A 71,868-nucleotide genomic window follows, 5' to 3' on the forward strand; every position below is an offset into this window, starting at 1 on the left:
TGAAAAGTTAATTTTGTTTTATTTTAATATACTTAAAAAACCTGTTTACAAGTGAATGAATTTGAAACTGCTGTTATTTTTTATAAAAGTCAAACCTTGTACTGGTGTTACACTTCGAAAATGGTTGTCAGATGTATTCTTATTTTTTGTTTTCATCTCCGAGTTGTTTTTAGCTTTCTGATTTGCTTTCAGCGCCAAAAAGTAATCGCTTGCAATCACTTGAAGCAGTTTTTCTAAATAAAATTTTTTTTTATAAAAATGTATAACCTGAATGCTAATCATACCACACATTTTAGTCGTAAACTTTAACTTACTAAAATTTAAAATAAAAGAAAATGTGTTCGATCACAACAAATTTAAAACAAACAACAATCTGAAAAAGTGTTTACTTGAATTATAAAAGACAAACTTACTAATGGCATCAGAATCATCTATACATTCAAACTTCTGTAGAATGACTGTTTTAAGATGAGTTCTTTTAAGATTATCAACACATAGCATAAACTTTAAAATATCATGAAAAAACTTGTTCAATTTTTTTGAAAATACACCTTCTTGTACCCACTTTTTATAGTTTTCATCGTTGTTTAAAGCTACTTTCCATGGAAAAGTTAAGTTGTTCATGAAGTAGATACAAACACCTGCTGCCCAAACATCTCCTGCCTTACTTGCTTTGTTTTCTGTTAAAAGTTCAGGCGATTTGTATTTGACTTCAACTTCACTTTTTTCAATTGGCTTTCCAGAAAAACCAGTCAATATCAAGTTGTCTTCGTTGTCAATTTTAAGCGCTTCGAGGCAAATATTTCCATGAACTGATTTGAACTTGCTATGAATCATGTACACTTTGTAAACTAGTTGTTTGGTCCATTTTGTGCGCAGTTCTTCACTCGAAAATTTCAAGGCATCTTTAAGCGTTGACAAAATATCTACACTTTTAATCAAGCCATTTTTTAGCATTATTTTCTCTGCATTAAACTAATTAAAACTGAAAATTGTAACTAAAAGTATAAGAATAAAACAAAAAAGAACAACAATTTCATATTCATAAGAAGGTATTTTTAGAAAACTTTATTTAAAATGACATAACTAAAATAAATGAATAGAATTTGTCTATAAGCTTATTAAATTTAAGCCATAGATAGTGCAACATGCAAAGTACTTTTGTTAGATATCTTTTTTTATACAACCTTTCTTTATAAGATTTTAAAGTAATTTAAAACAAAGCTAACACATCTTAATATATTATAATAGTTTCTAATCAATCTAAAACAAGTATTATTTAACTAACAAGTATCAATTTTGTTAAAAACTCACTCAACTTAGGTAATTAGATGCTTAGATTAGGTAAAAGTAAATTAAGCAGTGTTTTGTTTACTTAAACATTAAGAAAAATAAATGTTCAACAAATATGAGGATTTTTCTCAACAAAACAGCTTTTTAGTTGAGTAGTGTAAATCTTCAGTACCCATTATTTCTCTGAGAAAACTTTTCAGTCCTTCTTCAGAGTTGTTTCGTTCAAACCTACTCATCTGTTCTCGGTACATTTGCTTTGATCCGTCCTCACTGTCGTTAAAAATATCTGCATCATTTTCTTCGCTGTTTTCAACATCAACACAGTACCTTTCACCGTGGTACAGATACAACGGCTCGACTTTCTTCCACATTTTTCTCATTTCGCATTCAAACTCTTTTCTCACAACTTTGTTTTCAGGTGTGAGCACGTACTCGTAAAAGAACGCTGACTTGTTGGCGGACGGACCCGTCAGAGCGCTGTAGATCTTGTTGTCAGGTTTTGGTCTTTCTTTAGCCTCTGAAAGGTGACTTATGAGGTGGATAGGACTTCGAGATAATAGTTTACCTGAAAAAAGCAATTATTTAAACACTTGTCATTAAACAATTTGCGAATTATTTATAAATCTTGACGATTTAATTGATAAGATATTCAAATTTAATCATACTTTTATAAATTCCTGGGAGACACAAAAGTGTATGTTTTTTAAACTTATAAGTAAAATCAGCTCGTTTTAAATGAAAATAGGTTTAAAAGAATTCTTACCGAAAAAATCATATGATTTGTAATGTATGAAAAATGTAACTATCAAAAAAAACAAATAAAAAGTAGTAGCTTTTACATACTCTCTTCAAAAAAGCAGGCAGTTTTAAATTTGTTTACTTCAATTCTCGAGTGTATACTTTGTGAGTTGTCAATCTTTAAATCAACTTTGTGTTGCCATTCAACCTTGGACAGTACTATCATGTGTCCGGAAACTTCTTCAATTGCAACCAGCATTAACTCAAACTCCAAATCTCTTTCGTACCTTGTGTTATCTCCCTTTTCGTCCGAAACATAGTTTGTCATGAACGGAAGGTCTAAGTGCTGTAATGTTGATGAAAATAAGAATTATGTTTAAAGTTTTTGGTATAAATACAAAGTGTTTAAATACAAAGTGTTATTGAAATAAAAAAAAAACTTCAGATGTAAGTTTAAACTTTTCAAAAACATTTAAATACCAAATAAAAATAACTTTTTTGCTAAAACTTTGAGACAAGTAGGATCGTGTCTAAAGATATTTTCTATGTTTAAACTGTAATAACTTGTACAAAAGTTTTTTTTTACAATGTTTTGTATATCGTTTTTGTATTTGTTTATGTATTAAAACAATTGTTTTAGCTCAGTGCTTCTGAACCTTTTTCTAGTGGTGGAACCCTTTTCCAAAGTTTAAGTTTTCCGCGGAACCCCTAATTTAAATTTTACATAAAATGTTTAATTAAATATATTCTTTTTTAAATTTCGAAAGGCTTCGCGGAACCCCTGAGAGGCGTCGGGGAACCTTAGGGTTCCGCGGAACCCCATTTCAGAAGCACTGTTTTAGCTTATAACTTAAGCGTTTTACAGCATTACAAAATACATTTTTTATTTACTAATGCATTGGTATACTTTTTGATTACTAAAAGTTTATTAAAGGCTGAAATCAAACGTGCATGTCTTTAAAAAATTATCTTTAAAACTTGAAGTTGGTTACATATATTTTTCTAAGTTATAAACTAAACAAATAAAATTTTACATATAGCTGTACAAGAGTGTACTTTTCTGTTGCTCCCTCTAATGTGACTGTCTCACGAGAATTGTTCCAAGGATATCCATATTCGTGTTTATCGATGCAGTAAGGCAGGCCTTCATCAAGGCTAATTAGATTTGAATAAGTTCTGTCAGTGGTTTTTAAAATTATTAATTTATTTCTTGTGTGCTAACAACTATAAACGAAGCTTTAAAAGACAAAGACTTAGTCGGAAAACAAAATACAAAATGTGAAGTAACAATAACAATTTAAACAAATGTTAACGTTATTTACTTGTTGATTGTCATTTTGATGTTTAAATTTAGATAGAATTTGTCATAAAACTGTCTTTTGTGTTTAATAACTAATTATTTAACAGCAACTTTAAAACATATAACTTATTTAATTTTTATTTATCAAACTATAAGACTATTTGCTTTAGTTTTTAAACCTATTGTTTAAAAGTTATATGTTAGTTAGGAAATTTATGAAACAGTGTTTAGCCTGATAGAAAAAAAAAATTTCTAAATATTAACACACTATGAAAACTTTTACCCTCAAACTAGATAGTAGAACAAAATTAAAAACGGAAACACTTTCGGACAAAACAAATAAACTTTCAATACTATTTTCTACCGATTCTTCATATTAAAAGTCAAGTTAATTTGTTTCTAATTAAACTAACTTGTCCATGGGATTATTTTTGTGTAGAAAATCATCGGCTTTTGTCACAGCTTGTATGAAGCCCACAGTCCAAACCTCATATTCGTGAATCGGTGGAAAAGCGACCGTTGCCCTCACATTGAAGCACGGGGGCATGTAACCGAACGAATCTTCCGTTTCCTGGACAAACAAGTGATCAGTTTCGTACTTGGTTGTCATGGTGACGTATATCTTTCCTTTCAGCGGGTTGGTTGAGCTCGTCCTGACGCTTTTCGGGAGTTCTTTCTTCAGCCAAGGGGTTGAAACTCCCATGCAGGAGTGCAAAATTTCTCCGTGATCCGCGTGAGCTCGGTCTCTTACCGCATCGCTGACTTTGTTCAAAAAATCGGTATCGAAACGATACATGTGCCTCAAGTTTACCAATGAATCTTTCTGTATTCTCTCTGTCATATATTCTGTGGCTAAATCTCTGTCAACGTCTGGACACGCCTTTAAAACGTCCTCTAAGTTCGCAAACCTGCCGAGGCTGTACCTTGGTATCCTTACTTTTACTGATTTTTGAAGTAGAGGATTCAGATATATGAAATTAGCTAGAAACTGTCGATCTTTCACGGTTAGAAGTAGACGAGCGCTTGAAGACTCAACTGCTACTATTAGATGAATTTAATGTTAAACATAGTTGTATACAGCTAATTTAAGCATAAAAAAAAGAACTCTTTTTTAAAATTTTCTATAAGAAATCAGTTTTTTATCTGAAAGTAGACATAATTATTTACTTTTTTAATTTTTTTTTATAACATCAATGGTATAACAAGCATTAAAAACTTAAGTTAAATAATCGAACCTTGTTTTGGTAGTACTACTTGATTATAATGAACATTTTCAAAGTTTACTGAATTTTTATTAGTAACTCGTGGTATTTTTATTTTACTTTTGCTTTTTTCTTCCAGCATCAAAGAATAATCAGTTGCAATCATTTGAAGTAGTTTTACTGTAAAGTTTTATAAGTATGTTACATTTTGTGATTAACTAATATTCTTAAGAGTTAAGAAGTTGTATACAACATTTAATAAGTTATTAGACTTTAAAGCATTCTACAGACAATGTTACTAGGATGTTAAAAAAACTTACTTATAGCATCAGTGTCATCTATACATTCAAACTTCTGTAGAATTAGTGATTTAAGATTCAATCTTTTTTCAATATCAACACATAGCATAAACTTTAAAATACTGTAGTCAAAACTATTTTCATCTTTTTTAAACACTCCTTTCTCTACCCACGCTTTATAGTTTTCATCGTTGTTTGAAGCTACTTTCCATGGAAAAGTTAAGTTGTTCATGAAGTAAATACAAACACCTGCCGCCCACACGTCTCCTGCCTTACTTGCTTTGTTTTCTGTTAAAAGTTCAGGCGATTTGTATTTGACTTCAACTTCACTTTTTTCAATTGGCTTCCCAGAAAAACCAGTCAATATCAAGTTGTCTTCGTTGTCAACTTTTAGCGCTTGGAGGCAAATATTTCCATGGACTGACTTGAACTTGTTATGAATCATGTACACTTTGTAAACTAGTTGCTTGATCCATTTTGTGCGCAACTCTTCACTTGAAAATTTTAAGGCATCTTTAAGCGTAGACAAAGTATCTATGTTTCTTATAAAGCCATTTGTATTCATTGCTTTTAAGTTAAGAACTTTAAACTTTAAAAAATTCTTAGTACATAACGAAAGAAAATACTTAACAACAAGTAATAAATTTTAAGGAATTTCAACAATAATTTCTATTTAACATTTATATATATAACAAATAGTTTTTTTTAATGTTTAATCTACTAAACTTTAAAAATAGCTTTTGCAATTGTATTTTTTAATCTGATACTTATTGATCTACCTTTTTTTGACTTGTTTGCAAAAACAAAGATTTGAAAAACAAGTAAGCCTTTCTAGTCCGAAAAAGTTCATAAAATCTTGTTTAAAATAATAAAAATTTCATAAAAGCTATCTTAAAAACAACCGAAATTAGTTTTAAGTTTTTTATTAGTTATACCATTTTCAGCTAAAAACTTGCATAGCCTGCACAAATAATAGTAATTAATTGAACTAGTTATTGAAGTCTATATTGATAGCTTCAATCTTAAACTTATTTTTGACTTAAAAGGTGACTTCATAAGTAAGTTTCAAAATCTTTTAAATATAAACAAAAATCAATCCTTAAAAAAACAAAAATAACCAAAAGTTGATAAAACTATTCAACTTTAAAATAACTAGCTTAAATAATAAAGCTTGTTTAAAGGTGTATATTATAAATTTAATAATACAACAACAAAACAGTGATTTAGCGTTGATCTCTAACTCAATAAAGTTTTCAGAAAATAATTTATTTAAGCAATACACAACTTAACTTATAAAAACCAATTGATTCTCATCTAAAATACTAAAACCGCATTATACTTTATAAAAATATAGAAAATTGTTCTTTCTATTTTTAAAATAATCATTAGCATAGATAAGAAATTTTCTTTAACTACTTTTAAATAGTAGCCAGTATGATGAAGTATTATAAACCTTACTATAATCTGGTATTGTAGTTTATAATGATTGCTTATAATTGGTAAACTGTTATTAATTTTTGCAACAAAAAGTGAAACAAATAAAGCATTGTTTTAAACTAAACACTTAGAACGGATTCAAAAAATCAAAAAAACTAAGCTAATATTTCGCTTGTGTGAAGTTGGTTAACCAATAACAAAGGTAGTTATTTAATTGAAAAATCACAGATCATTTTATTTCGGGAATAGTAACATACATTATGCGGACTGGATCCAACCTATTAAAAAAATAAACCAGGTTCACGGCTTATTCTATATATACATTCTTCAAAAACTGTACCAAGCAAATAAATTTGTTATACATTTATTAAAGCTGCAATTATGATATAGTTTAAATAGTGAATGAACTGTGGTGCAGTTTAAAAAAATTATTTTATAAAAATCTACAAGTATACCATAACTTAAATCATTAGTAAACTGTTGTGCAAGTTTTTTTTTTGTTTTGATATTCTAGTCACTATTCTAGAATCTAGTGGTTGGTATAGTTAATACTCTTTTTTAGCACAAGTTGTTTGAAAAAGAAAAGCGGTCCGCAAAAGTCTGTGCCTAATAAATCCGGCCAGTTATTTACAAATATTGGTTGTTTTTTAAACGACAAAATAGCACTTAAAAGAATTGGTCTTAGGACCTGGTGTACGAAAAAACTTTTCGTTTGTAGAGTCGTTCACCATTCAGATACAGTTTAACTTCTAGTCCAGAACAATAAAAGGTTGCAAGAAATAGCCCGACGACTATTATTCGGTTGAATCTTGACTTCTAGACAGCAGCTTGTGAATTAGAAACACATTAGTTCGTCAAAATCAAAATTAAACACAATTTTTGTTTCAGTTTGTTCGACAAAATAATTGGTTGCAGATTTTAAGCTATTTGATTATATTGTTTTGGTCACTCTATAACCCGTAAGGATAGAGGGTTACTTAAATTAATAAAACTGTAGAAAACTTGTATAGTTATAGTATATGTTATATCTACACTAAACTTTAAACTTAACTAATACTAATAATACTGAATGCTATCCTATATAAACTACATATTCAAACTAGAATGACAAATAAAAGGTTTAGTTATTATTAAAGTTCAAGTACACAATTTAACAATAATATAAAGTATATCATACTTTAGATAATACTTTAAGTAGAGTCAAAACCTTAAACACAATTTGAATCTCAAAAATGGATGTTTAAGAATGTTTAAACTCATATAAGAATTAAGCACATACTTAAACTTCATATTATAAAATATAAATGCTCTCCATAAAACAATGAAACTAGTATAAAGTTATTTTTCTGGAAACTATATGTTGACCTTCGTACTAGGGGCACAAAGTCGTGGCTCGATATGTGTTCAAAAAACTGATGAGTATATATATATATATATATATATATATATGGCTATATAATGCGCACGAACTGTTGCATCAGATTTTTTGATTGACACGTCATAGGAGTCACGAGAATTACACTTCTTTTAATTCTCTTTGTAGAGCTTTTTCTTTAACGCTTGGTAAAATGTGAGTTATTTAAAACTTTCCATTAAATCAAAACGCTTTATCAAGTGTAATTTGATATCCTTTACAACTCAATAAGTTTTAAAACAAAAAATAAACTTTAAGTAAAAAACTCAGTATAAGCTAGGAAATAAGTTGTCAAAGAACAAATACAAAATAACTTGTAGTCACATGTATTATAAAATATTTTGGTCAAAAAATAGTTAAAATTACTGATACGGTATCTTTGAAACAACAGTAAAAACTGAAACCAAGAAAAAAATTGCGGGTTACTTTATTTAATAAAATAGTATAGTTATAGCTACATTACACCTGCACTATAAACCATAACTAAGGTTAAACCTGACAAATACTACTATAATGAATGATACAGAGTACTACTTTATGTGCACAAACTATGCACATCATGTGAGTGTTTTGGTTATGTTATTAAAAAATAATATATAATGATACACACTAACAATATAAAGAACCATGCACAGAATGATAATGCAAAAACTTTATTTTAGAATTTATTTAAAATTGAATTAAAACCTTAACAATGTAATTAAGTATAAGGGAAGTACATTTTAAAAATGTATAAGTTAAGAATTAACTTCTTGGAATCAGTCACTTATATAAGAAATAAACAGCTAAACTAGTTACAAAAAGAAACAAAATAAATTTTAATTTCTGAAAACTGGCACTGACTGTTATGGGTTGTGGTTCAAGTCCATTGCTCAAAAACAAATTAGTGTATATAGTTGCAATTAGCTTATTTTTTGTTGCATCAGACTGTAAATTTTCTCTTAACTGTAGCTTTAACTTTGTTGGATCAGTTTTCACATTAAAACATATAAGAACCAAAAAATGAAACAGAATATAAAAGATGCCATTTTATTACAAAACAATAGATTTTTTATTGAAATTATGTTTGTGGGAATTAACAAAAAAAATAGTTACTAATAATTGAAATATAGTTAAAACAAGTTTATTTAATACAAATTTACTCTAAAAAAATGTGGTGAAGCTGCAAAATTAGTTTATTTCCAGCAATGCTGCAAATTACGAGTTTGTTTGTTTAAAGATAGACGTAAACATGTTTGTGTTCAATACCTAGTTTAAACTAACTTTATAAAAATTGCTATATGATTTTTTTTCAAACTTTAAATGTTTAACTAAATAACTAGTTTTATTACAAAAAAGTTTATAATGAAAGATCAACACATTGTTTTAAAATGTTTTTTTTTACAGAAGATTTAGACTAGATTGTTATGTTTAAACAATATGCTTTAAATCATGAATACCATTAATAACAGTATTATTATAAATACTAAAATAAGCTTTCAGACTTAATGTACTCTAAGTTTCCTAACGTCTAACTTTAATTCTTTTTTGAAAAAGTAAAATATTTAGGACAGCTACTTTTATAATTTATTCCAAAACTACTACTTTAAGATTAATTATAGTTTGTGTTATAAACGTTACTTTTCAAACTTTTTTGAGCAATTAACAATTTTTGAGAAAATATTTACACTTTTCTTTTACGTAGAACGTTTTTTTTTAAATAAAATAAACAAAAAACATGGTCTTAAAAAGCCAGCAACCTGATGTTGTGGTTCCAAATGAAAACTTTGGTGCATACATGCTTGAAAGAATGCGTGAATTTGGTAGTAGAACTGCAGTTGTTAGTGTTTAACATTTGAATTAGACATTTTTAAGTTTTTTATTATTAGTAGAACAAAAAAAACAAACAAATAAAAGTCTTTATTGGTAATTTCAAAAATTTATTTGTAAAAACTAAGACTTCTTTACAAAAAAGGTTTAAATTCTAAAAAAAAGTAAAAGAATGGTAGGTAAAAAGTTTTATGAGTACTTTTAAAATATAGTGGCTAAGTATTACTTTAAAGCAGAGTTTCCCAAGCTTATAAATAAACTTATTATAGGGAAATATTGAAAATCGCCTGCTTTTTTTAGATATCACCCCTTTGCTAGTTTATTATCCATTTAATTTTTGGTCGTCTTACTAATTCACATCCCCAATAGCTAAGATATTGCTTCTTTTGGGAAACCCTGCTTTAAGGTATAGGATACTTTTCATAAGTATAACGTTATACTTAAATTAGGACTACGTTTGTCTAAGTTACTTTAAATAAATGTCAATAAAATTTTCGACAAAAATTTTGGTTTAAACAAACATAAAGAAGTTATAGATAATTAGTAATTTGTTAGAATTTTTTTTTAACCATTACATTATAATCAGAACTTAAAAAAATTACTTAAAACATATTATAAATAATGAACTTCACCACACGACCAACAACAACAGCATCCGAGACATCTTATGACCGGTTTCCTCGGATACTGTTGTTGTTGATCGTGCGGTGAAGTTCATTGTTTATTATTGATGGCTAATAAACATCTCAACTTTGTTGATGATGGCAAAAATAAATACTATTTAAGTAGTTAAAAATATAAAAGAGACACTTATAAACTTGTGGAAAGTTTACAAAAAGCAGAGAATAGTGATAAATATAAACTAGTTTATAATGGAATCTAGTTCTTTACAACTTTTAAGTAATAGATGATAAAAAAAGTTCTCGATAAATAAAGAGTTTTCTGTATTTTTTTCTTAAATGTTTAAAGTAAATTAAAATGTATTTTTAGCTTTAAAACGAGTTCTTTATAATTTCCACAGATCTCGGCTGATACCAACTTATCTTTAACATTCGATCAGCTTTGCCACGAAATAAGTCAAACTTGCCAGCTACTTGAACGTTATCTTAGACTACGTCATAATGACGTCATCATGGTATGTCTTCCGAACATTGCCCAGTTCATCGTTTTGTTCACAGCTTGCGCCATAAAGTCAGTCGTAATAACAACCGTAAACCCTAATTATACTGAAGGTAAATATCCACAAACATTTCTGTTAAATTATGATTGGTTCGAATTTCAAAAGTTTTAAAGCCTAAACAAAAAAACCTTACGTATTATTTAGTTAAAAGCAGTATAAAATTACATTTATTTGACTAAACTATCTAAAAGTATACTTTAAAAGATTTTTTTTTATTTCTATAACTTTTTTGTAGTCTTTTTATTTTGCCAAGTTTTTTTTGTACGACTAAAAAGATTAAAAAGTTAAGAATTTACTGTAAAAAATATACATTTGTTTTATATAAAAATAATGAAGATAGAAAATTTCATTTAATAACAAACTAAAAACTTATTTTCAAAGAAATAGCCAAATAAAATATACTTGTTTTCATAAAGTGCTTTTATCTTAGGAAACTTTCTACTTCTTTGTCGATAATTTGTAGAATTTAATAAAATATTCCAAAATAATTCAGATGAAATCGAACGCCAAATATCTGATTCAAATGCGAGCGTGATTTTTTCTGTGCCTGAAAATGCTACGACTGTTCAGCAAGCAATTCAAAAGTTCAAAAATAAAAAAGTTTTATAGTTTTCTGTAAGATTTTAGTTGGCAAAAGATCATTGAAAACGTGCAAACTTTTTTTTTCTGATAAACCTAAGATTGTTTGTAATTTTTCGGTTTTATGCAAAAAGTTTGTTTGTTTTCACAAATGTACACATTTTTCATTGTGATCGTACTATTCATAACTTAAAAGAAATCTAAAACTTTCAACAGCATATAGTTATCGGTGAAAAAAGCGGATTCACAAACTATTTCGAACAAGTAAGTAACTTACCTCATATAGCGCCGAAAGTGGCCGAAGTAAACATTTACAAGCAGTGTTTGGTTCTTCCATACTCAAGCGGTACTACTGGGAGACCGAAAGGTGTTGTCCTCAGTCACTACAATTTTCTGTCATCTTTGTTCGTTAACAGGTAATAAGAACTACTTATTTATAAGAAAAATTTTAAACTTTTTTGTATTTTTTGTAAATAATTAAAGTTGTTATTTCATACTATAGTGAGCTGTGTAAGTTTGTAATTTACCCTATGACTTTTTTATGTGTTGGTTTAAATTTTTAGTGCTAAGCTTATGACCATTTAGTTACAATTTTAAAAAAATATTAACTTTAATTCCCTATACCACAGAGGATAATAGTTAATTGGAAAAGTTTTACTATTTTCGCTATACTTCTTTAAAATAGTATCACTAGGATTCTTTTATATAAAAACTAAAATAAAATAAACTTTTCAAGTATCAAACTTCATAACTTGTATAGTAACGTTATTTTCTTACCAAAAATCAATTGTAAGGTTCGTATGGGCTGGAACAACAAAAGACGTGGAATATTTAGTTTTACCGATGTTTCACATATTTGGTATGTGCCGTGTATTTACCGCATTAGATCAAGGAGAAACAGTAGTGCTGCAGAAGAGATTCTCCCTAGAAAGCTTTGCTCAATCCGTACAAAAATACAGAGTAAGTAGCTAACATTATTAGTTGCATTGATTCCATTTAAAGTATTTCTCGAAGTAAAGTTTTCTTTACTTGTAAGACGACGTATTTTTGGTTCAAGTGAAACAAAAAAAAAACAACCCCAAGTTTAAACCAACACTAAAAGAGTGAATTGAATAAAGTCGTTTTTGTTATTTTATTTTATAAAGTTTGAAGTTTTTTAAACAACACAAAAGGTCACAGTTGCGCCACTTGTGCCTCCGATGCTTCTACTACTTTCTAAGAACGACATGACATCCAAGTACGACATGAGATCACTAAAGACTCTTTTTATCGGAGCAGCTCCAATCCCAGTGACAGTGATTAACTCTGTATGTTCAAAGTACGATTGCTCAGTAAATCAAGGTAAATAAAACTATCTTATTATGATAGGTTTCAATTCCACATGTAGTAGCTAAGTAAGTAACTTTCAAAATTTTATTACAAAAATATAAAACAAAATGAACTATTTATTTATAATAAGTTGCAAATGGTATATAAATACGTTCAAAAACCTTCCTATAATAGTAATTATTACAAAAAATTACAGTCTTATATTTACCACATTCATGTATAACCAAACCGTTGCTTAGAACAGTTAGCTGACGGTTTTTACAACTTTTAAAAATAACAAAAAATAAAGAAAAAATTAATACTCTCCCATAAGGAATAAAACAATGTTTTTATTTCTGTAACAAAATTTAAAAACGAAAAAGTGTTTAATCTAAAATAAAAGATGTTTAAAATTTACATGTTAAGGTTGGGGAATGACAGAAACAACAGGAGTTTCAGTTTTGTTTTCGCACATGGCAGGATTGAGAATGGTTTGTGACGAGGGAAGCTTACTCGCCCCAATGCACCAAGCTAAAGTTAAAAATCGTCTAAAACTTTTTTGTTTCATAACATACATACCTTGATAAGTTTTAGACTAGCTTAACTATGATTCTTTCGTTCTTTATTTTTGTATAGGCATTGAAATGAATAATTTTTTCAAATATATACAACGACAAAAATTAATATTAACATTACTACTTAGTTATATCCAATATACATATATGTGTTTTTTAAAACACCCTTTTTTGCCAAAAAAAATCATGTATATACTTGCAGTTAATGTTTACTTTAAGTTTTAGAAGTAAGTTTTGTAACTTTTAAGTTTACAGCTACTTCACTTTGTAACTTTGTACATAAGTTTGAGGCCTGATATTGATTTATATTCTAATATCCAATTTTTTTTTGTGTTTTAGGAAACTAATACCTTTGTTTTGATTGGCAAAGTATAAAATTTTAAACAGATTGTTGACATAAGTACAAATAAGGAAGTTGAGTCAAAACAAACAGGAGAAATACTGGTGAAAGGACCTTCAGTTAGTAACTTTATAAATTTCAAAACAAATATACTTGTATACAATTTTTCTCAATTTTTTTAGTAATAACTTAATAGTAAACACTTTGATCTGAGGAATTTAAGTTAAAACTAATTTGTATGTAACTCTTTACTACACAACTAAAAAAACGGTTTTATGAATAAATTTAAAATATTTTTTTCTTGATATACTATCATTAATAATAAAAATAATAAATTATTTAAATAACAAGATAATGCTCGGCTACTTCAACAATGAAGAGTCAACAAACTCAACGTTGGAAGCGGACGGGTTCATGCACACGGGAGACCTTGGATGTTTCGACGAGCATGGCAGAATTTTCATCGTCGATCGACTGAAAGAGCTGATCAAGTACAAAGGGTTTCAAGTTAGTTGTTTGCACTTATAAAAATATTAATTTTTTCCTATGAGGTTTTGAAAGCAAGTAAAGGATATAAATTCTTATATTTTAAGAACCTATTTGCTATTTTATCATAAGTTTTACTTTAAATTCATAGCTAAACCATAAAATTTGAAACTTAACGTTGGAAGTTTAACAAGCTAACAGTTTACTTATGTTAAATTATTCTTAAGCCATGTCGAACTTTTATTTAAGTTCTAAAAGTCTAAAGAGTTAATGTATAATTTTACTCAACTTATACTTTTGAGGGTTTGTGCTTTGAAAATAATTTAGAAATAAACTCATTTGTTATACAAATTTGAATTATTAGTAGTTTTTTATTAAAGTAAAAATAAAAAGAAAACCTAAACTGAAATAAGTTAGGATAATTTTTTTATATTACAACTTTTTCTACTATAAATATTTTAGATTAATCTTATGTTTAAGTATTACATTTAAGCTTACAAAATTTAACCTTTATTAATTTATATATACTTTTTATACAGGTAATTCTCATTATGCTCAAGTTTAACTTTTGTTGAAGTAGTGTTCAAAAAATTATAAAAAAAAAAATAAAAGGTTGCACCCGCAGAAATAGAAGAAGTGTTGTTACGTCACAATAAGATTGTCGATGCAGCCGTCATTGGAGTTGCTGAAGAAGAAGCAGGTGAAATTCCGAAAGCGTTCATCGTGAGAAAAGACGAAAGTTTGAGTGCTGAAGAAGTCAACAATTTTGTTAAAAGTTTGTTTTATTATTACTTTCAGGTTTTTAGAAAAAAAAAAACCATAAACTTTTACTTTTTTAATTTTATAATTAGACTAATAAAGCTTAAAAATAAATTGTTTCGTTTTTTACTTATTATTATATTTAATTTGATAACAAAAGTAAATTATATTCTCATTTAATTAGCGTTGTTAATCAAAATATATGTAAATTGATATACACACGGCCTAGGTATTTTTATGGCAATTTTTTAGATTATAATTTTTTCAGATAAATTATCCTCCTACAAGCAGCTGAAAGGTGGGATTGAGTTTGTCGATAAAATTCCTAAATCTGCAAGTGGAAAAATACTGAGGAGAGTTTTACGTGACAGAAATGTGAAAAGTGTTATAACTTCAAAATTATAAATATTGATTTAACTATACATTTTATTCATTTAAACGAAAAGCCATAAAATGAAATTTTATTTGTCACTGTTGCTTAAACAATTTCAATCGTTAAAAACATGTAATCATTAATAATGAACTTTAAAAGCTTTTAAACTTTTCAATGTTTAAATTCATTTACAATACTCTTGCGTTTTATCGAGTATATTGTTGATAAATAAAACCACCACAGTTTTTATACCATATTAACTTAAAAAAAAAGTATAGCTACAGAAGTTTGCTTGATACTTATTATATTTTAGTGATTTATTGTGTTTTAAAGTTTTTTGATTAATGAAGCTTATCATACTACAGTCTAAGAAGCTAAAAAAAATGGATAACATTTTATAATAGTGACTAACAAGTTTTATAAATTTCTTAACAAACATTAAAAAAAGCACCAAAGGACACTTTTCTACTGTTTATACTTTTTCAGTTGCCAGTTATAATAAATAGACTTAAAAAAGTCTTAACATTACATCATTATTAAGCATAAGCTTTAGACATGTCTTTAAAAAAATGAGTTTTGTAATAATTTATTGTTATAAATTATTAGACTTTTATTTACTGTACAGTTCATTAAGAACTAGATTTTAATTATGTGTATAGATAGAACATACATTTTTGTCTACTTAATATGTTTAAAAAATACATTACTAAATTTTGTTATTAATAGACATGTTCTAGCATTTCTTATAAATAATAATACATTTGAAATTATATAAAAACAACATAACAAAAAAAAAGAAGAAATAACTTATGCAAAGTATTAAACTATTAACCAACGTTCTCTAATAAATTCGCTTAATTAAATAACAAAGGTTTATATTTAAACTGCTTATGTTTATAAATGCATTTTTAAATGAGAATTATTATTTTTTAAATTTTTATTAACTCATAAAAGTATTTATACTTTTTTTGAACTTAAAACATAGAATAATCACAACTTTTTGACAAGTGACACCCTTAGCTAGATGCTTTACTATAAGGACGTTTTTATAGCATCAATACAAGAAATGAGTTTCATTTTTAGAATTTTTAAGTAATTTTGAACACATCATTAAATATGCTCTTTTATTTTAGCTTTTAAATAATTCGAGGTCTGACTAATATAGCTGTTCTCGCAAAAGCAATTAATGTAAACAACAAAACTACTGTATTTATCAGATAGTTATTATTTACTTTTATGGGAGAGATTTTAATGCAAAAATAAATATGGGTTTAAGCAGATTAAAAAAAACTTTTTATGTTATGTGTTTTTTATAATTTTTAAATAAGATTGGTTTATTTATGTAAATATTTTTAATAATTAAGATGTATATCATTAATTGGTTTATTCCTTAAACATCTCTCAACTAATGTGTCTAGATACCCGTTCTTCTGAATTTTATCCTTTATCACATAAGTTTATTAAGAAAAATACTGGAGAGCTCTAGCCTAGCGTCTAGCTATAGTACAGTGTCGGAATTCGCAAAATTTTTTGACCTGTATAACTTATCTCGGTTAGATTAAAGTGGTAAATTTACCATTCTTTTTAAAGTTCAAACTTCAAAAAACTAACTTTTTTCATCAGCTTCATTAATTGTATAGTAAACTTTATCTAATTTATAAAATAATAAAGAAAAATCAATTTTACAAGTTGTGTTAATAAAGCAATCAGCCAGATACCTGAAATATTTTCCTCAAAATCTAACACCATCTTGTACTCAAGATGACCTGTAAAAGTGTAGCTACTATTGGGCTGTAATAAAAGTTATGAAATATTCTTTCGTTTATAAATCTAAGACTTAGCTAAGTTCGACCTTAGTAAACAAATAATAGCCTTAAGCTCTTAATGTGCAATTATACAGAGTGATTAGTAGTTTTTTAAATAGGACTTAGTTGTTCATTTTTAGTCGAAAACTAAACTTGAGTGTTAAAGGTTTTACTAAAAGTTTAAAACTAGTTAAAACATATAGTTTATTTATTTTGAGTGTGTTTTATTCTACTGCCTGTGATAGCTTTTTAAACCAAGTAACTCAAAGTACTTATTAGAAGGTTTCTTTAAAGCCTTTGAATAGTCTTACAATCTAGTTACAATTTAAAGTTAGTTTCATAATTTGTGCTTGCTAGTGCTTTTATGACAGACTTCATTAGCACCAATTTCCATATTGAACAAACTCACACATTAATTGCACAACTGTTATACTTAATGGAACCCAGGCCCTAATTTTACTTTTTGCATTTTTTTCTTTGACTTTTGTTGTTAACTCGTCTAAACATTATACAATTTAATTATTTTTTAAAGCGACTATTTTTTATCTAAATATCATTATTTTATATCTACAACAAAAAACTTAATACTTTTATCAGAAGGCTAAGTTATTAAAAAAAAATTAACTAAATAAAACTTTTTATAAAAGTTGCTGGTCATTAGTACACTACATCACCAGTTTTAGATGTTAATAGAACCAATTTAGTTTGATGATATAGTTTTATTAAACTCTAAATAATTTATACGTACTATTTTGTTTGTAAATAAAAAAATATACTTGTTTGTAGCAATATAAAATTAAAACATAAAATTGTAGAACTTTTAAGCTTATAGGATTTTCAATTAAAAATGTTTGAAGGTAAGTATTTATTCATTAAAATATCAAAATTTAACTTCATAATTATGAGTAGTGATTTTATAGACATTGTTATACATACATATTGATATAAGTTAGTTGGGTATGCAACTCGATGACTGAGAGGTCTTTTTGTGTACCAGGTCCTTGAACCAATATTTTTTTTTTTGTACAAGTGAAGTAAAATATTTTAGAGTTTTTCAAAAAATATCAACTTAACGATTTTTCCACTGAAATTATGACGCTTTTATACATCATATCATAACTAGCAGTGTGATTTGATCAGTTTTAATTTTTTTTAAGTAAAACTATTGAAATTTCTGAGCTGTTCAAGAAAATATTAATAATGCCTTAGTGGTCAAGATATTGTGATTTGTAGCCACATTAAAAACTACACGTTGATATTAATTAGACTAATGAGAGTAAAGGGCATGTGTTTATTGATTGAATTTATTATTGTATATTAGACCTTGAAAACTTTAACATATAAGTACATGCTGTCAGTAAAATGTGCTTGGTGAATTTTATAAAAACAAATAAATAAAACATTATAACAGTAAATATCATCCAGTTATTTAAAAGGAGATCTAAAATTAGCTTTAAAAAGATTCTTATAAAAATGATCCAGTTCCTACTTAAAATTTTTGTGTTTTCTAAAATGTACGCAGTAATAGACTATAAATTCCAATACGATCAATTTTCATCTGATTTTCCATTCAGTAAACTTTAATCGAATTTAGTAATATCAAAGTTTTTAATTATTTTTGAAACATAAAACAAATTTATCTAATTTTAAAACGTAGAAAAGCAACTTTAATATCGTTTCAAGAGTGGTAATGCTTACGTAGGTTCATAAGTTAAACAGATGCTAGGTTCATGTTATAACTTATTTAAAGTTCAAGTAATCTAAAACATCTAAAATAAACTTTAGTTTGTTTAAAAAGAGTTAAAATTAAGTAAAACATTTTTTTAAATAAATATAAATTGTATAAGGCTTGCTAAATAAGATAAATGAAAAACAAGGTTTAGAAATTAATATATATAAATATTATTAAGGGATAGTAAGTAAGTATAAATTCTATATACGAACTAAAAACAAATATATATAATAAATATATACAAATAGCATCTTAGATCACATAAATTATGAACTTTACAACCAGTATTGTTGATATGACAAAGAAGATTGGAAAGAAAAGAGTTAGGTGGGTAAAATTTTGGATGATAATTAAACGCGTATTGAAAATGAGCCGTTCCCCTACATACTACTAAATAAAAAAAAAAAAACTGCTGTGTACAGAAAATTTGAACGCACTGAATTTTTTTCTAAAGCTAAGCTTTTGTTATTTGTAGTAATGTTATAACTAATATTACCTTGGTATTTCTTATCCAAAACAATAAACAAAAATAACTTAACAGATTTTTGAACTTATAAATTGTATCAAAAATGTGCTGTGTCAATAATTACAGATTATACATACTTTTCATATGACTGATATGAGCTTAATAACTTTTTACGCTCAGTCGTAATGAACGAAAATCACTAATTCAGCTATATAACAAGGAAAAAACATTTTTTTCATCACTACGTTTATGTTTGTCTTCTTCCATTTAATTACTTTTTTACACAATTAATAAGACACACGGAAACAAATAAATTTAAAGTGATCTGTCTTTAAACAAATATAATTGAAAAAAAAAACATGTTTAGTTATACATCTTGGAAATTTATAGAAAGATCTAAGATTTTAAGAAATATAACAGTGCAGTGCATGTAAAACAGTGATAAACTCACAGTGATTAAAAGAGCAAGTTAAAAGCTATTGCAAAGGATATTTGAGCGGCTACAAAATTGATTGGTAAAATTAAAATTGATTAGTGTACAAGCGTTCCGTTGTAGAGACGGAGTCTTGAGTTCGCAGAAACTTTCGGAACTCGAACTGAAATGGCCTGTATGAAGTTTTAAAACAAGGATGACAACATATATCATAACAAAGACTAAGTTCTGGAATATACTAGACTAAATGCACTTTAACTAAAGTTGAAAAAAAACCTAAAACTTAAAAAGTTTTTGGTTAAAAGTTTTATTTGTCAATCTTTTATTATGCCATTTTATATAAGCTTAATTTTATTATCAGTTTTATAAATTTTTTATACTGAGAAATTCGTTAATACATGCAGGAAATTTTAAAAGTTTCCGTCAAGAAAATTCAAACATTTCATTAAAAACAAAAGTTGTTATCACTTTGGTTAAGAATAGACCAGTATTTAACACAAAATGTCAAAGTATAAAAGTTTGGGTTTTCTTAAAAGATAGATCAACTTTTAAGATAAACCAAACTTTTTTTAGAAAGCTGAAACATTTTGAAAGCTAAACTTAAAAGACAACTCACATTTTTGCTAACAACATCAACAACTCACCTGATTTCCAGCTTGTTGTATTTTCGAAGAGAAAACAAAGTTGGGATGCAAATACTGGGCATGCGCTTGCAACGCTTGACTGAACTCACGTGACTCCATGTTGTTTGACGACCATCTGCTCCTAGCAACCACGCTGCCTCTCTGGTATCAAGGTTTTTGATTATATATTACTTAGTATACCAGAAACACTAAAATAATTTGAAAAGACACATTACAATAAAATCACAAAAATATTAATAATGAAAAAATGATTGCGATTTTGGAAAGCAAAATTATTATCATAAATATATTATTATTTTACTTACTTAATGAAGAAGTTTTTAAAAGTAGTTTTAAGCAATAATAATGGGTTTAAAACAAAAGCTTTGTTAACACTTTGAGGTAGAATTTATATATATTTAGTAGATGATAAAGACAAAAAATTCAAAAAGAAAAGTTGCCATACCAGACAATTTGATAAAATTAATGCTAATACATTATTACTATAGAAAATAATAATATAGTTTTATTAAACAAACCTCAGTTTTTTTTCATAACTTCAAAAAAATCTAAACCAAAATCAATAAAAGACTTCTCAATTAAAATTCTAATTTTACAGACGAAATTTATTTAGTGACAAAACTTAAGTTAAAAAAAATCAATTGTATCACTAATGATCGAAAATTCTAGTCTATTAGTTTTCTTAAAATATATTTAAAGTTAGTTTATACATTTATGTAACAATCAAATTTGCTTTGTGCTCACGAGGAACAGCAAAGCCAACAAATGACGTTGTTTATTTTATTGCTGCACAAACAAACCAAATCTTGAATGGGAAATTCGTCTTCTTCGTACGAACTTTTGAACACTTTTTCCAAGCTTACGTGCGTTTCTCCCAAATACAGATCTTTTTGCGTTCCGTCCAAAAACACCAATACGACGTACCTGTGTTTTGTTATGGTAATAAATACAACAATAAAACAAAAGTTAACACTAAAATCAATCTGTTTGTTGTACAAAATCAGCTATTGTGAAATTACACTTTTAGGTTAAGATAAAAAGAAGTAAAAGTATATTTTGTTTTAAATTTGTTATTTGTGAGAACAAATTTTGATAAAAGAATGTAGAGAAAAACTTGACTAATTAAAAGTTAAAGTATAATTGTAAACTTGTGTTAAAAAAAAACACTGATCCAGTTTAAAAAAAACTAGAACTGCTTAAAAACTTTCATTGTGGAAAAAATAATTTAAAGGGGTTTTAAAACCTAAAAGTTTATTACTAAAAAAGCCTAACATTTTACCTACTTATAATGTCAGTTATTACCAATTATTAGTTTAGTTAAGATGCTTAAAGCAGCACTGTATAAGGTAAAATTTAGGTTTTAGCATAGAGCTTAATATTTTTAAGGCTTAAAAGTACTTTTTTTTATAGTATCTAAAAGGTAATTATTCAATTATTTTTAAATTTTCAATAAACTTGAAGCTACAACAAATGAACAAAAACAAAAAACGGATGCATTAAAAGGATATTTTCACATAGTGAAACATGAAAAAAGTTTTTATAGAGAAGTAATAAGTTTGTTTAAGAAATATTACGTTTACAAAAAAATGCTTGTTAATTTTTGTATGAAATTTAATGATATATACAATTGATATTTCTTTTTGAATGTTATAAATAAAATTCATATATAAACAAAAAAAAGCTCAAATACTATGTTTAGTAACATTTTTAGGAGGAATAAAAATGTTTACAATCCAGTATTTAAATTCATTTACGTTTTATTGATAGTAATGTTTTTGTTTGGAAATTTAACTAATTGAAAACATTAAAAATACCATAAAATATATTAACTGATAAAATTTAAAAAAATAAAAAGTTGTACATAAATGCCAACTTATTTATAAGCTCTTCTTTCAGTACCGGCAACTCAAAAGTCTCGTTCCAAATACATTTTTTGTTTTCAATATTTTCAGCTTTTGTTTTGTGCAAGTAAGGAACTCCAGGTATGTAGACTCGAACTAACCTGCGTATAAAATATTTGACCTTGTTGAAACAATTATAACTGAAAAAAAAAATCAAGATACAGTGGTTTAGTTTTGAATGAAACTAACAACTGAGTTTCTTCAGCAGTTTTACCCACATTTTCAGAACTTTGTACAGTTATCAGCAATTTGTTTGGAATTTTGTGCTCAATCTTTACCTTTACAGAGCCTCCTATTTCTAAATCAGTCTGTGGAATCGATAAGAACAGTAAATTTCTGTTTATGTTTACAACAAATAAAATTAATAGTAAAAAAAAAACTATGTATTTTGCTTTTAAAAAACAAAAGCAATAAAATGTAATTTATATATTTTTGCATAATATATAAAAGTTATGACTTCATATTAGAGTTATTAGAAAGCTTTAAACCTTTAAAGTTTTTGTGTTTAAGTTTAGTAACTGTTTACACGAAAATTCAAGACTTTAAAAGAGTTACATCTCAAAACTTAAAATTTATTAGAAGTTCCAATTTATAAAAACTTTTTAGGAAAATAAACAATTCATAATCGCTTACAATAACTATAGTTTATTAAGTTTGAAAAAATATTTTGGCCATAACTCAAAGTATAGTTTGAAGTTGACAAAAATAAAAACTGTCAGCTGCAAATTCTAGGCGCTCCTGCTTTGCTAAAATTTTACTTCTCTTTCCTTAAAACAAAAAAACTACTTACTTTATATATGTTTAGGTAGGTTGTTAGGGGCATGGGTTCAGATTTAAACTTTTAGGTAAAGTGGGTAATGTACTGTTGTAAAACTACTTTACTTCATTTGCATAGTATTATAAATGAAAACAGTTGTAAAATATTACTACTGCAGCCGACTCAAACAAAATTGTACAACAAGTTCTAAATAATAAAGACAATAAAGGAAAAATAAGCTTTAAAAGAAATAATTCACAATCCCTTAACATTGTGCGAAACTAGGTTGTAAGAATTTGAATACGCTTTAACCAGTATAATGCTGCCAAACCAAATATACTTTAAAGAATCATTGTTACGTGTTAAACCAATAAAGTTTAAAAATACTTTTGGCTTCAGCTGCAGCCATTCTGTCTTCAAATTTTCGGATTTTTCTTTAATAAAGCAGCTTGCGTCGAAGTAAGCCTCACCAATGAAGTCGTCCTCTGTTGCTGCGTCGTGACTTAAAACTGAAAATCTGGAGAAATTACTTCAATTTATTATTGTAAATTATTTGACTTTGATGTAAAGTATCATACACATTATTTTATCTGTAAATAACTGACAAAAGAGAAGCAAGAGTGTTTTGAAAATATTTATACCTGCCCTGAAGAATTACTTTTTTTTTGGTTCACATAAAATATCATTGTAAGTTTTACTATCTTTTATTAGGTTTGAATGTCGACTTTAATAACTTTTCTATAAATTGTCAAAGAGAATTTTAGTTGTACATGAGTTCGTTAAGTCAAAATCTGAATAGTCTTCAATAATCAGAATTCTTAGATAAAAACACAGTAACAGAAAACAAAATAATAGGTGATGTAACCTTAACTATCCTAATAACTTTTATACCCTTGAAAATTGATTGAAGTTAGTGATCTACCGAATCTAGTATCCGGTTTCGGCCAGATAAGTCCTATTTAGATCCGGTTGACCATTGAATTTACCCTACTCGTTTTAGCTCCTTCCAGTTATTATTATATTGGTTATAAAATTCTAGAGCAGTGGTCTACACGGGGTGCTTGATAAAAAAACGATGAGAAATAGGTTATATATGTATTTGAGGAAAGAACTCTGAAAAAGACATTATATACTTTGAGGTCATGGCAAACAGCAGAAAAAAAAAAGTCTTAGGCGTACTTAAGGGGAGATTTGAAACTTACACTAGATATTAAGGAAAAAATTCAAAATAAAACCCGGTGACTGTAGATCACTAGTTAAGTTTTGTTTTTATTTTGGTGAAAGTAGATAATTAGATAATAAGCTTCAGTTTATTGAAACACTTACTTCTATATACATTAAATAAGCTATCTTAATGACTTCTGAGCAATATAAAATATTTTATCTATTTTAGATACTTAAAGTATAATAATGAACACGTTTAAAAATTATATACTAAAACAAAGTTAAACATTTAAAACCCAACTTCATTATTGTAATGCGTAAAAAAATCAACCTATAATTTTAAACAAATGAAAATTTTGTAATAAACAAAAAACAGTTGAAATTGAGAGTAAAATATAAAATTTGATAAGTTCACCTTAGCTGAGCAAACTCAAGATCTTTTTCATCGATTTGAAAAGAAAATATTTCATTATACACAGGATCAAGAGAGTTTCTAATAATTTTGGTTGTGTTCAAATATCCTTCAGCATTTTTAGGTTCGTGCTTTACCAATAATTCGACCTGTTTTATTAGATTTGAAAAAATAAGGTATGAAATCAGGTAAGTAATTTTACTAAATAAAAAATCAGAATTGAAATTTTCAGTCAATTTCTATACAATCCTAAAGCAAGAAACAACAAAAATGTAGTTTCCCGATGTTTATGTTTTTCTCAACTTTGCTTAAATAAAAACTCATAGAAATATCTAGAATGTTTAAAAACACTTTCTTTTAGTTTGTTAACATTTAATAGTATTTTCCATTTAAATGTATTTGAAAAGTAAGTTTTGAAAACGAAAGTAAAGGCTCAAAGAACTTTATCTTAATTTAATATCTCTATTTTATTTACTATTTATAAGTCAGACAAAACTAAAAACAACACTTAATAAAAAAAAACAATATATAGTCTATGTATTCCAATTGTAGTAAACTAATTTTGATCATCAATATGAAGGGTTACATTTTGAATAATAAGTAAAAAGTGTAAATAAAATGTATGTTAATAATATGGAAACGATAACAAAATATAAATGATTGTCGAAACACCGCATCAACCTATTTGATTATATAAGTTATAGCAGATTACAACTATTTGTCTTTAAAAACTAAGTTTAACAGTTTAAATCATAAAGTGAAGTTTAATTACTTAACCATGTTAATATAATTGTTCAATAAAGATAAGTGATAAAGCTTGTATAGGTAAATAAATTGACTAATAAACGCTTCAATTATAACGAAATACAAAAAAAGTAATTATAGACACAATTAAAATTCTTTTAAAGACATTAAGTTTTTACAAATAAAAAATCTTAATACTATTAAATTAAGTACTTAATTGGATAAGACGTAAAAGACCATATATCTTTCAATAAGAAGTTAAAAGTTTTAATTATAGGCTAAAAAACCTGTATGCAAGCTGTTTATATGTAAGAATATAAGAGTTAAATATAAAATCCCTTTATACATTTAACTTTATTTAAAGTATGCTCAAATGAATATTTTAAGTAAAAAGCTTTAGCAAAGAGTAAAAACTAGTATATTTTTTAAACAAAACATTAGAGTGACTTAATTTACTACAATCATAATAAAAAGTGCTCAACACAAACCTTAACATAAGAATCTGTTCTTTCTCCTCTAATATCTTTTGGTGTAAGATCTTGGGCTAGCAGTACCTAAAAATATTTAGAGTAAGATAAAAATAATCACTTAAAAATATTTATACATCGTTAAAATAATAGTTGGATATAAAAAGAAATTGAAAATTACTTAAAAATTACAAATAACATTTCATAAAAGGAACATTTATTTGCTTCTTCTAATTACAGGGTTGCCAAATGATTTTGTTTAATTTCTTCAAGGTTTTTAAAAGTACACGTTTTTGGGTCTATTTCAAGTTTAAGGTTAAAAACTGTGTAGTAGTATAACACCATTGTAAAGAGACTGTAAAGCTATTTTAAATACGTTTTTTGGTTAAAAAAATTATGATGACAATTTTTTTTAATATTTATGATAGACTTTTTGTGTCAAATCGAATTTGTACTACACTGGTTTCTGGCCACACTGTGATTGTTATACATACATGTGAGAACACTTATATCACTGCAATCTTGCGCAATAGTTGTAACGAATAACATAAATATTAAAAAAAAGTTACTTTTCTTTTTGTAAGTAGTCTAACTATAACAAATAATTTCGTGAAGTTTAAATATGAGCTATAGAATCATTAATTTCTGAAAAGAATAGCAAAAAAATAATGTATCAATCTTTTTAACACATTTCAAAACTATGATCTATAAGTGTGGACTTAAATAAATCTTTAGATAACTTCAACCAAAACCTAAATGAAAAGTAGCATTTTGATAAAACTTACTAACTAGTCGTAAAAATGTAAGTAGATAAACCAAAAATACTAGTTTTTTTCTGATTTGAAATTGAATGTTTTAGAACATTGCTGTTGTCCTTTTACTAAAATTTAAATTTCCAAGACATTTTATGTTGATTCGTAATCAGTTTTTTTTAGTTTCTAGTTTTTCTCAGTTTAATATTCAAAAAGTAATAATCAGTTTTTCGAAAGGAGTATTAATTTTGTTCCTACTAGTTGTTCTTAATATTGCAAGGAACATTTATTAAAAATTAAAGCTAAGTTGCTTTAAAAACCAAGGAAGAGATAAGTTTTAGCAAGTTTTCAAAAGTTAAGAGAAATCGGTAGTAAAAAATTTCTTCTTCTTTATTCATTTTTATCTGAAACTTTCACAAACAAGTACGAATTTAACATTAAGTGATAACTACAAAGTTATTAATCAGTGTAAAAATACACTTTAGCTTTTATAAATAAAAATAATGTAAAAAAAGTTTTACCTTATAAACAATTACTTATAATATAGAAAAAAAAGCTGACATAAAAATCTAAAATATGATACAAAGAACATAATAAGTTCTTAATCATGTTCCCTTTCCCAAAAAATCTGCATGTAAATTTGTTTTCACCTATTTAACAGTTTTATTGGAAAAAAAAACTTATCAACAACATTTGATATCGAGTTCTTAAAATATTTTGTTGCCCATACCAGGTTTTATATTTATAAACTTATTAAAAAAGTGTTCTTACTTTAACGAGCAGAAGTGACTGTGTGTATTTGCAGGACACTTTTAGCTCTCCTTGAATTTTACCAAACTGATTAAGAACGCTCGGGTCTAACTTTTTGAACAAACTTTTCAACTTGAACATGTTGTTCTGTGAAATTATTCATTATTTAAATTGGTCTGCTTATGTTTTTTTTAAGAATTTGACAGATTTAATACTAAATCTCATAAACATACCCTAAGAAAACTAAATAGCTTTAATTTAATATATTTAAAACGAAACATAATGTCTTAGAAAAGTTATAATTTTGTGTAACAAATGCTTATTGAAGAGTGTATAAAATATAAAATTCTTATAAATAAATATTTGTAGATAACAAAGTTTTGTGTGAAATTTTTTGGACTATATACTATGACAATAATGTAAAACAATTTTTGTTAAGAGGGTGCTAACCAAATATATTTGATGTTTTTCTTGAATCAATTCTTCTTCAGTTTTCTTATCAGCACCAGTAATATCAGCGGATTGATTTTCCACTATAACTCCTTCAAAATCATTTTCAGTTGAACTGCTTTGTTTCAGCACTGAACTTTTTGTTCCCATAGTTTTATATACTTAATATCTAGTTGGTAACAATTTTTGTTTAGAAAAAAAAGAGCTAAGAAAGTAAAGAAAAGATCATACTTTTTTTTTTATAGCACATTTAAATCAGTAAAATAAATAAGAAAATTGTAATTATTTAAAAAAAACTTAATTGATAAAGATTTATAATAATCTAATATAACGTTTATTTTAAATAATGCTTAATAAATGCTTTTATACAGTTAAACAGGTTAGTAATGTTTTCAACGATTTTTTAGGTTAAGAACTCTGATCAACCAAGTACACACTAGTAAATGTAATTAATGTTCTAATTTAAATAAAACACAATAATATTAACAAAAAATTTAGAAGAAAATATTAAAATTTTATACTTTAAAACAAATTTCCTAAGTAACAATTCCAAGGATGCGAAAGCAGCTTGACCTTTAAAAATACATGAATATGATTTCAAAAAAATAAAATAAAACGTTAAAACTTTGCTCTCTTTACAGAGCTGTCAGCAAAGTTTTCATGGTAAAAATGGGGCGCTAATTCTGTCAGCCACTCGGGCTTTATGACAGTGACGTCCCTGGCGAACAGCTTGGAAGTTTCTATCACCTCGTTGAAGACGATCCACTTGGGCGGCGATTCGGCGCTCAGCACCGACGTGGGATGGATGGTCAGCTTCACTTCGGTGTTGTGCAGCCCCCTGTACGTGCCGTCGCTGTGCAGCCTGGCCGCGTTGGCGAAGAACGCTGAAGTGATGCACTTCTGCACCACCTCAATGTCCCCGTCGCACGACTTCGGCTTTATGTTGAACCTGCTCAGGTACTTCACCAGCTGCTGCCGGATCCTGTCCGCCCGCTTCAGCCCCTTGTAGTTGAGGTAGTACGACCCGCACCATCCCTTCGACCTGTTTCCCTCGCCCACGAACGCCTCGTACACGTTCAGCAGGCTCACGTGGTCCCCCTCCGCCACCGCGAACTTCCTCTGCTCGATCTTGGCCTTCATCCGCTCGCTCCCCTTCGGAACCACGAACACCTGGTGCACTTGCAGCAGGGCGGCGATGCTGACGATCTCCTCCGAGCAGCCGAACTTTTCGCTGTCGAGCAGCAGCTTCACGAACGTGGGGCTCAGCGGGAACTCGGCCATCTTTTTGCCGGTTTCGCGGGTCAGCGCCCCGTCCGGGTCGACGGCGCCGAACGCGTAGAGGAGCTCCAGGGCGCGGACCATGCACTGGGCGGGAGGGGGCGAGAGGAAGGAGAAGCGGAGGACGTTGTCGACTCCGAGCGCTTTCAGCTGGAGGATGACTCCCACCAGGTTGCTCCTCTGCATCTCCGGAGCGGTGAACTCGTTGAGGGCATCCACGCAGCTTTCAGGGAACAGCCTGAACACCTTTCCGTTCCTGTGAAAACAGAACCTTTTTAATGTTTGTGGATATGGAACACACAAGGAAGAAAATTTAGCTAAGTGGTAGTGTGGTTTTTCATCACATACAGCTTAAATGATAACATTCTTAAGTGAATGTTATGAACAACAGTAATTTATAAAAAAAAGTTGAAATTTATTGTACAACAAATTCACAGAATACTTTTAAACAACTAAACTTGTCTATAATAAAGTTTGGAGGGTTGAAAAAGAGTATGAGTTGCTTGTAAAAAACCTAAGAAAAATAATATTTTAAAGAACATTAGGCAACTTTAGCCATTGAGCTAACAACTTTACATAACTTATATTTAAATATAAAATCAACATTAGTGATAATGCCCTAGTTTTATTTAAATTAAAATAGTTTGAGGAAATTAAAAACACCATAACTATATAAACACTTGTTTCAAAAAAGTCATTACACAATATTCTGGTTACAAATTTGTAAAGACAAGAGTTAATTTTTTAAAGTAAATAACATAATCAAATTAATTACTTTCTATTTTACTTTATTCTTTTACTGTAAATAGTTTACAATAAGATTTTTTGAGGACTTATAATCTTTCAAAAAACATCAAGTTATAGATAAAACAAAAGTACTGTTCTGTTAAGGTACTGTTAAGTTTAGTTTTCCCTACAAGTTGCTACAGAACTGAAAATTTCCTGAAATTTATTTATTTCTTAATATTAAATTATAGCTGTTTTGAAAATTATAACAATAACAGTTTTTTATGCTAGACTGCAAGAGCTGCTTACATATGTTTTTGTAAAAACTTACAAGTCGTCGTTGAAGACCAAAGCACAGCGTTTAAATCTTATACTACATGAAATGACAAACAAATATTTTCTAAAGAAGTTTAGATCTATTTAAAAATATTAAAACTAAAAACATGAAATTTTAATAAGCCATTTATAGCATATATAATATCAAAAAATTCTTCACATCAAAAAAAAATTATCAGTAAGAATTATACTAAACATATTATTTTTAAATTCTTTGACTATCTTTTCAATCTAAATTAACTAAGTTATGTTTTTTTATTTATACAGTTAATGCTTTACAAACCATTCAAACAATTTTAGTAAAAATGGCTCAGGACATTAAAGGATAGAGTGGCCATTTAAACTTGAATCTTTATGTTTTTACTTTTTTGCATCAAGTGAAGTTTAAAATACTTAAAAAACATATATCAAAGCAAATCGGTAACTTAAAAATAACAAAACCTTTTTATTTCTTTAATCACAGACAGTTTCAAATTTATAAAAATCACAAAAATTTTTACTAAGACTGATAATAGCATTTTTAAGCAAGTTAAAAAAGTAAGCTATGCTTACTAGAAACTAAGAAAACTATTTTATAAAAGAAGTCAGACAACTTTAAATATTGAACTAACAATTTTAATTTAACTATCAATTAAAATATAACCTATATGTTAAGAAATGTTACTAATGCTCTAATTTTAACTAAATATAACTAATTAAGTAATATTTACAAATAAATAAAATTACACAATTTACATGGTTTAAAACATAAACTAATATTTTCATACTATCTTCAGGGACTTTTTTATATACATTGTGTATAACATTTTGAATACTATTCTTAAAAACCTTTATAAACTGGTGACAAAAGAAAGTTTAAAAACAAAAAGATATTAAACTAAAAAAATAAAAACTAGTACTATTTTAATTATCATATTACAAGTTTTATTTAAAAGTTAATCAATATTTAATACTTTTTTACAATAAATTTATAATATCTAAAAAATGAAAATATATTGGTAGTCTAATGATATTATTGCAATGCTAGATTACCTGAAATTACTATTTAAAAATCTAACAAAAAGTTTATTACAATCAAAAAAATTTAAAACATAAAATATGGTATTCAAAAATGTTTTTTCTTAAGTATTTGATTTAAAAAACTTCAAGAAATTTATTCTTAACATTTAAAAAAGCTCTTTTGAAAGGTTACTCTTAGTAAAAATCATACTGAATATCAGTTTTTAAAACTGTTTAATAATAGTCTAAAACAAGATTATATAACTTATGTCTTTTATTCATATACTAAATGTTTTACAAACTGTTCAAACAGTTTTGGTAAAAAATAAAGTATGCAATAAAAAAAATAAAAACAAGTTTATATTTACTTTGCATAACTTGGTTGTTAAAAAATAAGCAATTTTGAAATTAAATGTTTAATTTTAATTATTTACAAAACAAGATAACTTGAATTACCTGCAACGGCCAGCTCTACCTGCTCTTTGTTCAAGAGACGCTTTCGAAGCTTCACAGACCACCAACGACTCAACTGCTGTTTTTGGGTTGTAAACCTTCATTTTCACAAAGCCACAATCCACAATGAAGTTTACATTGTCTATGGTCAAAGAGGTTTCTGCAATGTTTGTGCTGACAATCACGCGCCTGGTCCTCCTGCTGTTTTTTTCAAACACCTTCATTTGTTCTTGAGGAGGCAAAGTGCTGTACAAAGGCAATACTTTCAAGTGCCGCTTGTTTCCTTCGCTCTGAAGGTTTCTCAAGTGGTCTATCAGCATTTGAACTACTTTTTCAACCTCGTCCTGGCCCGTCAAGAAGGCCAGTATGTCCCCTTCCTCATTTGAAAAGTGAATTTGCATGACAGTGTCAAATGTTGCTTTCAAGTAGTCGCTCACTGGGTGTTTACTGTAAAAAACTTCAATCGGATAGTTTCTGCCCTCAACTGAAAGCAACGCCGGTTTGCTGTCTTTTGTTGTAAAAAAAGCTTCAAACTTTTCCGCGCAGGCAGTTGCAGATGAAATAATCACTCTCAGGTCTTTTCTTTTGCGCTGAATTTTTTTCAGCAAGCCAACACACAAGTCTGTGTTTATGTTTCTCTCATGAGCTTCGTCTATCATTACACAGGTGTACTTTTTCAACAAGGGATCAGACATCATTTCACGGAGTAAAATACCTTCAGTCACATACTTAATTTTGGTTGTTTTGTGGTCACAGCATTCTTCAAACCTGATAGCGTATCCAACTTCATCACCAAGTATGGACCCGCATTCTTCGGCCACTCTGGACGCGAGGTTGATTGCTGCAATTCTCCTTGGCTGAGTAACAACAATCTTTGAGTCAAAAAGCCACCCTGATTCCATTAGGTACTGGGGAACTTGAGTGCTTTTCCCTGACCCAGTTTCACCGACAATGATCAAGGTTTGGTGATGTTCCAAAAGGTAAAGTATGTGGTTCCTGTAATTAAATATTGGCAGTTTATTGCGCTGATTGCTTATTGAAAGGTTGGCCCATTTGTTGTACACTATCTCCTGCTGTCCTCTTTCCTGCAGAACTTCTTCCTTTGGTCCTTCAGTCCCTGGTCTCCAGAACTTCACTTTTCGGCTTTGATTACTCATAGTTATTTAAATTAAATCTGTTTAACTAATAGTAGTTTTAATTACAACAAGTTTAAGAAAAAATATGTGACTTATAAAAAGAAAGTATTATAAAATTAATTGAGTCTAAAACTTAAAAACATATTTACATTAAATTAAGAGATAAGTTTAAATTAAACGTTTAACACTCATAACTTTAGAAAAAAGTATAACTATTTCATGACTGTAAAATACACTGATAATTTTTTTACTAACAAAACTTTGTTATTTTACAATAAAAATTAATATGTTTTAATACACAATTATTATAATCATCTACTATAATATTGTATAAAATACTATTTAAAACTTGTCTTTAAGTTTTTTTAACTCATCTAAATGAAAATCTAATTAAATTTTTACATTTATTTTTTAACATTTCCTAATTATTAGCTTTTGTTTAGTTAAATCTTAAAATAAGCCATAAATGAATGTGTGTTTTGGCTCAAAAAGTACAGTAGATTTTAACTGTTGTTTTTATAAATGTTGTATAAAATTATAAAATTTGGAGTATTTTGATTACATTATACTATTTTAATATATGCATGGAATTTGTAAAATAAACTAGGACTTGAAAAAAAAGTCATTTTTATTTAACAATCTTATAATTTTAAATATATAGTACATATAAAGAATTATTCTTGGTTAAGTTATCTGTTCTACACTTATTTTAAAGAATTTTAAAAAAGGTCTTAAATTTAGCTTAGGTTTTTTTACAAACTTAAAAAAAAGTTTATAAGATGATCTCATGAACATTAGAAGAAAAAAAATTAATTGCTTTTTATAGCCTGGCTTTTGTATATTAGTTGAGATTAAATCCCTTGTACATCAAGTTTATGGTCCTATTAAATTAAGCTTAAGTACAAACTCTCTTTGATAAGATCTAAGATATCTTACTGGTAAAAAGATTTATTTTAGCACTAACGAGGTCTTTGACCAAAGCTTAGTTTGTAAAACAAAGTCTTGAAAGAATAAATTCATATTTTTTATAAGTAAGTATTTTTCAACAAAGTTGAATATGTTTTTCTAATAAACAAAAGATGCCTTGTATTTTTTTAAAGAATTGTGACAGTTATTTTCAATGGGTTTTTAACTAATTTTTATTTTCCAATATCAAAAAAATTCCTAAATAAAATAGGAAGACTACCTAAATACCATTCATCCTTTACAACAATTTAATATAACTTTTACTTAGATAGTGACAAAAAATCAAATACTTACAGGGTTGCCACTCGTTTTTTCCAAATTTTTTCCAGGTTTTCCAAATTTCTTCCAGGTTTTTAAAAGTACACATTTTTGGGTCTATTTTTAGTTTTAAGCTAATTTCTATACAAGAAACTGTGTTTAATAGTATAAAAACATTGAAAAGATACTGTAAAGTTACTTTAAATGTATTTTTTAATCAAAAAATTTTTGATGATGACAAAAAAAAATTTATATGATAGATTTTTTGTGTCAAATTGAAATTTTACTACTGCAAATGTTAAAATTATTTAAAATTCCAGGTTTTTCCAGGGTTTTTCGTCAAAATTCCAGGTTTTTTTCAAAATATCTCAAATTCCAAGTTTTTCCAGGTTATTTTTGCCTAAATTGTCAAATTCCAGGTTTTTCCAGGTAAAGTGGCAACCCTGTACTTAATAACAAGTCTAAGTTAGAAATTTTCTTCTGTGATTACTACATGTTTTTAATAAAGATACACAATAGATAACAAAATAAAGATGAAAAAACCAGAAAAAGTTTGGTTATTACCTAGCATGATGTTGCACCAACATTGAGCTTAAATTATATAGTTAGCCTTACATTCATAATTACATTCTATGTCTTTTTTTACCATAAGTTTAGACTAAAAATCAATGTTTTTAGCTTAATATGTTCATTCTAAATAGATAATTTGTTTTTAACAAACTATATAAGTATATAAATAGAATTAAATTTATTTATCATAAACTAATAAAACTTAAATATTTCATCGTTTTATTTACAAAATAAAGTGATTATATTGCTTTAAGTTTTATGTATTAAGCTCGTTCTTACTACAATTGAACATTGAGTTAGAAACATTGCTTTTTAGCCTAAAATCATGTTTGAAAAAGACATCCAGGGTTGCCACTGGTTTTTGTCAAATTTTCTCAAGGTTTTCAAAAATTCTTTCAAGTTTTTTAAAAGTACACGTTTTTGGATCTATTTCTAGTTTGAAATTAAACTAAAGGTAATATACTGTGTTCAATAGTATAACAACATTGAAAAGATACTGTAAAGCTACTTTAAACGTGTTTTTTAATAAAAAAAGTTTGATAATGACAAAAAATTATTATCTATATGTTAGGTATATTTTGTGTCAAATCAAAATTTTATTATATAACATGTAAAAATTGTTAAAACTCCAGGTTTTAATTAAACTTGAAAAAAAAGGTCTTTAGTGTTTTGTTGAAGGGGGCCATTGCTTTTTAGTTTTCTATAAAGGGGGCCATTTGCAAAAAAAGTTTGGGAAACCCTGCTATACAATTTCAGCTTGATAGTGGTCAATATCAAGCTAGGTGATAACAAAAAATTATTTATGACATTTTAAAATGCTGCATTATGATTTTTGTACAAAATTTCTTAGTCTGGATGTGTGTTCTTGTTGCTAACATGATGCTGATTTAAGTATTAAATTTTACATGTTTTTTCAAAGTTTTTAAGATATGTTTTTGAAAGTCTTTTAGAAATGTCAAGTAAAAAAAAAATATAAACTTAAAGAAATATTAAAAAGTGTCAACAATATACAGGTTGGTTCTGTGTAAAATTTTCTCGAACTATAACATGAATTTAAATTTTAGTGCTTTAATTAAGGCTTAAGTTTGAGAAAATTCTTTGAGGTTTTTGAGCATGTTATTTGGTCTAGTTTAAAGTAAAGTTTAAAAACTGTGTTAAGTAGTATAATAACATTGAAAAGATACTGTAAGGCAATTTCAAATGAGTTTTTTAATAAAAAAGTAATTAATGATGACAGATTTTTCAAATCTATATAACAGATTTTTTGTTCAAAATCAAAATTTTACTAACTAACATGTAAAAATTGTTTAAAACTCCGGGTTTTTTAGTGATTTTAGTTAAAAATTTCAGATTTTGTAGTAATATTTGTTAAAATTGGATTCTTTTGTCAAAATTTTTCAAACTCCAGGTCTTTCCTAGTTTTGTAGCTTAAACTGTCAAATTCCAGGTTTTTCCAGGATTTCAGGTTTTGTGGCAACCCTGTTACTTAAACTTTATTCCAGGCTAGGTAAAAAATATTTAATAAATTCATACTAAGTTGCTTTATTAGGACCAAGTTTTCTACCATTATTTGACTTTACTGTGCAGAGACACCAATATCATTGACAGTAAAGCAGCTAAAGATTCCCAAAATTATAATATTTTAATAGTATATACAAATATTCCCGTTTGTAATTTTCAAAGACCTTCAATTTTCTAATGATGGTCACTGAATCAAAAAAAAAAAATTTAACTTTTTTTAATACACTTGATTATGACTATTTAAAATGGTCCACGCTTTTTTTAAAATCTAAACTGTTTTTATGTAAGACGTGACCCATGCACGTTTTACTAAAACTATCAATATTTGAATATGAAATCCCTTATAAAAGAAATATTGAAGGTTTTTGAAATTTACAATTGGGCATATTTGTATATATTACTAAAAAACCAGAAATTTGAAACAAAAAGACAACAACCCTTGAGAACACAGCAAAGTAAGAATATTAAAAAAATATATATTTCTGGCTAAAACATCAGTTAGAGTAAAAATACCAAAATAATCATTTTTTCTAAGGGGCACAACTCAAAAATTCGAAACCCAATCCAATGGGTTTTTTTTTTAATTAAAGGAAAAGGAGTGTTCTTTAGAAATTAAATAAAAATCTTAGTTAGCTTTAAAGATAAGGAAAATAATTGGATTTAAAGTTTGGAATTTTTTTAAAAATTGCAAAAAATGCTAATTAAGCTAAGTTAACACTTTATTCACTACTTGTGTTAACTAGATTTGGTGGTACGGTTATAGTTTTTATTTTTTAGTTCAACCAAAAAAAATTTCATGCAATATTTGTAGCATTTTACAAATCCATGAGTTTTATAAATTTAGGAATTCCCTAAGTAGGTTAAATTATTTTTCAAGCTGATCCAAAAATAAAAAATCATTTATAACTTATGCTGCTTTTATTTTAGTAAATTATTTACCGAGTATTAAAAAAACTAATTGTTTTGATTTTAATATTAAATAAATAAGTTGTAATAAAAATAAAGTGCAAATGATTTATGTTATAAATAAGATGACATTTTTTGTTTAATGATTAACAAATTTATAAGAGCTTTAAAAAGTAAATTTAGTTTAAACAAAATTAGAATTATTGATTAAAAAAATAAAATAAAATAAAAAAGGAAGAAAAAAAAGTTACCGACGGAGGGTAAGGGTTAGTAGTAACAGTGAAAGTAGAAAAAAAAAAGGAAAATAAATGAAAAATTAATATTATGTCAATAACAAAAAAAAAAATTCAACTCGTGCAAAAGTGTCTTCGTGTAAAAAATTCCCTTCGTACATAAGTGACCTTTCGTTCAAAAGCGTCTTTAGGCATAAGTGACCCTTCAACCTTTCGTGCAACAAAGTCCCTTCGTGCATTTTTGACACCTACCAATTTGTATAGTTTTGAGGATTGAGCGATATCTTTAATTAAACAAGTTATTTCCATTTTCTTTTTTATTTAAATATTAAAATGCTAATATAAAGTTTTTACCACGTTGTTAAAGTTACATGTAAGCTTAAAACTCCAAAAAAGTTTGTAGAGACTTTTAAAACTATTGACGAAAATATATACAGTCTAGACCAGTTGGTTTAAATGTATTGTTGTCTTATTGGTAATCTACTTAAATACATCTTTAAAGTCAGTTTAATGACTTGTTTAAATTTTTATGTTTTATTTTGTTCTTTTTTTTGCTGTTTACCTAAAATATTTATAAAAAATTACACAGTTTGACTATGATCAAATACTTTTCCTTGACATTCCGTCAGGAAGAAAGAAGAAGAAAAGTAAAACTTAGATTATCTTCTAGCAAGAAAGAAAAAGAAAAGTAGTGGAGTGGAGTAATTATCTGGTCAAAAAGTAAAAAGAGAAAATATAATGGAATTGCATCTTTAACATTTCTTTATAACTGTTTGAATGTTGAGCTTTAATTGGTTGAATGTCGAGTGTTACTAAATTAGCCAATAAGAATGCGTCTTATAAAAATGCTGTAAAAGTGCATACAAGCATAAATAACAAATACTTATAATCTAGTCAAAGTTTTAGTGTAAGATCACCAAAAGTTACCTGTTTGAATTCTGCAAAAGCATTATTTTAAGAACAACAGTTAGGCTTATGTCTTGTAGAACTTTATGTCAGTTTAATATTGTTTAAGTGTTTACAATAATAGTTTTTAGTTTGAACTATATTTATTTGTCTTTAGTTAGTTTTTTTTTTAGTTTGATTCAAATATATAATATTTTAGTTCTACAATTTCAAAAAATATTATGTAGACCTCTTAACTACTATTAACTTAAGTTTTATAAGTTGTTAGGTTTCTTATTTTTAAAATCTGAGATTTTATGTAAGTTTGTTAATTAAAGCACATTTTTTGTTATTATATTTTTTGTAGTTTTATAACCGAAGATCCCTCTACTCAGTTGTTGTGTATAGTTAATATAATGTAGATTTTAGTATAAATAGCTGTTAATAAATAACATTTAATTATGAAGAGTTTATAGTACTATCCATGTAATTATAACAACATACCTCTTATACCATTTAAAGATAATTTTATTACTGTTCTAGTTGACTTGATGAGATCAATCAAAACAATTCTTTTTAACATGACAAAAATTGCACTTTTCTTGTATTTAGGCATACATCACAGTAACAGTTCAACGTCTTACCAGGATTTTAAGAAAACTTTATCAAACAGATCTGCTATTCTTTATAAAATGGTACGCTACAAAAATCTGTAAACATTAGTTTATAAAATATGGAAAAAAAAATACAAATGGTCAATATTAGAAATCTTTAATTTCTTAACCTTTGTTTTGCACCAAGTTTAGGTAAAAACTGTTAAGGACATAGAAAAGAGGTTCAGAAAAAAACAAAGTCTGCCAAGAACTCTGTCTCTAATTATTTTTGCTCATGAACTAGTTCTTTACCATTAGACCATATTTTCACATGTTCAAAAACAAATTTGTTATTGACACAAAGTTTTGCCAGATCGAGAACTTTAATCTAAGTTCACGTCTAGTTTGAACCAGATATTATTTTTAAATCAAGATCAAGCCCAGGCCGAATAAAAATATTTTCTTTAAATAAAATTTGGGTAGATACATATTTTAGAAAGTTATGGCTAGATCTGGCAGTATACGACGTTTGGATCCGGTAGAACACTACTATAAATTAAGTATAATTAAGTTTAGTAGAAAACAGGATTTGAAGTTCAATAAAAGTATTACATTTTCAGCTGCTCTTATTTGTAAGTAAACTTATTTAGGTTTTAATTATTGTTATTCTTTTGTCTTTCTACTGCTTTTTTGTTTACTTTGATACTATAAACTTTAAAAAATTTATTTCATGCTAGCTTGGTGTTTTACTGATGGGAATAGCTCGAAATATATCTTATTAATTGAATTTTGTTTTCTGTTCTGTTTAGTCAGTAATGTTTGCTTATCAATGTTTAATATTCTGGACAAAATATTAAACTGCTTCTGTGGTGTATGACTTAAAAACCAAATTTTTTTGTAGATTCTGTAGATCAGGTTTTTATACCAAACTTTTTAGCGCTTTTTTTATTCTTCAATAAACAATCTATCAAATCTTAACATTCTAAATTTATACTTTTTTGACCTTAGTTAGTCGAAAATAGACGACAGACCATCCAAGTTTAGGAAACAATATAGAATTTACAACAGATAAAATTACGCTATACGCATAATTTAGAAATTTTAAGTTTAGAATTATATAATTTATTTTTTAAAATTTTAGATTTTAATTTACATTATACTTTAAAAATTATAAAAGTAGTCACTTACTTCATTTTCTTAAGTGTTATATTTAAAGCTAATAAAAAAAAACTTAAAATTTGTGCTACCCCACCTGAAGAAGCCTAGACACGCCCCTGTTCCTGAACATGTTTTACTATAATAATTTCAGTTTAAATATCTGAGTTTTTTTTTTCATTTTACATTTTTGGTTTATATACTCCAATAAAAACTTACCATGTCATTTCAACTACTCGACCAAGACATTTTTATAGTGGTATTTTCCTTATATCTTCAATATTATTCATTTCAAAACGCTTGAAAGTCATTTTTATTTTAATACTAGGTTTAATGCCAAACATTTTTTATAATGACTTATGTTATTTAAAACCTGAACTAAAGTGTTTGATACTAAAACTAATTAGTTAGCAGAAGAGATTTAAATGTTAAAATTCGAATTTTAAGGAAAATCTTTATAGTACACTACATAATAAATGTAAATTTTGTTTATAGAATATAATAGTTAAATATTTGAGTTAAAATATATATGTATAATTCTCCACCGTTTTAACTATTATTTCTTAAACAAATGGCTAAGCTAATTACCACAATATCTGTCTCAGTTCAAAAAATATACAATATTTCTTTTTTAAACCTTCTGTTTGACGAAAAATCAATAACAAAATTAAAAAGGTCCACCCCAAGTATTTTAATATTATCATTTTGAAAATATGCTTTTACACACATTTTAACTTCCAAGTGCTGTAACATAACAATAGCCACTTACTTCATTTGGTAAAGTTTTTTATTTAAAGTTACAACAGAAAACATGAACAAAAAAAAAAACGCTACCCTGTTTGAAAAAGCTTAGCTGTTAGTAATAAGCTTTTTTTTAACAGTTTCTTTTTTTAGTTAGATGTTTTTGCTTGTTTCAAATCATAGAAACCCAGATTTATAAGTTAATATATTTATTATATTTAAGCTAAAGAGTTTAACTCTTAAGGAAACATTAATTTCTGTTTGAAATCTACATATTGATTGCTTTTAATTTTAATTTTTATTTTATGTCTGTATTTTTCAATGTTAGACTTTTGTATTTTTAGCATGTAGCGAAAATAAAATTATTTAGTTTCAAGTTTGTTAATTAAATCATGCACAGTAGTTTATTAAATACAACCATATTTTAGATAAAAACTTAATAAAGTTCAAAGAACTAAGCTATAAAATTATGTTCAAAGTGTACTTTAAGTACATAAAAAAAAAGAATATTTATTAAACTTTTAAAGCTAAGAAAACATTGTAAAAATTTGCTTATTTTTTCGAGTGGTTGTTGTAGATATTAGAAAAATAAACATATATTGTGGTAAAGTTAGGCAAAAACTACCATGTAAAAAATTTCACAGACACCAAAAAGTGTTTTATTTTCCAACTTGGTTTATAAGTATCTCATAATGTAAAAATTGTATGGTAGAAAGTTTTTATTATAATAAAATCATTTTAAATAACAATGATGTTCTTAAATATATATATATATATATCAATATTTTGTTTTAAACTTAAACGGCTACTGTAAAACTAACTTTTATATAAATAAAGTAGAGTTGCCATTGTTTATCAAGTTGCCTATTAAAAATCACTCGGGCATGACATACAAAATTAAAAGAAACAAATTATTTTTAAGTACTCAGTTTTCAGAAATTCTGTCCTAGACAAGACGTTAAAAGGTATCCGTGGTGTGCGACTCAACAACCAAAAGGTTTTTTCGTGCACCAGGTCCTAGGACCAAATGTTTTGAGCGTATTTTTTTTCGACCAATAAACTATAAATATTTCTGCCAACCTTACTATAAGATTTTAAAAGTTTAATGTACTCAGTTTGTATATTTATTTGTTTATCAAGAATATTAAAGTGAAAAATTCTTAAAATTTACATGTTAAACTTGGTTTTAAACTTATAAATTAGATGAATTTTTAAATTATAATGTAAGTTGAAGTATATTTTATAAAAATTAATATTAAAACATTTAGAGTGATCTTTCCTTTAAGTTTTAGTATATAAGTTCTTCTCAAAAATCAGGTTTGAAAATAAATTTGTTTTAATTTTTCAATTGATATAAACTAGATAACTTAAAATAACTAACCTCTGAAATACTAGCTATTTATTTAAGAAGGCATAAATAAAACTGTAACAATTGTTTATAAGTTAACTTTCTGTTTATTGTTAGCTGTTGATAATTTTTAGATGTTATTATACTATCCTTTAATTTTTTTTATTAAACTTAGAACTTTATCCAATTTTATCTAAATGTCTTTTTTAATTGGATTGTTTATTTTAAACATTCAAATTCAATTTTAAAAATAGGAAACTCTTTAATGAAAATACTTTAGCATAAAACTTCAGTAATAAAATGAAACAAACATTTTTTTTACTTAAATAAGATTTAAATAAAATGTTGAAATGTCACTATATTGACGTTGTCAGTGTTTTCTTATTTTTAAGAATCAAGACTTGAAAAAAAAAAAAAAATATCTAAAGTTTTTCTGAAAGTAACATGATATTAGCCTAGGGAAATATTTTTTATATATTGGAACATAAGTTTAATAATAATAATTAAGTTTGTAAAACCTTATTACTTCTTAGCTTTGTACTCTACTGATAAGAATTGCTCGAAATATATTTAGTGTTTTTAAAAATGTTTGTCTTGTGTAACTTATACTGTTTTATATAACCCATATTTCAATTGCTATGTAACTGAAAATAAGAATAAAGTTTACTTCACATAAATTTGTTTTCTAAATTTGTTAGTTTATTTAAACTTTATTAACTAACATTGATTATTTTTGAAGTAAAGTTTAACTTTTTAGTTCAAAAATGTTGCATAATTGTGATAATCTTTTTTGGTATTTTCAAAGCAATTTAGTAATAAGTTTCCTTTGGAAAATAAATTTTTTCAAGTTTGATTTAATTTTGACATAACAACTGAATTTTGTTAAAAGCATGTTTCAGCTGATTACAATGATTCCACTAGCAAAGTTTGAAAATTTAGAAATCTCTAAATCCTGAATTTTATGAATTTAACATTCTTTATTGAAAAATTTAGACAATCAAAAAAGCACATTCAAATTTATTAACATACATAAAGACTAGTATTAAACAAAGTTTTTATTTATCTATTTGAGTGAATTTTTTATTTTATTTTTTTAGGGGGTGCCAAGGACACAAAAAACCAGTAAAAATGTGCCCCTGTGCAGGAATCTTGATTACTATACCCTTTTTGTAATTGCTTTGCAAAACAAGAAATAAACCTTTACTTCATATAATTTCTACAAGTAAACAATTGTTATTAAACTTTAGTAATTAAAGTTGAACTGTTTTGAAGTAAAATAGCAGTTTAAACACAAAGTTCAAAAAACTGCTTAATCAATATTTATTTACTTATGCTAGTATTATTCAATTGAAAATTTTGTGTAGTTTAGTAAGACTTTTTTTTCACAAAAAAGCTCTTAAAAGGGGTAGCCTGAAAAACGTCGAAGTTTTGCATAAAAGTAGCAAATTACTTCCATACTTGCTGAGTCAGCAATTTTATTTTAATGCTTGATTTTTTTAACCCTTATCCCTTGCTCACCTTACCCAAACATAAAAAAAAGTTTAAGTGATTAAACTTAAAAAATATTTTTTTTGCTGACTTATCAAATATGATTTGCTACTTTTGTGCTAATGATTTGCAGATTTTTCAAGCTACCTTTTATAGGTTTAATTTAATTGTGACATAACAATGAGATTTTAATTAAATTTTGTTACAGCTGAGTAGTAGCAAGCAATGAAATTATAATAAAATCTTATGTTTATGTATTCAAAATTCATAGTTAATATTTAATAAAAATACATAACAATTTCTATGGATACATGTCAGATTTTTACTTAAGCACGGTTTTTAATGTTTTATCTAAGCCTTATTCCTTTCTTTTTTAGTTTTTTCCGGGTCGAAAAGGCACATGGAATTGAGACAAAACAGGTCCCTGGTCTACAAGATAATGTTCAGTTATATATTTTAGTTAAATTAATTAATTTAGCTTAATGAAATTTTTAGATAAATTACTAAAAGTTGTAGCTTTTTAAAACGAGTGTGAAGTTAGCTTGGTAACGTTTTTCAAGAACTTTTAAAAAATGTCTAAACTTTAGATCCAATTTTTCCTTATCTTAATAGCTAAGAAAAACTTTTTTTTTTTAAATTCTAGAGAACGGTCCTTGGTGTTAAATTTAGTAAAAAAAATCTATTGCATTTGGGCTTGACTTTTAGTGTAGGGCCCATTAGAAAAAATGAGTTTTTTTACCTATTTTTACTTAGCTCGAATTAAAAAAAAAATAAAGATTATTTTTTTAAATTTTAATATACATATTTATTAGTTAGTAAATTCTGTACAACACTTTTTTTTTCCAACTGTTAATATTTTGTACTATTTAGCCTTATTCTAGATTTCCTAATTCCGAAATAAGGCCAAATAAAACAAAATATTAACAGTTGAAAAAAATTAAATCTGAATAACATTATTCACATATAAAAAAAGAAAAAAAATAACTTTTTTATTTTTTAATTCGAGCTAAGTGAAAATTAACAACAAAACTCATATTTCGTACTAGTTGGCCTTATTCTGGAATTACGAATTCTAGAATAAGGCTAAATAGTACAAAATATTAACAGTTGGAAAAAAAAAGTGTTGTACGGAAATTATTAACTAATAAATATGAATATTGAATTTTTTTTTTTTTTTAAATTCGAGTTAAGTAAAAATAGGTAAAAAAACTCATTTTTTCTAAGGGGTCCAACACTAAAAGTCAAGCCCCAATCCAATAGATTTTTTTTATTAAATTAAACACAAAGGACCGTTCTCTAGAATTAAAAAAAAAGGTTTATTTAGCTATTAATACAAGGAAAATAATTGGATCTAAAGTTTGGACATTTTTTAAATATTCTTGAAAAACGTTACCAAGCTAACTTCACACTCGTCTTTTTTAAAACTATTATATAAAATCTTCAATCTCTCTTTTACATTAATTAATAATTTATTGACAAAAATTGCAACCTTACTAACCCGGTTTCACCTAAAAAAGGATCTTCAGAGTTAGGTGATCACCTAACTCTGAAGATCCTTTTTTAGGTGAAACTGGGTTAGTAAGGTTGCAGTTTTTGTCAATAAATTATTAATTAACTTAGCTCTCTATTTCAAGATTGAGCACTATTATTCATTTGGTTTCCAAATTATACATATATTTTACATTCATGGTAAAATATACTTTAAACAAAACAATGCGCACATTAAAAAAAATTGTGTTCTAAGCATTTTTTACCTATAATACTACTACATATAAATAGAAGTTACAACTAAAGTTTATTAAAATACAAATAAATTAACTAATATGCATTCAATACTTCTTTTTTTTCAGTTAACTTAATATTAAAATGAGTGACCACAGTTTAGTTGAGCTTGAACTTTTAAGGTTGTTCAAGCGAAATGCTGAAAATTACTTTGAAAAACAAAAATTGTCTCTACAGAAAGTTACCGTACCCAAAAGTCTTCAAGCTTTTTTAAAACAAGGTAAGAAAAATTTCGTACTTGAGTTATTCTTAGCTGGTATTTACAGATTAAAAAATGTAGATAATTAACTTTAGTAAAATTTATGGACTTATATTTTTTGCTTTTTAACTTTATTTTCTTAAAAATAAAGTTTAAAAGCAAAAAAAAGTATTTGCTTGTTCTATTTGTGTAAATTATTACATTTGTTTAAAGTAATGATAATAGATTGCCATGTTAAGCAGCGTAAATAGGAGATCTAAATTAAAGTAAATATATTAACTGAGCTTTATTTTCAGTTGACTCGGAATTCGAATATCATGGATTTGGTTCACGGCTGAAACTCAATAAACTTATGCTCAATTACGAGCTAGATGTTAACATAAGCGATGAAATCATAAACAAAATAGATATTCAAAAACACCATTACAAACTTAACTTTTTCTATGAAATTTCAAAAATGTACAAACTTACGCATCTGGCCAAAACAACTTTGAGCTTTATGCGGAGCTGTTTCACAATCAGCATAGAACACAACAACTTTTTATACCCGGGGTCGGTGGTAAAAAGAATCGACCCCAAGGCTGTTTGTTTAGGCAAACAAGCTTTTTTGCTCGGGGGTACCAAAGCGCTAGATTCCACGTGCGTGCGCTCCGTTGAGAAGTTTTCATTTACAACTCGCACCTGGAGTAAAGTGGCTGACGCTTGCGACAGCCGTGTCAGGTACTGCGCTTGCGCGTACGAAGGTAAAATAATACTCATCGGAGGAATAATGCTGGCGACCGTGGAAACTCCCGGCAGAGCTTTCACCATACCCTACTCCACCAACTCCTGCTTGCAATGCGACACGAAAAGCTACGAGTGGAAAGAGTTCGCCCCGATGAACGAGGAAAGATCGGTTGCGGCTTGCGGAGTTTTCGGAGGAGATCTCGTCGTGTGCGGAGGATTCGGAGGGGTCGACGAATGTTTTGGAATATTGAAGTCCGTCGAGTCGTACAACCGTGAAAGCAATAAATGGTCACCGATGCCAAGCATGAATGAAGGCAAGTATTACCACAGCCTCGTTGTTGCTAAAAACAAGCTGTTTGTGATTGGAAATGGCAAGTCTCAGTTTGAAGTTTTTGATAACGATTGCAAGAAGTTTGTGATTCTGAAGTCACCGGAAATACCCACAGAAATGTTTAACTTTGTCAAAACTACTTCTTTTGGAAACAAGATAATTGTTATAGGCAAAAATAGTTTGGTGGCTTTTTGTTATGATACAGACAAGGATGAATGGTCGAGCATGTCTCTTGAATTTGCCAGATGTTTGTTTACTTCTTGAATCTTCTTTTAAGTCTAATTTTGTCAGTGACACGGTGTCTTTTACACTAAGTAACTTACTGGAAAAGTCCAGTACGATGCGATAACTAAAATGCTTTTTGAACAGAAGGTTCTTGAACAAAATTTTTTTGAGCGCTTTTTTGTCGTTTAATAAACTAATACATTAATAATGTTTAATATAACTTCTAACAAGTTTTTAATGTATTTTGTGTATTTTTACTGACAACTAATTAAAAATAATACTTAATAGTTTTTTACATTTGTTTACGATTAATTAATAGTTTAGCTGAATTATGTATCTTTTTATTAATTAACAAACTTAATTTTCAACTTTAAAAATTTTATTCATGAAAAAACCAAAATTTTAATTATTAATTTAAAGATAAATTATAACCTTAATTAATATAATAAAGTTTTTGTTTCTAAAAGTGCTGTTTTGACAAACATTGATAAAACAACTTAATTTGTGTTTTTAATCCAGGTTTGCCAAAAAACCTGGAAAAACTTGGAATTTGATTATTTGGGCTAAAAAATCCTGGAATTTGAAAAATTTTGAAAAAAACCTGAAACTTTGAACAAAATCACTAAAAAACTTGGAAAAACAAGTAATTAAAAATTACATGTTAAGCAGTAAAATTTCGATTTGACACTAAAAATCTATTATATAGGTAAATTTTTTGTAATCATCAAGTTTTTTTTAGTCAAAATACACACTTAAACTAGTTTTACAATATCTTTTCAATATTGTTACATTATTTAACACAGTTTTCTTGTTACCTTAAACTTGATTTAAAACTAAAAAAAGATTTAAACGACCCAACAACGTGTGTTTTTAAAAACCTGGAGGAAATTTTAATTACCTGGAGAAAATTTTTCAAAAACCAGTGGCATCCCTTCTAATGGTTTATTTTTCTACTATTGTCATTTTCGATTGTTTACACTGTATGACTATATTTATGTATATTTTTAAACTATACATATTTAGGCACATAACATAGGTAAAAATGTTACTTATACCAGAGACGACTAATAGAATGTCTAGGCATTTTAAAGTGAATTAGCAGATATTTTAAAATTTTAGAGTATTTTTTTTGTTAGCTTAAAAGACTTTAAAATATGAAGAATATACTATTGTTTAGAGAATTTATTTATTATGGGGTATATAAAAGTATGTATTTGAATTATATAAATCATTTACTTATTGAAGTTTATTCACACACATTTTTCAACAACACTTTTAATAGCTGAAAATTTTTTTGCTTTTAAAACAGCTGTTGTTGATACTTATTAGCTTAACTGTATTTGAAATAAGTTTTTAGGTAAACTTATATACTTTAAAACAAGGTTTGACTCTGATTTAAACGGAAGTTCCGTTCACAACCTAGAGGAACTTGTGGTTTATTGAGTTTTGAAGACCATCCATACATCCACGGTCTTACAGAACCAGTAAGTTTAATAATATTGACACTTTATTGTTTCAATTCTTTTTTAAAAACCTATTCTTGTAGTAAAAAACTTTTTAAACTTACTCAATTTGTCAAAATCGCTAGCTGATCCATCCAAGGAAACTTAAATATATCATATAAAATCTCATAGTTTTGCCCTAATAGACTGTTTTCTTAAATACACCACTACGCAAAACTTATCAAGTTTTGGAAAAATGTTTTTGTCAATCTCTTTAATAATGTTAATTATATCCGCTACTCACTTGTGTTTATCATCAAATATTTCCAAGGTATTTTGTTAGCGTAATTGTATGTCAACGCGGATTAGCCTCACTGAAAATATTAATACCATATTTTAAAATTTAAGCTGCTTTGGTTTTGCAAAAGCAAGTTTTTTTTCATGTTGATATAAACCATCTCTTTTTTTTTAAAGAGTTTAATTTAAATTGTTAACCACGAAATTCGAAGCATGTTTATCATTAACTAACCAAAATAAGTTACTGCTTGAAAAGCAGAGTCATTATAAATGAAGCTTTTGTAATCTTTGCAGTTCTAAAATACATTTTTTTGCGTTTTGTTTGTGACGACTTTAAGCTTTATGAACAGAGTATGAGATAGCAAAGCGTTAACAACTGCTTGGTAACCAGAAATTAAAGTTGAAAAAAGTGTGTTTAAGTGTTTACTAAAAGTTTTAGTAAGGGCAAACACACAGTTCAGGGTAAATTTTAAGCTTTGCTAACAAAATTTGATAAAAGTAAATTCTATGTTAACTTGTATAATAAAGCATTAAAGTTAGAAATTAACTTGGTAAAAAAAAATTAACTAAAACTTTAAGCTTTTATAACAAATAAGTATAATAATACTCTACTTTTATATTTAAAAAATTTTTAAAACTATATGTTTCTTAATGAATATGTTTTTAAAGGTTACTAATGAATTTTTTACTTGCAGACTTCATTTTATATGAAATAATTTTGTAGAACTTATAAAACTTTTAAACGCAATAAAAAGATGAAAGTATGTTTAAATCAAGTTTTAAATTTTTCTTTAACTAACTTTTTAGTCTATAAAACTTTCTACGAATTTCTATATAAAAAGTCCTTAAGAAAGTAGAACATTAAAAAAAAGTTGTTAAAAAGTGGGTAATTCACTACATATTTTCTGTTGACAAGCCAAGTAAAATTAAAATATTAGTTTTTTTGTGTAAAAAAGAGTTATTCTTATTGAATAAATATATTCTTTAATTTTTATATTAAAACTAATGATCTGTAGATAGAGCAACAATATATAATACTAAAGGTAAAAATACTTAAAAGTTTAGTCTTTGTAACTACTTAAAAATGTAAAATCGAATGAATAATAAAAAATATTCTACAAGTAGTTAGAATGTAGCTAGTTATATATTAGAGTTATTATAACTTAAAATTCGTTTTCCGGTAAGATAAGAAAACAATAAAGTATTTTAGTCTATATAAAGTTTATTCTCATTGCAAGTACAACGGAAATAAGGCGTGAAATGTTCACTCTCGACCAATTAGATCACTCCATATCTTCGTGGTCGTCATGACAACCCTCAGTCTTGCAAGTGACTGGACAGTTGTCTCTCATCCATGATCCAAATGATTCATGGGTACAGTAACCCTTGGCAGCCCACATTGGACAAGAGTTTGCTCTGCAGCCAACTTCCTGACACACTGTTAAAGAATTTGAAATTTTAAAACTATAACTATATCAACTAAGTGTTTATACTAAACCTAACAACTATGAAATAAAATATGTTGAAAAATATTTAATTTTTTAGATTATAGAATTAAGTTGAAGATAAAAATTTTAGATTAAACCTAACAGCTATGAAAAAAATAAATACTTTGCTACAAATATAAGGCTTTAACTGTGTTTTTTGACGAAATAACAACGATACGTATTTTATGCTTAAATAATTAAAAAGTTTTTTATAACAAAAATTGTTATATAAACACAACTTTATGTTTTTAACTTTTTTGATTAAAGCTACTAAATTAGAAGTACCAGTTTTTATACAAAACAAAATTAAAACTTTATTTTTTCTAATGTTTAAAAAAACTTAAAATTTAAATTCAAAAACATAACACAGCCATTCTGTTTACATAATCTGTACTGATTTAACAAAAAATTACTTTAAGAAACTTGTTTTATACTAACAGTTATAAAATTAAGATTTAAATCGAGTTACAAACAATGTAGGAAATTAACTAACTCCTGCAGTAGCCACTTAATGTGAGAAATTTTCCCTCACCGCATGGGTTAGAGTTCTCTGGCGCCTCCATGTGGGCGTCCCTACGCATGCGAGCTGTGCAAAAGGTTTGTATTAGTAATTGTTTGAATTTTTTTAGATTTAGAATAATACTTAATTTGTCAACATTTAGATTATAAAAACTCAAACATGACTATTTTTTTTACACGGATAATTTTTTAAGTGCTCTTAGACTTTTTTATTCCGTTAAAAAAATTTATTCTATACATATAAGTTTAAGATCCTTTACACTACACATATGTTAAGCTTAAGTTCATGATAAATATAAGCTTATAAGTTTTTTTCACGCAAAAAGCTAAAACATTAAGTTTTGGTTTTTCATAACAAAATGTCGAATAATAACTAATTTGTATACTTTTTTTGTTAATCTGTTTATATTTTTGACATAGTTTTTGTAATTAAGAAGCACGTAAGTTGTTCAAACTTAAAATAAGTTACTTAGTTTTGGATTTGTTATTAAAATTTGATATTGCTTAAATTAAAGTATGTTTTAAACAGCTTTTATTTCTAGTCAAGGGTAGAACCATTTATAAAAAAAAAACATATATAAAAACTCTTTCTACAATAATTTCTTACTCATATCTTTCAAACGCTTAAACAACTAACGACCTTATTAATAAGTTAAATATACATTTAGTTTTCACAAGGATATGAACTGTTATTATTTAACTTAGTGCTTTATACGTTATACATAGCGTAAGCTTATAAAAGCATTATAATACTACCATGACAAAATTGTAAAATTTAAATTGATTTAATTTACATTTTTAAAGTTGTTTGACGCTAAACACATATTTATATGAAAAGTGACTTAAAATGATTAAAAATAAATTTTATAATTACTTTTTTTATGAATTTTATATACTCATTTATTATAAGTTATCTAGATTTTATAAACCTCATGTACTTAACAAAAACTTACCAGCCATACTTACGGCGACAGCCATGATAAAAACGAGCAAAACTGAGAGTTTCATTTTGAAATGTATATACGATAAACGTCTACACTAGTTTGTTCAACTTAGTATGTCAATTGGACTTTTATACAGAATCAAACTGGCCCCAGGCTAAAAATTGCATATAAGGTTGTAACTTTTACATATTTTGTTGTTTTCGTTTATTGCTTCCTTCAGCTTATGTTGTAACGTTTTTTTCAAAAAAAAAAGCAAGTTACTCAATTGTGTTGTAACTGTTTGCACGCAAGAACAATACGATCAATCGTATTTGAACTATGACCTTGCAATGAATAATGGATAATGACCGTGAAGTCTTTTTGTGTTTTTAGGTCCTTGAACCAAAATATTTTGAGCAGTTTTTCGTTTTTTTCAATAAACCGCTAATGAACTTTTATAACTGCATCAGTCTGTTATTATTTGAACTGTCAAAATTACTCTTTAAAAATCGTACAAGCTTTTTGTTTTTTACTGGTTAAAAGTTTTAAATTGTAATTATCTAACTAAAAAGTTTTTTTTCAAGGTTTAGTATACTTGTTCTAAATTTAATAAATTGTAGATAAAATGTAGAGTTTTTGAGCTTATATATATAACATATTTAACAAAACAATTCTATAACAAACGAAACGCATTAATTCAAACTTTAACTTAGCAACATAGCTAAAATCGATCTAGTGGTTTGTTTATTTAGATTAGTAAAATTATAGAACAATCTTATATTACTTGTTGTTAAACGATTAATAGTAATTTAAAATTATAATAAAGTATAGCTGCAGATCTAATAATGTAAGTAAATCTATCAAGGTATTTAAATTAACAACAAATATTAGTTGTTAAACTTTATTTATTAAGATTTAATGGTTGATTTTTTAAATTTATGCTACAAAAATTTACTAAACTTCTTTCTTATATGCGCTAACGCTAACCTACGATACTTGACCGTAGTTTAATTAATTTGTTTTTTTTTTACCTGCGTCCGCACTTGTTTTAAAAAAGATTTATAATTTCAAACTATGACTTAAAAATAACTTTTTATAAAAAAAATATAAATAGTGTTAGAATGCAGTAAAAAACTTGTTATAAAGTATACTTTAAAAAGTAAATTTTAAAAATAAAAATGAAATATAAAACTAATATTTTTTTAAGTAAATGGTGTGGTAATCAATACTTTAATAAAAGTATACACGTATTTTTTTAAAGGAAAATAATTGTGGACAGTATACCATAGTATAAATTTAACTCATTTTGGCAAGTGTTTTTTATATGACTTAACTGTAGTTAATAGCTAATACAAACTTATGACAAGTCTAATATAAAAATAAAATCTATACAGACATATGTTAAACCTACTTCAAGTCAATATATAGCTTTGTACATGCAAAAAAGCTAAAAAAAAATTGTGAAAATATCTCGGACTGTGAAAAAGTTTTAAAGTTTTATTTATATTCTTCAACTTATTCAACTTTTTTAAATTATTTTTTTTAAGTTACAAGCACGTAAGCTGTTTCAAACTTAAAATAATTTTTTGGAATGTGACTTAAAATCAACTATTGCTTAAACATGTTGTATTTATTAAAAAAATGATTAAATAAGCTTTTTATTTCATTTTTAGTTAAGGCTAGCACCATTTAAAAAGTATATAAGAAATCTTTATATTAATAATGTGTTATGATATTTTGTGCCCAATATAGGTTTTAAAGCAAAATGTTGAGCACATGTACTTTTAGAAATTCCAACTTAAAAGAAAGCACATAAAACAACTTAAAAACTTTTTTAGTATATATTCTTATAAATCTTTTGTAGTAGAATTATTGTTCTAGTACTACTTCTTTATCGCGTGCAATGAATTAAATTGCAACACTATAGAGTAACTTGTTTATCTAATTTTGAACGATAGGATAATTGCGACATTTACTGAATAAAACTTTTCACGTGAGTACTAATTCCTAGGAAATATTTCCGTTTTTAGATTTAACAAAAAGCCTGGGGCCAGTTTGATTCTGTATAAAATTGCAGTTGACATGCTAAGTTGAACAAACTAGTGTAGACGTTTATCGTATATACATTTCAAAATGAAACTTTCAGTTTTGCTCGTTTTTATCATGGCTGTCGCCGTAAGTATGGCTGGTAAGTTTTTGTTAAAAGTGTATATTAATATAGCTATATTTTGGTTATGACATACTTTAACTGTAAAACAATAAATACGCTAAACCTAAGTTTTAAATTCTAACGTATTAACTGACAGTTTTGTATAGACATCATTGAATTTAAAACACTTGAAGCTAGTAAGTACTATTCAATTTTTTTTTGTTTTGTTTTTCAAAATTTCACATAGAATTACAAAACGGGTAGAAAATGAATACAGTTGAAGATAGAAAATATTAGTTGTATGATTTATTTTATGTTTGACCATTGTTATAAAGTTTAAACGAATACGAAATTAGTATCCTTATATTAAAAACAAGATTCTTTACATTAAGTACACTTGGTTAAAAAGTAAGAATGATTTAGGTTTAGACTTTCTAAAGTTAGCCATAGGCCATCATAGAAACTAAAAAGATTTTCATAAAAGAATTTTTTGGCGTAGTTCAAAAAAATGCTTTCAAAATTAAACAGTAATAATTGATTCTAATACATCTTTAGTGAGCTTGTAAAATATTAAAAGTTTTAAAAACATATCAATATAAACCTTTTGCACAGCTCGCATGCGTAGGGATGCCCACATGGAGGCGCCAGAGAACTCTAACCCATGCGGTGAGGGAAAATTTCTCACACTAAGTGGCTACTGCAGGAGTTAGTTAATTTCCTACATTGTTTGTAACTTGGTTTAAATCTTAATTTTATAACAGTTAAGTGAAGTTTGTTAAAGTAATGGCTTTGTTTAATAAGTATAAATTAAGTAAACTAACTATTTTTGTTTTTCGTTTTTAAGAAAAATTTAATTTTTTGAACATTATTACTTAAAATAAATTTTTGATTTCGTTTTATAAATTAACTTTTAATAAGTTACTAGAGCAACAGTTTTTTTTTTACCGAAACATTCTATTGAACTTATTTAAACTTTCTAAACTTTCTCAGTGAAATCTAGTAACTTTTATCAAAAAACTGAAAAAGATAAAGTTGGGTTTTTACAACATTTTTTAACAAAATATATTTTTTGAACATGAAAATACATTTAGTTCTTATATCGTCAAACGACAAAGTTAAATATTTTTACTTGTACTCAACTTTTTATTTCATAGTTGTTAGGTTTAGTATAAACACTTAGTTGATATAGTTATAGTTTTAAAATTTCAAATTCTTTAACAGTGTGTCAGGAAGTTGGCTGCAGAGCAAACTCTTGTCCAATGTGGGCTGCCAAGGGTTACTGTACCCATGAATCATTTGGATCGTGGATGAGAGACAACTGTCCAGTCACTTGCAAGACTGAGGGTTGTCATGACGACCACGAAGATATGGAGTGATCTAATTGGTCGAGAGTGAAATTTCACACTTAATTTTCGTTGTACTTGCAATGAGAATAAACTTTATATAGACTCAAAAACTTGTCTTTTTATAATTTCACAATTGAATCAAATCTTTTGGTATAAATGTTTTTACTTATATATGTAAATAAGTTTACGTGTAACAATATATATTTTTTTGTAAGAATTTCCTTGCTTTATTTCTATATAACTATTTAAGCAATAGCTTAAATAGTAGTAAACTTAGCGTAGTTGGTAGGTTTATATTTCTATATATATAGAACTAAAATACACAAAATAAACTTTTGCTTGGGACAGCTGTTTCTGCAAAATTAGGTATTACGTAATAATAGAATAGATAGTTATTTTTAGACAAAATTATTAACAGAGTTTTTAGATAAATTGTTTTCGATAATGTATGCAGCCAGTTTGTTATTCGTTTCTTTTGTTTAGAGATTCAGATTTTTAAACTTTTAAAATTTCGATTTTTTCCGCATTGCACAATTTACATCCGTTTTTTTGATTATACTTATTTTTCGTTCTTGTTAATATTTCCCACTGAATTTAAAAATTGACTTTGTAATTTTTTAGTTCCAAAATATACTGCGATAATGTTGTCGTATTTTTATGTTTTTCGTGTTTGAAGCTGTACTTGTGCTTTGTGTAGCGATTCTTGAACGATAGTCCAGTCGACCCAACATAAAACTTAGTCTGATTTTCAGTTATGACTGTCGCTTTATATATAATATTTTCCATTAGGAAACTTCCATTTACCGGGCATTCTTGTTTTTTGCAGTCACACATTCGCCTCTCTTTGTCCTGCGTGTCTAACATCTTTCGATTGTGTGCCATTATAAGTTGTTTCATGTTTGGCATGCAGGAATAGGACACTTTTAGTGTCTTTCTGTTAAAAACTTTACAATATGGATGGTCTTCAGTAAAGTTTTTGTCCACAATCTCTAGGAAGCGCTTCCCAACCCGTGTTGCCACACTTTTGCAGAATGGAGCAATGAAATATAAAATACTTCTTCTCCTTCTTTTCTTGTTCTTACCCTTCTCGCTTTTGTGGCTATAGGCTAACTCGTGATCGTACCCACTTTCTCTTATAGCTTCCTGGTATTTTTGGGTTGTTTCCTTAAAAATGCTTTGACTGCTAGAAATCTTCTGGAGGCGGTTATTCACTGCGACCGGTATGTGTTTTAACACATGCTCTGGATGGTTTGACTTGCTATTCACATAAACCATATGCGCATTTGGTTTTCTATACGGCTTATGGCTTTCATTTTTAAGATCTAAAGTTACATCTAAAAAGTCTGTTACAAACAGATTGGCTTCGATGGTGACATCAAAACCAACGTTTTTAAAGACTTTTCTTAGATGTTTGACTTTTCTCTCCATATCTGGCCCCGTTAGAATGTCCACCACTGCTAAACCATCGTCACGGTATATACCAAAGTTACCATCTCTAAAGATTTTTTCATTCTTCAATATATTTAAAATATATAGGCCAACCAGTTCGCAAATTTCTGCGCCATGAAAGCTTCCCATTGGTACATCAAAGCTGTTCTTGTTATGCTTTTTCGACCATGGTTCAACCTCGTGGAACAGTACTGATTTGCAGCAATGTCTGATTAGCTCTTTTTCATTCTCCGTGATTTTAGTTAGGCCTGCAGCAAATTTGAAGGAGTTTTCCAAAATTGTTGCTGAGATGGCTGGATAAAAGCTCACTATATCAAATTTGATAAACCTTGAAGTTGATTTATTGCTTAAGCTATTGAACCACTTCAATACCTCATAAGTGTTTTTCCATTGTATTAAATTACTGTTTGATCTTATAAAATTGTTGATCTTAAGTAAAAAGATCTTGAAAAAGTAAGTCATACTTGGTCTTATATTTACATATTGTATATATATATATACAATATGTAAATATAAGACCAAGTATAACTTACTTTTTGAATAATAGTGAAAAAGTACCATTAGGATCCTTAGTAGTTTATCTGAATATCAAAAAAGTTTAACCTAAATGTAGTTTTTAAGTTTTATTATAAATAACTGTTTATTTCTAATGTGTAAAATAACTAGTGATCTACCGGATCCACTTTTTAGGATCCGGCCGGATTATCTTTTTTTAAATTTAAGATCCAGCCGAATCCGGTTCTATTTTTTAATTTAAGATAAGAATCCTAAATGTTTTAAGTTTTATGTAGTTTCACTAGCGAATAAACTTATAAAATTTAATTATTATAATACCATTAATTAGTAAAAACAGTTTTATACAGATATTCTGTTAAAAAAACACAATGTTATTGTTTAAATATTTTAATTGAACACTAGGAATGAGAACGTTGTAAAAAAAATCTACCTATACGAAATCTCAGTTCAAATATTAAATTTCAAGCTACTTATACGACTAAACTTGAATTTTCTTGCGTTATATGAAAACAAATGAAACTTTATTCTGTAGAACTAGTTTTTCAGAAAGTTCAAAAAAATTATAGAAATGATATAGAAAAGGTAAAAACGACAATAACTAACGGTTTAGTAGAAGCAATCAGTAATTTTTTAATTTGAAAGAGTGACTAAATTATTTTTTTAAATAAACAACTTATTTATACATAATTGATAAACATTTATACTATCTGCGGCAGGGTTTCCCGAAATTGGCAATATCACCCATTAGGGAGATTTTGACTCTAAATGCGCGTTCATTGGCATTGTAGCGAAAAAGTAAGTTGGTAATTGTTTCATAAAGGGGCGATATCTAAAAATTTAGTGCGAGTACTTTTAAATTTCTTCTAAGGGAGCGTTTAAGAAAATAAATTTGAAACCATGGTTTAAAAGTTTTTTGCCTACAAAAGTTTACTGCCATTCTTAAGTTAAATTTAATTTCGTAAAAGTTAAATTTATTTTCCCAAAACAATATGTTACGTAACTACAAAAAGTAGTTTGTATATTTAATAGTAGAAATATATATACATAACACCATCAATAGTTAAACTAAATTAGTTTATTGTTATATCACAAACATAGAATACTACTTGAAATTAAAAAACAATCAAGTGTTCTTTTTAAATATCTAATATTTATTATCATTGTAAACATAACAAAAGTTAAGCACAAAATTTTCAAAATTGAGAATATGAATCAGATCATTAAGAATGTTTACTGGTTGCCATCGCAACAATCAGCCTTGCAAGAGATTGGACAGTTGTCTCTCATCCAAGCCCCAAATTTTTCATGGGTACAGTAACCCTTGTCAGCCCACATTGGACAAGATGTTGCTCTGCAACCTACCTCTTCACATCCTAAAAAAAAAAATTTAACTATACTGCTTAAAAATACAGGAAAAATAAAATTAAGTACGTTTACAGAAACAGAAACTTGACTTTTAAAATGAGATATATGTTTTAAGGCTTTAAAAGAAAAAACTAAATGAAAAGTTTTAAAATTTCTATGTTTGAGCGTCGCTCTGTTATAAATTCAAAACTTTACACGATTTATTTTGCAATGATTTAACTTATAAACACTTAAATTAAAAAAAGAAAACATTTAAGAGTATTCAGATTTAATTAAAGTGATATAAAATTTTTTATAAACCTAAGAAACTTATTGTGACTTATTTTTACCAAGCAATGTTGTAAACAAGTTTAAGTGAACGACAAATTTTCTTACTTAATTGTACAATGGTTTTTAAAACTCATTATTAACTACATACAAAAAGGTTTAGTTATTAATGCTATTTAAGGTTTCCAACATCTTTTTCCACAAACTTTATTTTGTTTTCAAACAGTAAACATTTCAACAAGCAATGATTATTATTTTTTTGTTACAATAAATTTCATATAAATAAAACATTTATTTTTAGATAATTCGCTAAAAATTCTATTACTAGATTGCTTAAAATAGTATAAATAAAAATAACTTCTGCAGTAACCGGACAATGTTAGGAAACGTCCTTGTCCAAATGGGTTTGAATTTTCTGGTGTATCTGAAGTTTTATTCTATTTGTTTATAAAAAACATTTTAAAACTATTTGATAAAAAATCGCTTCAGTATATGTCTTCTTTATACAACATTGAAAACTAAGAAGTTGATAATTGTTTAATGTGTTACAGTTCTTATGATACTTATTAGACTATGGCTGTTACAATTTATAACAAATAGCAAAAGAGCTACTTTTTTAGTAAAATACACTCATAAAAGAATGTAGAAATTATCTTCTTTAATTAGAAACGTAATACAATCAACTATAAAAATTAAAAGTTTGCTTTCGTAAACGTAAGTTTATTTCAAAATATTAAAACCTTATACTTTTGAAATTAGTCTTGTTTTAGTTTGACTAGAAGAAAATTTTTATAAACTTTAATTTATCTATATTTTTATCCTTCAGCATTTTAAATTTATACTTTTGATTTTCAAAAATTATTTCGTCAAATTAAGTTTCGCTCAAAGAGCTCGTCAATTTTCTAAATAAAAATAATTTTGTTTTATTCAAATTAATTAAAAGAGTTCGCCAAACAAATTTTTGAAAAAATATGTATATTGGTTCTCTTTTTAAAAGTAAATACATTTAGTTAGTTTTTACCTAATCAAACCTATATCATATTAACGTAGTTTAAACTTGATTAAAAACGTATGCTTTGTAATTAAATTAAAAGATAACATTTTACAGTGCTCTAAAATGTGCTTTGTTTAAACTTTTATTGAAATTACTTTGTTTTAAATTAAAGCCTAGTCGTTGATACCTAATTGAATGCTATATATTAAAACTAATGATTATTTTAATTTATTTTCTATAAAACGTTACCGCTTTATAAAAATTAGACAAATACATAGCGATTTTTGTGGCGTGTAAACCTTTTTTGTTGTTAGTCGTCGAAATTTTCATACAAATAAATTATTCTTTAAAACTTAGAAGCATGTCCACACTTATACACGTAAAACTCCACTTAATGCGGATTAAAAGTAGGTTAAACACTTATATGCATAAAGTTTATAAAACTAACTAGATTATAAACTACTATAGTGATAATTGAATTTTATAAAACTGTTATATACTTAATAATAAATTTTATATATACATGTACGACAAAATGCATTAAGTTAAATTTTATTAAGCTTTATGTGCACAGTTTTGTATGCACAAAACTAAATTTGCTAATACAAGTTCGATAGTCTAACCAGTATTACATATAATTAACTTAATTTTTTAGTTCATAACTAAAAACTTACCAGCCATACTTACGGCGACAGCTATGGAAAAACAGTCAACATCGAAAGTTTCATTTTGAACTATATGTATGTATATACGATTATAAAAATGTTGTGTTAATTAGTCAGGAATTTTTATACAGAATCAGTTTACCCCCAGGCTTTCTACTTTGTCTAAAAACAGAAGCTGTTTCAAATTAAAATTCATCACTCAAGAATTTCAATCGGTTTTGTAAAAATGTTTATTTTAAATAAGCAGAACACACAAAGTTGGTTTTGAACGCAATATTGAAAAAAAAACTTAAATTACGTTATTTATGTGTAATCCCATAAATCAAACCTTCTGTTTAGGTTTTCAAACTAGAATACTTTCTAAATCGATTAAGTAAAGCTGTTTTATTTCGATGGTGTACACTTTTTAAACTTAATTAAATCTTGAATAATTAAAACTAAAAAAATAACTGCATTTGAATACATATCAAGTATAAGTTTTATGTTCTCAAAACTCCAAACAAACGATCAAGTCATTTTTGTTCTGTGTAATTCTAGATTTAAGTAATATAATGATAGTTGCAAAATATATGTCAACTAATAAGTACTTTTATTTTACTTTTTTTCTACAAATAAATTATAAAACAAATTTAAAGAAGTTTTTTAATTTTTTTATACAGGTTACAACATTAAAAAAATTTGTAACTATTTTTTTTGTTTTAAAAAATACACCACACTCAAATTTCATAACAATATACATTTCTCGCTTAACTCATCAGTTGTTTACTAAGCAATAAAAATATTAATAAAGTTTAAAATCTAGCTTATATAGTGAAAATGTAATCAATGTAATAGTAATAATGATAGAGCAAAGGATAATTAATAATGCATAAGTACTTCTAATTACAATGCAGCTAAAAATAAATAAAAACCATACGTAACAACTTATGAAAACTAAAAAACAGTACATTCGAAGTTTTTATGTTTACACAATTTAGGTTTTGTTATTAAAATACATAAAGCTTAATTAAATCTAACATGTTAAAACAATTTTTGTACTTGCACAATCAAGCTTATTAACTAAGTGTTCTGCAATAGCAGATCTTTTTGAAGCATTTACTACTCTGATAGATTTGTTTTCCTTATTACTCGTTTTACAAAATTCATCAATACTTTTTGGAATATGCTCCTTTAACCTTTTGCCAAATTGCCTTGATGTCATTCCGACATAACTATCTTCACAGAAGCAGTTAAACTAGTAAACTACCATACTTATTTTTATATTCTGATGTCGGGTCTTTGCCCCCAGGTGTAATCATTGGTCTGGATAAGAAAATAACTCTCGGTTTTGCTAAGTGATAAGGTTTACTTATTATTTGGTTGATGTTTCTCTTTATAATTTTTGAGTTCTTATTGAAATAAGGTAATAATAAAGTAATCGAACATTTCTCCGGCCCTACTGACTTTATTTTGTTTAAACTTTTAAGGTGTAAATTAAATATTTCATTTAAAAGTCCTTGTTGATAGTCATTTTTATTTAGTATCAATTTTATCTAATTTATTTCATCAGCAAATAATTCTCTTGAACATATTTTATGTGCTCGATGGGATAGCGTTCTTATCTAATTTGTCTTTCTTTTCATACTACAAAATGAATGAAAGTTTAAATAGCTTCCAGTAATTTTTTTTTTCTATAAACAGATGTCAAAAATTGGTTCTTGTGTCGTATATATTTTTCAGTTGCATTGTAATTAGAAGTACTTATGTATTATTAATTATCCTTTGCTCTATCATTATTACTTTTACATTGATTACATTTTCACTATATAAGCTATACTTGAAACTTTATTCTTGTTTTTATTGCTTAGTAAACAAATGATGAGTTAAGCATGACATGTATATTGTTATGAAATTTGAGTCTTGTGTACTTTTTGAAATAAATTTTTGAAGTGTCAAATAAATGTTTAAATTTTTTGTATTGAAAACGTTTTTCTAAAAGTTTAAATGAGTAAAAAAAAACAAACAGTACATACAACATAAAAATATATCACTCAGTTTTGATGAGAAATTAAGAGTAAAAGAAAATTATTAGATTACATACACACAACATTTTATTTTCGTCGAACTAGTTTTTATAACTTTGTGTTAGAGTTATAAAATATGTTTTTTATGTTGAAGTACAATAATATAGTACTATATATTAATCTCTTTCGTTTTACTATAATGATGCGCAAATTATATTTTGCTAAGAAAAATCTTAAAACATAAAACAAAAACAGATTCAAAGTTCTAGTCGCACTGAAATATTTTTAGAACTTGTTTATGGTTTATTATTTTTAAAATTTCCTACCAACAAACATTTATAAGTTTAAAAGTAAACTTTTTGTTAGTATGAAGCTAAAAGTTAAACATAATTTTAAAATGAAAACTATTACTTTCACTATTTTTTTTTACAAATAGTGTACTTGCAACAAACGCAAAACAATGTAAACTTTAAAGTAATCATAATGATGATGCGGTCGGTCAAGCAAAGTAGTTTCTTCGACATGCAATGTTAAAAGAAACTAAACAGTTTTTTTTCTAAATAAAAAAAAACATAGACATTTAGTGTAAAAATTAAAAATTTTTTGCTTTAGTGACTTTGAAAAATAATTTATGCGATCAAATAATAATATCATCGATCAAATCTGCGTCGGAAGCTGGTCAACAATTAGTACAAAAAATTCGTTTTTTTCATGTTTATTATACAAAAATCACTGTTTAGTTTAGTTTTGGATACAAAAAACAGTTGTTACAGACCTTACAAAACTTAAATAAACTTAATTTTTTACCACCTAAACTGGAAAGTACGATGCTTCAAGATAGAATGTTACAAAACAAACAGTTCAAAGTATCAGCTGCAACCGCTAATGGTGTTAAGAGAGGTTGAAACTCAAAATACCGCATGTGAAGAAAAGTGTTTAAATTAAAATGATGAGCAGGTATGAAGTAGGCGCGATGTGTTTCGTAACGGAAATACTTACTAGAATGTATGAAATCATGTAATAGAGAAAGCATGGATTAATTCAACAGTGACTTGGCAGTTGAAACTTCTGGAAATTTTATACAAAAGCGTACAAAGTTAAAATAAAACTTGGTAAAATTTTATTGATATAGACTTTATTGTTTAAAATAAATGGTTTAAATAAGATTGTATTTTAGAAGTAAAAATTTAAAAGTACATAATAACTGCATTGGTTTTATATTATTAGGTTTATTAGTTCTTACAGTATTTACAACAACAAAAAAGATAAATTTTCGTAACTGAGGTTTTGTAATTTGAATAAAAAACAAGTTCACGGGATTGTTTTTTGTAACGTATACTTATGAAGAGATTACAAACAATTTAAAAAATAATAATTAGCACTGTAGAGTATAAGTTTTCTATTGAGTTCAAAAGAACAACATTTACGGTCGATGACTTTCTTTAAAACATTTCATAAAGCCTATTTAGCGACTAGCTCAAAAATACGAAAAAAAAAAATTCAAGATGATTAAGATACAAGTTGTTTATAAAACTATGACAAGACAATTACAATGATGGTATGCAAACGTTTAATAACAAAATTTTAAATGTTTGACATACTGTATGTTTACTATTTTAAATATGAGTATGTACTAAGAAAAAAAGTTTATCTTACACTGCATATTAGTTTAAGTATTCTTATTTTACCTCTATTGATAAGTATACGATTGTACTTTTGTTTTTTTAATAAATACTATGCAACGTTGATAATTTTCTTTTAAATAAAATTTAGGCAATAATTACTAAGTTGGAAGTTTCTAGCGGAAAACTATCACTTTATTTAATTTTTTACTGTTCGTTCTGATACAAGTTGTAGCCCAGATCAACTGAAAAAACAATCTAAAATATCGTTATTTCTCAAGGAAGAGCTTTTTTTCAAAAATTGGTCGATTAAAACAAAAGTTTTAGTTTTTTAGACCAGATAAGAAATAGAGGTAGTTTACAACCTTGTGTGCTTTATAAGTTTTGTTGTAACTGTCTTCGATAAAACTTAACTAGTATAAAAATTTTCTAGAAAAATATGACGACGTAATTTTTCTATTTTTAGTTACATAGAAAATATAATAGGAACTAACATTGTTTGAATTCAAACAAAAACAGTGGTGTTGAAGCTGAAGATTCCGGTATCGCCCACCTTATAAATCAGTGAAAATGAAAGTTGGTACAAAATAGTTTAACAAATTAAAATTTTAACAATTACAGCAATTAAAATTGTTAAACAATTTAATTTTTGTAGAGAAAAACAGCGAGTGTCGCACTGTGAATACATTCTTGCTAAAAATTGGTAGTATTATTTATTTGAATATTTTTTTGAGTTTTTAGAAAAAGCTATTTATAGTTTCTAAGCTGTAAAAGAAGAAAGTATAAACTTATCAAATCTATACTTTTGTTTGGTTGCAACTTTTATTATATTTAATACTAAAACATTTTAAGGTACAATTACTTATTAGTAAAAAAATATTCAAAGACCTTGAAATATACAGAATATTGAATATAAAAGTTTTGTTTGGTTACAAATAGATTATTTTTTAATGAACACAAAAAAAATCGACACTCAAAGAAACGGCTCAAGTACTTATTAAAAAAAAGATGGTATTTGAATTGCATACGCTTTGTTTACTTTTAAGTATTAAAATTTAATGTGTAAGTATTTCTCGAGCTTGTCAGAATAAGTATATCAGTTTGAACTTTGATAAATTAAAAAAGTTTTATGAATTTCTGGTTTTCTTATACCTCGCTCCGCTTCTTTGGTCCAGGCACGAAAGACATCCCAGTAGTTGATTTCGTGAAAAAATACCAAAGTGAAAACAAAGATGCTGAATCCGCAGAGATTGTTGTGAACATTTTCAGGTAGAATGCTAGGCCTTGGTTTAATGAAGACTTTAGTTTTATTAAATAATAAAATGATTACTGATTTATTTTCGTTTAAGTTATACATATGGTAAGTTAAGTTTTTTATTTATATACCATTTGTTCATTCTTTGAAAATTTATATGTTTGAAGTTTTTTAGTTATTTATATGCTTGAGGTGTTTTATTGTTAATAAAATTGTATTAAAACGATAGTTTAATTTGTAAATGCTTTATAGTATTTAAGATTTACAGCTATTACTAGTAAAATGAAGATTTATTTTCTACTACAATGTAGTTTTAAAACAAGTAAATCTAATACAAACTTGTGTATGCTAAATTCAGAAACGTTTTAAAAAAGAATATTTAAATTTTCTCTCAAATTTTTAATAATGAATAGGAACAAAAAACAAAAAATTAAAGTAGCTTTGTTAGATAGGAAAATAAAAACTGTTGTAAAACTTAAGTTGTGAAAACAAAATATTTGGTGTTTAGAATTCATATTGGGTTGATATAATACATAATACACTTATAATAATAGAATAAAGATTTATTCAAGTATACAAGTTTTATCTTATAGCAAGAATAAGTGCAAATACTGTTTTAAACTTTTTACAGAAGCACAAACCCTGACAATGATTTTATTTTGAAATAAGAAGACTTTAACACAACGTTGGTAGTTTAAGTTTAATTAAATCACGTTTAAAGCTGAAAGTTCTTTTACAGTCTTTGTTTTAAAATACCAATTGATGACATACTTTAAAATTTTACAGACCTCTTTAAATCCAAAAGTTTTAGGTTCATAAAAAACTTTAGCAACACTTTACAATAATGATATTTCAAAATTATTAACTAAAATTATAAGCGTTTTTTCTCTAAAAAATATAAATATAGTAACTAGAATATAAAAAAAAACTCTGCATTGTAATTCAACTAAGAATCGCAATTATTTTCCGTTTACGAACTATTTTATTATGAATCCATTGATCTTAAGCTTAAAGTAAAGAAGACGAGAAGTTTCAAAATTATCAAATCATTAAACTAGTTTGTTAGCTATGTTTTTAAAAGTAAATATGTACTAATTTTTAATAATAACAAAATAAAACATATTTCTTAGATAACAGTTAAAATAAAGTAACATACTGACTTTAATTGTAGTGGTTTTGTTTAGCTAACAAGTGTACACAAAACAACAACTGAACTTTTCTTTAACTAGATTTTAGCTTTCACTGTTTTTAAAATAACAAACATAAAAATAACAAAGTATTGGAAGTGTATAGTAATAAGTTTTATAGTACTAATGTAATGGTTGGTTTTTTTCGTTTGAATAAACTTAGTTAAGAAGTTGTGATAACAAAAAAGTATAAATTGTTTTTAAAGCTCAAATGTATAGTAACGTAATAGAAAAAACAGGCTTTTTTAGACTTATATGTCAAAAAAAACTGCATCCAGACACTTTTAAACTTAAAAATGCTAATTTATAAGTTTTTCTATTATAAATTTAAATTGTAAACATAAAAACAAAAATAATGCACTTTGAAAGCAATTGGTGCACGTCTCCGGCGACGTGTGATGACGTGATAGGGTGAGCTACCTCAACTATCATACTTAAATGTTTCATTTTTTTGTTTACAAAAGGTTGAGATGTCGTGGAAATATTTTACACATGTTTTTACTATGTTTTGTGTTTGTATGTTATTTCCAATGTAGTTTTAATCATAATCTGATTCATTGTTGTTTGTTTATTGATCGACAAAAAAAAATGCTTACAAAGTTTGATCTCTGGACCTGGTGTACAAAAACCTTCGGTATTCGAGTCATACACCATAGATACAGTTTAACATCTTGTTCAGGGCTGTAAAACTGATGCAACAATAAAATTTTTCATGGATTACGTAATTTTAACTGGAAGTTATCAAAAGTTTTTTCAAAGTTAAATTAAATTAGTTAAGATTTCAAGTTTAATTCTTATTATCTATATTGTTTATTGAACGAAAAAAAAGCGCTCAATAATTTGGTACAAGGACCTGGTGTACGCAAAAACCTTTCGGTTATCGAGTCATACACCAGGATACAGTTTAAAGTCATGTCCAGGACAATTATTAGCTGATTCTTAAAGCTTATTTCTTAATGAAACAACTGAAGTCCACATAAAATGTCTAACTGTTTTTGTGAAAGTTTCAATATAATCTATATTCTTTTTTAAATAAAATTCACAAAATTCAAAAAGTAGACTTACTTTTATAAAATGTTACTAATTTTTAAGTATTGAGTTAAGACAGAAACAATAAGTGTTTACATTGATACTTCTGGTTTAATCTTAGTTAAGTAGACCCTATCATTATAAAATTTGCATTTCTACGTAGTTTAGGTATAGAAGTAAGTTTTTGAAAATAAGTTTTAAAAGAACTACTTTTAACAAAAAGCAAACACACAAGCTAATCTTTGTCCTGGACAAGACATGAAAAGGTATCCAAAAGCTTGATGACCGAAAGGTTTTTCGTACACCTGGTCCTAGGATCAACTTATTGAGCGTTTTTTTGTCGATCAATAAACAATAAAATAGGGAATGTTAGTATTAAATCAATTAAACTTAAAGTGCAGTTGAAAATAAGTCATTTTTAGTTACTTTAAAAGAAGTATTGTACAAATATAATCACACTATTTTTGAAAATACTGGTTTGCAGCATTAAGGTGTCAAAAACTATAACTTTGTACTTAAACGACTTAACTGTACATAAGATAAGTTCTTTGATTAAAAACATGTTTTCAAACAAGTTTTTGCACGTAAATATTCTGCATAAACAAATAGTTTGTGTTAATTTAAATTAATTTGAGTAATTTTTTTTTTGATAATTAACTACATAAATTTACTGATATCATTAAGTGTTTAGTATTTTAAAGTATATAACTTTGCCTCTTCTTTTGAATATAAAACATTTTTTCTACTAACGAAACAGATGTAAGGTTTAACAATAATGTTTTATTGACTTTAAAACTGATATCACATGTAAAGTATATTAAAAAAACATCTGTCAGTAAATAACATATTACTTTTAATGTACTGACGCTTCTATTATCACGTAATGATCAAAAAATTGTTTGAAGTTTCTTAAACTTTTTGTTCTTAGATATACAATGTTTAAAATAAAAATAAGTATAAGCTAAGAAAAAATATTATTGTGACAGTTTAATACGTATATCACTACTTTTTATCAGAAACTTACAGTAGAACAGAACTTAAATTTATTTATAGTTTTTTTCCTAAAAACAAAAAACTTAAAATTAGCAAAGTAATTAGCGCAATAAATAATCAGTGTAAAGTAGTCATTAATTAAACTAAAATACTACCAACGGAAACAAAATGGACAATTTAAGTAAATAAAGACACTTTGTAATCAAATTCTTTTTGTTTTCACAATTGTGGTTTCTTTAAAAATATACAGATAGCCTCTAACTTTACAAGATCAAAAACATTTTAACAATGATGAGTTTTTAAAATCTAGATTTCTCATATTTCCTAGCAAAATCTTTATTACTTATCAAATGTTCTGCAACTGAAGATCTTTTAGCTGCGTTTTTAGTTAATTTCAGGTTCTTCTTCAATAAATTTCAATACGCAAGCAGTTAAATGCTCCTTTATCCTGGTTTTGAAATGCCTCGAAGTTTGACCGATACAGCTTCTTTCGTAGATATTATTCATAATTTTATGTTCTGTTTTGCTGTAAGTTTCTGATTTAAATTAGAGAAATACGTATTAATCTGTCACAAAAAACTTTAGAGAGTGTTTTATACTTGTTATGTATTCAATTTAAAGCTAATAATGTTTGAAGTTTTAAAATATATTTTACAAGTGTTTTAAAATATAACCATTCTCTAACATTTAAAAACTTGTAATACGATCTTTTACTATTGCGAACTATTTGTAGTTAACATTAATGGTTTTAATGATATTCTTCGTTAAAACTTGTGGTGTAATTTAAAGAACAAAAAATTAGTATTAAACAAATGCTATTTAGTTTTTGTTTCCAACAAAGCTGTATAGTATGTTATATTTTTGTGCAAAACACATTATTAGCTTTATTTAAACCTCAATCAAGCTTTTAACACAATTTTTTTTAAATTTTCATATCCTTTTTTATTGTTAAAAAAATCTTTAGTTATTTTTGATTTTAATAAGTAAAAAAAATACATTAAACAATAAAATTGTATTTGTGACAAAACTTGTAAATAAACAATGAAGTTAGTGAGAAAATTGCAGCTAATAATAAATAAAACACAAAGAAAACTTTATTAATATAAACTAAATGGTGTTTATTTACAGTGTAAAGCACTTTCTTAAATCTCAAATACTAGCTTAAAGTTAGCTAGAATAAAAAACCTTATATTTTGTATAATTTAAACTATAAAATTTGAAAATATGTTTAACAAATTCTGCTAACTAAATTGTTAGCTTATAGTAAACTAATTTAATTGCAAATGTTACGGCAGTTTTAAATAAACTTTTTTAATGTATAAGTTTAGATATTAATAAAATATTTAACTTTGTTTTCAAACTTTTTTATTTTAAAATAACTAAATGATAACTAAAAGTTTAAAATTCTTGTTACTTTAGTAAGTTTTAAAGAACGTCGACTCTAGGCACTTCGTTCATAGTAGCGCAAACATTTTTTAAAGGTAAAAAGGTACAAATTGCTGTAGACAATATTTAATAAACAAAAAATATATTTCTAATAAACTTAGTTATATGAAATATAAACCTACTCTTATTTTATTTTTTATTAACTTTAGTTTTTATAATCGTACATTAATGATTAAATTTTAGGGTTTTTTGTAGTATTAAAAATTTTTGTCGTTATTTATTTTTTTAGTATAATTATTTTTGTAATATAAAATACATTAAATACACCTTTATTCATAGCTAAACTGTTTTACACGATTTGAATTTAGTATGCTTTTATAGTTGATAAAACACAGTTGAAAAGATGATAGCTACATTGTTTTTATGACTGCAATGTTTATAACTATTTAGTTATCAGAAAGTTATTGTTAACAAGTTATAAAATAAAAACACGGCTGTGTCACAAAGGTTCAATTCAGACAACAACATTTTCACAAACTGTATTTCACACGAACGTTTACATAAAACTTTAATACAGCTTTTAATCATGTGATAAAAAAAGTATAAAAGCAAGACGTTGAGTGCTTGGTTAGTTAGTTCATATTTTAATGACAACAAATATAATGGTGAACAAACTCTGCTTCGTTTTAATCAGTTTGGTTTTTCTGGTCACGGTCAAAAGTCAAACTTGCCAAATTAGTTTGAAATGTGACAACAATGGCACTTACACTTCACAAAATCTGGCACTGACTAAAAGTTTATTCGAAGATAACTCAAAAAGCGAAATAGACCAACTAACTGCGGGAGAGATCAGTGAAATTAGAAGGAGATTGAAAGTGAACAAGAATAATATCGCCGGCAACAAAAATGTCATTGATCAGTTGCGGAGTTTCGACAAAATAAGTTTAAGAATTGCAAAGTCGCGGTTCGAGAAGCAGTCGCTGATAAATGGCATTATCGATGATAAGATACGAAAGCTTTATAGTTAGTATTGATGTTATATAGTAAAATGTTTATTTTTCATTCTATTTTTTTTTACAAAATTAATAAAAGATCAATTTCTGTTGAATGTTAAACTTTAAATTTTTTTTATATATGTTTAATTTGAAAAATGTTTTTTAGTAATTTCCCAGAAATATATGAAAATTTATAATAACGTTTAATGTAAATATAATTTAGTTTGATATTATTACTATTTAATATAATGCAACATTTTATTTTATGTTTAGTATAAGTATTTTATTGTAAAGTTTAATAAACAGATTTAATTTCACAGAGATTTTATTAGAATCTTAAACTACTTATTCGTTATAAATAGACTCCCGTGAAGTACATAATTGTTTGAAAACATATTTGTTTACACTGATCTTTTTATAGTCTACATTTTAAATAGGTTTAAAAGGCAGCATAATAAAAAAAATGTTTAACAGGTTGTCAAGTAGACGGTATACCAAGCTCCCCGCACCCAGATCCAGTTTTCGTAGCGGATAAAACAACTTTCACATTAAGTTGCAATATGTACTATCTTCCCAGTGGAAACACCACAAGACACTGTATAAAAGAAAATATTTATCCTAATTTCATCACTTACTTGTGAAAGTAAGTTGGTATAACTTGTATAGACTTACGAAGTTTATGAACAAAAACAATTTTTTTTTTGTTTAAAGTTTAAAGAAATTGAAAAACATAAGCTTATAAAATACTTTAAGCTCGCTCTAAAACCAAATTATCTGTTTGAAACTTAGCTTAGTTTTAGCAAATAATTTAATCTATAAACTAACCTAACACTTATTTAGAATAATCATTTAAAAAAAGTATAGTAGGTTTCAAATTTTAAGCTTGTAAGATGCTTCAAACTTTATTTGTATAAACATGTTTTAAATCAACATCTTAAAAAAGTGAAAGGTAAAGCTGACAACTCAAGTACTGTAATGTTTTCTTTAGTGTGTAATAAGCATTATAACCATCATAACTAATAATGGTAACTTTACGTAAAACAAAAAGGAGCTTAGCTGACTTGGGACGACTCAAAAGCTCATTGTGAAAGTTTTGGAAAAGTTTTAATGGAGGGGCCTAGCGGTTATGAAACTAAAGAAGAACGCGGGTAAACAGTTTGATAAACAACTAAAACATTTTATTTAAAGTTTTTAAGTTGTACATAAGACACTTTATATACATATATATACGTATATATATCAAAGTCTCTTATATTGCATGTTTATTTGCAAACGTGAAATAATGATAAGCAGTTATTAAAATTTGTAATCTTAATTAACTTTACTTTTTTTTAATTGAAAACTATCTAAGACATTTTTACACGTTTTGATACTAAACTACGGTTTTTTTAATTAAAGCAAATAACTAAAAATAAAACAATGTATTCATCTACTATAACATTTAAACGTTTAAAGTAATATTTTTTCAAGTATCAGTTAGTAAGGAAATCTATAACTATTAACATTAAAAATTTATTGACTTTGGCTTTCTATTAATTTTATTTTTTTATACTTT

General features: G+C 26.5%; 7 protein-coding genes and 1 long non-coding RNA gene across 9 annotated transcripts; 4 read left to right on the forward strand and 4 right to left on the reverse strand.

Moving 5' to 3' along the window:
* The first annotated feature begins 9,400 nt into the window (after positions 1–9,400).
* LOC145832245 (uncharacterized) lies at positions 9,401–12,600 on the forward strand. Its single transcript, XM_082939566.1, has 5 exons — positions 9,401–9,502; positions 10,514–10,690; positions 11,468–11,667; positions 12,046–12,211; positions 12,424–12,600. The coding sequence occupies exons 1-5, from the start codon at positions 9,401–9,403 to the stop codon at positions 12,598–12,600; spliced, it is 822 nt and encodes a 273-aa protein (XP_082795692.1).
* A 393-nt stretch (positions 12,601–12,993) lies between these two features.
* On the forward strand, positions 12,994–15,124 carry LOC145831951 (uncharacterized). Its single transcript, XM_082939309.1, has 5 exons — positions 12,994–13,095; positions 13,522–13,593; positions 13,826–13,981; positions 14,573–14,735; positions 14,988–15,124. Exons 1-5 carry the CDS (start codon positions 12,994–12,996, stop codon positions 15,122–15,124), a joined length of 630 nt encoding a protein of 209 aa, XP_082795435.1.
* Positions 15,125–19,400: 4,276 nt separating this feature from the next.
* LOC145831806 (synaptotagmin-like protein 2) lies at positions 19,401–27,730 on the reverse strand. The gene is made up of 10 exons (XM_082939148.1): positions 27,570–27,730; positions 27,141–27,266; positions 25,639–25,704; positions 24,410–24,555; positions 23,218–23,347; positions 22,263–22,381; positions 22,046–22,174; positions 20,973–21,096; positions 20,173–20,313; positions 19,401–19,701 (listed from the first exon to the last, which is right to left on the reverse strand). The coding sequence occupies exons 1-10, from the start codon at positions 27,717–27,719 to the stop codon at positions 19,627–19,629; spliced, it is 1,206 nt and encodes a 401-aa protein (XP_082795274.1). The 5' UTR covers positions 27,720–27,730; the 3' UTR covers positions 19,401–19,626.
* Positions 27,731–28,187: 457 nt separating this feature from the next.
* Positions 28,188–32,528, reverse strand: LOC145832246 (putative ATP-dependent RNA helicase DHX35). Its single transcript, XM_082939568.1, has 2 exons — positions 31,365–32,528; positions 28,188–29,103 (listed from the first exon to the last, which is right to left on the reverse strand). The coding sequence occupies exons 1-2, from the start codon at positions 32,516–32,518 to the stop codon at positions 28,188–28,190; spliced, it is 2,070 nt and encodes a 689-aa protein (XP_082795694.1). The 5' UTR covers positions 32,519–32,528.
* Positions 32,529–45,599: 13,071 nt separating this feature from the next.
* Positions 45,600–46,463, forward strand: LOC145832248 (uncharacterized). Its single transcript, XM_082939569.1, has one exon. The coding sequence runs from the start codon at positions 45,600–45,602 to the stop codon at positions 46,461–46,463; it is 864 nt and encodes a 287-aa protein (XP_082795695.1).
* A 2,902-nt stretch (positions 46,464–49,365) lies between these two features.
* Positions 49,366–51,260, reverse strand: LOC145831767 (uncharacterized). Its single transcript, XM_082939097.1, has 3 exons — positions 51,123–51,260; positions 50,144–50,236; positions 49,366–49,601 (listed from the first exon to the last, which is right to left on the reverse strand). Exons 1-3 carry the CDS (start codon positions 51,175–51,177, stop codon positions 49,447–49,449), a joined length of 303 nt encoding a protein of 100 aa, XP_082795223.1. The 5' UTR covers positions 51,178–51,260; the 3' UTR covers positions 49,366–49,446.
* Positions 51,261–53,168: 1,908 nt separating this feature from the next.
* LOC145831770 (uncharacterized) lies at positions 53,169–54,697 on the forward strand. Its single transcript, XM_082939099.1, has 3 exons — positions 53,169–53,280; positions 53,854–53,946; positions 54,463–54,697. The coding sequence occupies exons 1-3, from the start codon at positions 53,226–53,228 to the stop codon at positions 54,615–54,617; spliced, it is 303 nt and encodes a 100-aa protein (XP_082795225.1). The 5' UTR covers positions 53,169–53,225; the 3' UTR covers positions 54,618–54,697.
* Positions 54,698–57,694: 2,997 nt separating this feature from the next.
* On the reverse strand, positions 57,695–59,923 carry LOC145832006 (uncharacterized). Of its 2 annotated transcripts, none has more exons than XR_014369710.1 (3): positions 59,853–59,923; positions 58,543–58,608; positions 57,695–57,925 (listed from the first exon to the last, which is right to left on the reverse strand). It is a non-coding gene; the product is annotated as an uncharacterized LOC145832006 (long non-coding RNA). The 2 variants fall into 2 exon arrangements; XR_014369711.1 differs by having other exon boundaries at positions 58,555–58,608; positions 59,853–59,917.
* Positions 59,924–71,868: the final 11,945 nt, after the last annotated feature.

This window comes from Thalia democratica, chromosome 3 (genome assembly GCF_965202585.1).
Source record: "Thalia democratica chromosome 3, ktThaDemo2.hap1.1, whole genome shotgun sequence".
NCBI lineage: Eukaryota > Metazoa > Chordata > Thaliacea > Salpida > Salpidae > Thalia > Thalia democratica.

Bases quoted from the DNA above. Each gene is read 5' to 3' on its own strand.
- LOC145832248 (XM_082939569.1), top strand. From the start codon at position 45,600: ATGTACAAACTTACGCATCTGGCCAAAACAACTTTGAGCTTTATGCGG.
- LOC145832245 (XM_082939566.1), top strand. From the start codon at position 9,401: ATGGTCTTAAAAAGCCAGCAACCTGATGTTGTGGTTCCAAATGAAAAC. The intron at 11,668-12,045 runs GTAATAAGAACT...ATCAATTGTAAG, and splicing joins TCATCTTTGTTCGTTAACAG to GTTCGTATGGGCTGGAACAA. The intron at 12,212-12,423 runs GTAAGTAGCTAA...ACAACACAAAAG, and splicing joins AATCCGTACAAAAATACAGA to GTCACAGTTGCGCCACTTGT.
- LOC145832246 (XM_082939568.1), bottom strand. From the start codon at position 32,518: ATGAGTAATCAAAGCCGAAAAGTGAAGTTCTGGAGACCAGGGACTGAA. The intron at 29,104-31,364 runs GTAATTCAAGTT...CTGTTTTCACAG, and splicing joins GGTAGAGCTGGCCGTTGCAG to GAACGGAAAGGTGTTCAGGC.
- LOC145831770 (XM_082939099.1), top strand. From the start codon at position 53,226: ATGAAACTTTCAGTTTTGCTCGTTTTTATCATGGCTGTCGCCGTAAGT. The intron at 53,281-53,853 runs GTAAGTTTTTGT...CCTTTTGCACAG, and splicing joins TGTCGCCGTAAGTATGGCTG to CTCGCATGCGTAGGGATGCC. The intron at 53,947-54,462 runs GTTAGTTAATTT...ATTCTTTAACAG, and splicing joins ACTAAGTGGCTACTGCAGGA to TGTGTCAGGAAGTTGGCTGC.
- LOC145831767 (XM_082939097.1), bottom strand. From the start codon at position 51,177: ATGAAACTCTCAGTTTTGCTCGTTTTTATCATGGCTGTCGCCGTAAGT. The intron at 50,237-51,122 runs GTAAGTTTTTGT...CCTTTTGCACAG, and splicing joins TGTCGCCGTAAGTATGGCTG to CTCGCATGCGTAGGGACGCC. The intron at 49,602-50,143 runs GTTAGTTAATTT...ATTCTTTAACAG, and splicing joins ATTAAGTGGCTACTGCAGGA to TGTGTCAGGAAGTTGGCTGC.
- LOC145831806 (XM_082939148.1), bottom strand. From the start codon at position 27,719: ATGGGAACAAAAAGTTCAGTGCTGAAACAAAGCAGTTCAACTGAAAAT. The intron at 27,267-27,569 runs GTTAGCACCCTC...ATAATTTCACAG, and splicing joins AAAAACATCAAATATATTTG to AACAACATGTTCAAGTTGAA. The intron at 21,097-22,045 runs GTTGGCATTTAT...AACAAAACACAG, and splicing joins AAAGAAGAGCTTATAAATAA to GTACGTCGTATTGGTGTTTT.
- LOC145831951 (XM_082939309.1), top strand. From the start codon at position 12,994: ATGACAGAAACAACAGGAGTTTCAGTTTTGTTTTCGCACATGGCAGGA. The intron at 13,096-13,521 runs GTTAAAAATCGT...AATTTTAAACAG, and splicing joins CCCCAATGCACCAAGCTAAA to ATTGTTGACATAAGTACAAA. The intron at 14,736-14,987 runs GTTTGTTTTATT...TAATTTTTTCAG, and splicing joins AGTCAACAATTTTGTTAAAA to ATAAATTATCCTCCTACAAG.